Here is a 52,500-nt window from a genome sequence, read left to right as displayed (position 1 = left end):
TGTGCTTTAGACAATACAGTATGTAACATTCCAGAAATCTTTGTAGATGTGTTGTGATTGAAGGTGACACATGTGATGACATGAACACTGTTTGATAGCATGCCAACCATATGGCACACCAAGAGGTGCATCAAGACACACAGAGATATGAAACACACACATACAACGCAAAATAAAGTCAAATCAAGGATAAATATGTGGAAAACAGGGGACGGGGAGTTGTTACTGGATGCTAATTTGTAGATATTTCATTTCACTTAAGTCTTTGGGAAGGAATCCAACTCGTTCAGTGCTTGCCAAGATGTGGCTTTCCTTCTTTTTGCACAGGCGTGTGACGTGTGTGTACGCTACTGTTGTCTGCTTGAGTATCAGGTGACGGGTGAGTTTAGGAAACTACAGAGAGAGTTAGTGTGTGTGTGTGTGTGTGTGTGTGTGTGTGTGTGTGTGTGTGTGTGTGTGTGTGTGTGTGTGTGTGTGTGTGTGTGTGTGTGTGTGTGTGTGTGTGTGTGTGTGTGTGTGTGTGTGTGTGTGTGTGCGCGCATGTGTGCGTGTGTGTGTGTGTGTGTGTGTGTGAGAGAGAGAGAGAGAGAGAGAGAGAGAGAGAGAGAGAGAGAGAGAGAGAGAGAGAATGACAACTAGAGAAAACATGAGAGAACAAGAGGGAACAACAGAAAACAAGAAAGAGAGGGAATGAAAGAATAAGAGACACAGAAATCGAGATAGAGAGAGAGGACGCAATGCATAGTCATCTATTTAGTATACATCTTTCAGCGATGATCTGAAACCCATTCTGTGCCAGCATGCTGAGATCTGGGTGCTTCATCATTTGTGGGGGAAAAAAGATGCATCTGCTCAGAACAGCCGGAGATACGTATGATAGGCCCTATAGTTGTGTCAGATGCAGAATGTACTTTAGCTTCAGCAGTTACAGTTAACCATAAGAAGTGTCAAGAATGTAACTTATTCATCGAAAATGTTACGCAACATTTATCAATATGACTTATATTGAGTGCGTGGGGAATCAAATCCCAAAATGTCTCTCGAATCTTGGTGTCAGAAGGGGGATCTGAAAGATCCTTAGAAGGTTACTGAAAAAGTGGCAATTACTGAACGCGTTTAAAACACACATAATCCATTTGAATGCTGACATAAACTATTTTTGTGATAGGCAAGGGGTAAGCCTGTACAGTAGATGCAGTGGACAATTAAACATTGAGGGGAAAATTAGAGAATACAGCAAAAGAAAGGCAGGAAAAAGAAGTCAAGCAGAGAACAGTGGTGGCAAACCAAAAAGAGGGGGGTTTAGAGGGACATAGAGAAACAAAGCAGAGGTAGAGATTTACAAAGAGAGATAAAAGATGGAGAAAGGAGGTTAGAATGTGTGTGTGTGAGAGAGAGAGAGACAGAGAGAGAGAGACAGACAGACAGACAGACAGAGACAGAGAACAGAGAAAAGCATACTCAAGCGAAGGTAAAGCTATTTTCGACTCGACACTGGTCAGATATATATGAGAGGATGAAGTGGGATTAGCATAGGGGATCAATGGCTATGTTGGCAGTGATTATTACAGGAGTCCCTGCCTCAGGGGAACAGGGAGACACAGGCCAAGGTCCCCAATGCAGCTTCCAGTCCAAACACAACACAACACAACACACCACTGTCTCTAAGCACAATGCAATCAGTGTTACACACACACTTGCATGCAACGACAGTGCTTATACAGAAACGCACGTAGAAATGCCCGGATGCCTGCATGAAGACACATGCCCTACCAGCAGCACCCCCCCCCAAAAAAATACACATGCACAAATGCACAGAAACACACACATCTACATACGTGCACACACGCACGCACCCACTTATGCGTCGCACACACACAGAAGCAGAAGAGAGCAATAACACTTCAATGAATTCATAAACACAAATGCACACATACCATCATGCACAAACACTTTATCAAACATATGCACACGCACATGCACACACATGCACCCCCCCCCCACAAACACACACACACACACGCACACACACACACACACACACACACACATGCGCGCACACATGCACACACACACACACGCACGCGCACCCACGCACACACACACAAATAGAGAACGAGCGAGAGAGCATGAAAAGCAAAAGGTGAGGTGAAGTGGTAAAACGTTGTTCTGGCGCTGTGATCCGCGACATCTTATGTTTAATATGCATGAAGAGAAGACCGGCTCCCTAAGCTGATTTTTTATTCTAGCAAGGTCATATCCTACATAAACATCACATGCCTACCTCTATCATCACCCAGACACACAAACACATGTGTGTATTAATAAAGGGCCCTCAGTCATTCACCTATCAGTGCTCTTCAGTGTGTGTGTGTGTGTGTGTGTGTGTGTGTGTGTGTGTGTGTGTGTGTGTGTGTGTGTGTGTGTGCATGTGTGTATATGCGTGTGTGTGTGTGTGCATATCTGTGTATGGGAATATGTGTTTGCGAGTGTCCATGTATGCACGTGTGTGAGTGTATCTGAGCATTTGAAAGTGTGTGTATAGTATGTGTGTGTGTGTGTATTTGGTATGTGCACGTGTGTGTGCTGGCATGTACGTGTGTGTGTGTGTGTGTGTGTGTGTGTGTGTGTGTGTGTGTGTGTGTGTGTGTGTGTGTGTGTGTGTGTGTGTGTGTGTGTGTGTGTGTGTGTGTGTGTGTGTGTGTGTGTGTGTGTGTGTGTTTCTCCTGCTCTCTCTCCCGCAATGTAATCTTCTGATTTGCTGGATTGACCCCACTTAATTCAATGGAACAGAATCGCTGTGACAGCAACACTGAATGGATTTTCAATGTGCTGCACCTGCTCTAATAAGTTTAAGGATAACCTCCCTCCAGCGGACTAGCGCGGGTGAGAGAGACCCTACCAACCGAAGACATGGCATGCACACCAATATCAACTTCCACCAGCACACAGCACAACATAAAAAGACGTGCGTGGGGGTCTCTTAATATTTGTGTGGATATCTTACTCAAGTGTTACATACCGTATGCTTAAAGCTGAAGCGGCCATGCTCGACACAATTTCCACATCAAAATATTGCCGTCTTCAATGTGCTATTGCAATGTGTGTGTGCCTATTGCATATTGTGTAGTAGTGTACTTTATCTCAATTGGACCTTCCTGGTTAAACATGAGATCAATAAGACAAATAAAAACTATTCATATGAACTGCAGGCACACTGAATACACATCAATGACAGATTAATTTAAATACACCCCTACATAACGTTTTCGAGTTAATTTATCGATTCGACAAGGCAACCGATGCTTAAACAAGTCGTTAGGAGGCAAATGAAAACTCTGACTGCTCCCGATGTCTGAGGGCAGGGAAAGACACTTGCAACGAGTGTCGGCACAAATCTCGAAGTCTTGAATTTCGTGAGATTACATTACACATACATTTGAATGGCAATGAGTATTGTAGTCAGAATAGTCAATCCCATTGATATTGTCTGGACTTAGACAGTCAATGAACAGGGGAGAGATGAGGGGAGGGGGTGAATGATGATATATTAAATATGGTTGCCTTTTTGTACAGAAAATAACTGTACAGTACAACGTAAGCAATTGGTAAATCAAATAGAGTTTCAAACTTCAACAGAGTATCTGAAATCAGTGCCCAATTTCATAACTCCAAACCCTCGTTACTAAATTATTATGAGGGTACAGTACTGCAAGACCAGGCTACTGTGGTATGGCTTCGCTTTCATCTCTAATGAACACGTGAAGCATTTTGTGCATTTGTCATTTCACTACATCATAGTATTTTCAACTGAGAAAAATCATAAAATCCCATTGTGTAAGCATGCCAGCATGCAAATACTTAGTTTCACTGTTTAAAATTACAAACATTTCTGACCACATACTTCCTCTCGGATCACTTTTAGAAAGTGACATCTGACCGCGAGCAGGTAACACACTAGGTTTTTGTCTGCATTTACTGTAAGTTTAGAACATTGCTGTTTTGGGCACCTACAGATACAACTTGAATGAAAAACAGGCTTAATTGAGTGTTTACACCTTCTATTTACTGAGGCAATCTAACTCCCCTAGGCCCCTTTGTCTTCTGGGTATCTGTAAAAAGCAAGGTGACCCACACATGCAAAGGCTGCAAGCACGTGCACGCACACACACACACACACGCACACACGCGCAAAATATAGTTCCCGCCACAAATAGCAACTCTTTTTTACAGCAAGGTACAAGTACTTGGTGCCTTCTTGCAATAATCATGGATTAAGAAATACATCTGTGAAACATAGCAAAGCTAAACATTTCACCCATCTTCTGTCTTGTAATATCTGTGTGGTGGTTATTGACCCTTTGCCTACTGAAAAGGAGGGAAAACACACTTCACAACAGTAGAGATTGAGACTAGTTTGTCCTGGTTGGATGAGGATGGTTTTCTTTTCCAGAGATACTTGGTCTTTGGCTACAGGATACAGACGCCATCGTTGTTACTCTCCTTTCAGAGCACCATTTTAATCGCAAACAGTTTTGGAGTCAGTAAACATCGTCACCATCACTGCCTCACTGTTGGACTGCAGAAAGGACTACAATGTTGGAGGCTGACCTCTACTGGTTGCAACATAGAATTACAAACAAAGACTTTTCACACAAATTCCCACACACAGAGGGGGAAATCATGTGCATAACAGCTATAAACCTTTCTGCTCTTTCTCACATGGATCGATTCATATTACAGTTTAGGACATTTTACTCCACGGACATCCGATGGCAAAAGGCGCTGTTGGACTTGTCGAGTCGAGGGGCCGTGTTTGCGAGGCTATTTGTTGGGTGTTTACTGTGTCCCCCGTAAGCATTCCTTGCCCCCGTTAGCAGCACTAAACATCTTTCACATCAGGGGAAAAAAGAGCCAGACAGTCTGATCCTCATAAAGTTGGCCTCGTAATTTTGCGTTGTTTCAGCCTTTCACTTTTTTATTCCTCCGCAACAATAACCAAAGTGGCTGTCATTGCTTCACATAAATCTGCAGCAAAGGCTTACAGATGCAAGACACAGATGTGTGTGCGTGTGTGTGTCTCTGTGTGTGTGTGTGTGTGTGTGTGTGTGTGTGTGTGTGTGTGTGTGTGTGTGTGTGTGTGTGTGTGTGTGTGTGTGTGTGTGTTTGCTCTGTGTGCATTGGTGTGTGTGTGTGTGTGTGTGTGTGTGTGTGAGAGTATGTGTAAAATGTGTGTGCATGTGTGTGTACATACTATGTGCATATGCGTGCCTGTGTGTTTGTGTGTCTTTTTGTATGCATGTTGGTGCATGTGAGTGTAGATATTACTGTATGTGTGCATTGGTTCGTGTGTGTGTGTGCGTGCGTGCGTCCGTGCATGCGTGCGTGCGTGCGTGCGTGCGTGCGTGCGTGCGTGTGTGTGTGTGTTTGTGTGAGATAGAGAGAGGGAGATTGCACAGGCACGCATGTGTGTTTGTGTGTGTACATGCATGCATGTGTAAATGAGAGCCTGTATGCATTTTTGATCAGTCAGCTGTATAGAGTTTCAGCAGTGCATATGTGACAGTAGTGGGCCCTGACCCTATTGTTGTCCTTTTCATCGCTGGAAGCAGGTGTGGTCTATAGGCGACCACTATGAACCTGATAGAGCATCTTTGTTCCCCTTGACCATGCACGTATACGGTATGTGTGCATTTGTATAAGAGACATGGGGCAGAGAGAGAGAGAGAGAGAGAGAGAGAGAGAGAGAGAGAGAGAGAGAGAGAGAGAGAGAGAGAGAGAGAGAGAGAGATTGAATGAGATGTGTAAAAGAGAAAATATGTGAGTATGCGCAAGAGTGAAAAAGAGACGGGGTTACTGACTGACTGATTTCGTGTGTGAGTGTGCGTATGGACGTGTATGAGCGCAGGGCCGCTGACAGCTTTCTCTGGCCCAGGACAAAGTCATCTGAAAGGGCCCACTACCCAATACATACAATGTAATGGGGACGAAATTCTGGTCCCCCTATCTTCCTCAACATTTGGCCTTTGCCACCAATTGTAATTCTTCAGATGCCCAGGCCAGGCATGGCCAGTGTGGTTTGCAGGGGTGTGGCACCAAATTCAGGGTCCTATTGATGCAGCTCAAGCTCCTGTTTATGAGATATTGCTGTGTGACTTCCATAAGGTGATCAGACAGTTACCATTTCCCAATGTCAAGTGTTCTAGCCTTGGCAGTGCATGGAACGCCCAGTGATTGGATAATCTTTGGTGAGTATCCAATCACAAGGCGTTTCACGTAATACCAAGGCTAGAATACTTGACATTGGAAAATGGTGAGTGTGTTGTATACTGAGTGTAGTGTAGTATGGTTGGCTCCATTATGGTGTGGCAACAGTTTGGTACCATGTGACTATGGTGTGGGCCGGCAGACCTGCCCTGGTCTGCTCAGTGTTCAGAGACCTTCGTAAGGTGATTGTGGGCCATGGTGTAGTGTGCTGCGTTATGGTGTGGCTGTATAGTGTGGGCCGTCTTTCCTCCCCTGTTCAGCTGTAGGCATAGGAGCTCTGTGACCTACGTAAGACATGGACGACATGTGGTAAGGTACGGTTGGCTGAGGCAGAGGCGGTCCTACAATGAGTTGCACCCCCTACCCCCGCAAAAAAATGCTTATAATAGTTGACAAAAAACACTTACAGTACCAGTATAGTATCTTTTGTGTAGTATCTTTATTATAGAGTATAATATCTTTATAGCTGTTTTAACATATTTTTAGCCGATTTTCGCAATGTTGTGGGATGTGGTTTCAAGATGGGCCGAGATTACGCGATAGTGCCGACCCCGCTCGGGTGCCGGGCCAGGGCGCATGCCCGATCGGCCCGGCCGCCTGGCCTGAAGTGTGGTGCTGGTTGGTTGCGTTATGGTGCAGCTGCAGTATGGTAGTGCTGTAGTGTGTGGCTTTCCCGCCCCACTCATCTGTATCTGCTCTGTGACCTCCGTAAGGTGATCGGGGGCCCTGAACTGGAGCCGAACATGCAGGAGGGGCGGCTTCATTAATTCTGCCGTACTGCACCTCAGAAAAAAAGACTCTATTACCACAGTGCACAAGTCTTACTGCTGAGAACAGCCATTCCTGCTCACATTGATTTGTCTCTCTTTTTCCTGTCTTTCTTTCTTTCTTTGTTCCCACCATATCCCTCTCTCCTTCTCTCGGTCTCTCTCTACACTCTTTCTCATTCATTCATTCATTCATTCATTCATTCATTCACTTAATCCCTCATCTCTCTTTCTGTGTGTGTGTGTGTGTGTGTGTGTGTGTGTGTGTGTGTGTGTGTGTGTGTGTGTGTGTGTGTGTGAGAGTGTGTGTGTGTGAGAGAGAGAGAGAGAGAGAGAGAGAGAGAGAGAGTGAGTGAGTTTGCGTGTGTGTGTGTTTGTGTGTGTGTGTGTGTGTGTGTGTGTGTGTGTGTGTGTGTGTGTGTGTGTGTGTGTGTGTGTGTGTGTGTGTGTGTGTGTGTGTGTGTGTGTGTACTGTATGAGTCTAACTCACTCTCTCTCCCAGCTCTGTTTTTTTTTTTCAAACCTATACACAGCCGCACAACAAGACCGGGGCCACGTATTGAATCATGCGAATATCCTAATGCGGCGCAGATGAATGCTAACTCGACAAGGGCCTTGGCTCCGTGATTAATGGAGATGCGATGGCTAGGCCCACCCTGTAAATCAAGCCGCTCGTCACCGTGGCCTCGGTTAGGCTAACTAGTGACGGGATATTAATCACAGGACACTGTACTGGACTGCACTGTACTGTACTGCGCTCGCACCGTGTGCACAATCCAATGGGCTCGGCTGTTGACAACAATGAACAGCACAATGGGATTGTGGAAGGGCAAGGTTGATTTTGTTATTTATCGTGCACAACAGTCTACCATGTTGTGAATGGGAATGGGTTTATTGGGTGTCAGAGAGAGGGAGAAGAAATGTTGGGCAAAAGCCCTGTTTAAAACCATTAAAAGTAAGGTTCAAAATGCCCAGTTCACAGAAGATGAGACAAGAGGTTTAAAAAAAAAATATATATATACTTTTATTTTTTATTAAAGGTCCTCTAAAAGCAGCACTGCTGCAGAGTCTGTAGCCGGTTGTGGTGGTCAGTTTGCCCTTGGCCGTTAGCCACGGGGGCCAGTCAATGTCCAGTCTGTGTTCCATAGCTGTTTGCATACAGTGTTCCCAAACTTAATGTGAAAGTAATACAATAAGTATACACTGTGCTCTCATTTGCATTTTGGTGTTACTGCTTCTTCTCCTACGTCCTGTTCAGGCTTGTAGAAGTGGTACACAGTCAGAATGCACCCAAGCCCCTTTTGTGCCAAGCCACAGTCTGGTTGGTGAAGGTTTTGATATAGTGAAGCTACAGCACAAGGGTGCATATGTCATTGACATACAAACCTATCTAACACCCACAAACCCCTGTACCCTCTGCACCAACCCTTTAATGGGTGACCAGCTGCAGAAACTGCCCTTGTCCGTGGTGGACTGGCGAGCTTTCAGTAGATGCAGCCAAAGCCTCTCTCCGGTGCTGTATTCAGCTCTGTTAGCTCTTTACTGGAGAGCTCATCCCACTCCATTGAAAATGACTGGAAGGTGGGCATTGGCCTGTCTGGAGTTGGTAATGTGCAGCTAGCCGGGAGTCAGTCTGTAGAGTCCAAATTCGCTACGTCCAGGACACGAGTGGACAAGACTTCATTCACATCTCATCAGCTCACCTGCACCTACTACCGGTCAGTGTGCACGTAAAAATGATTAAATGATTAAACAATTAGATAGATAAATAGTAGTCTGATGGGCTAAAAAAAACCACAAAAAACTTGGAAACTTAAAGATGCACTGTGTAAGATGTTCAGTTGTTTATTTCCAGAATTCATGCTACCCACTCACTAATGTTACCTTTTTCATGAATACTTACCACCACCATCAAATTCTAAGTATTCATTATGACTGGGAAAATTGCGCTTTTCATACATGAAAAGGGGATCTGCTCTAAGGTCCACCATTTTGAATTTCCAGAAATAGACATTTTTAGCTGCCAAAAAACTGTACTTGGCCCATACTAGAAAATATTAGATTATTACTTAGTACACTTTCATGAAAAGATCAAATTTGGTAATAGGCAACCCAGTTTCAATGAGTGCACAGTGGCAGTAGCCTACCTCTTTTGACCATTTCCTGCACAGTGCACCTTTAAGTTAAAGATTTCTCAAAAATTAGGAGCTCTCTCTCTCTCTCTCTCTCTCTCTCTCTCTCTCTCTCTCTCTCTCTCTCTCACCTGCAGGTATCGCGTCCCCAGTGCACCTCCCCTGAGTCCAGAGTTTCATCTCCATGTGCAGTCCCTGCCAGTGCAATACTCCACCGACACCGCCTACCTCTATCGGCGTTTCATCAATACCTATGGAACTCACTACATCCAGCAGGTGCACCTTGGTGGAAAGTTTAGAAGAATCACGTCCATACGTACTTGTCTTTCTACACTTAATCACATGTCATCTTCTCAAGTGGCCAACTGCCTCAGTGCAGGCATTTCAGTGGGTCTTGGTCTGGATGTTTCTGTGTCAGGCAGCAGCTGCAGTAAAGTCATAAACAATCGGGACACTGTGACAGGGTACAATCTGGGTTTTTTGAACACCTTCACTGAGGTGTTGGGTGGGAATGGGTGGCCCGGGGTCTTGCCGGCTATCACAGCTGGCTATCTAGCCTTAAAGAGAACCCAGAGATCATCTCATACTCCCTGTTGCCCATTCATGAACTGGTAAGCAACAACACCATGAGATGTCATCTTCAGAACGAGGTCAAGAAGTATATTCTTGATAACGGGCTGGCAAAACCACGGAACCCCCCAACCTCTCCCCGGACTGCTGCCCACGGCACATATACAGGGGCCGTCTCTGGGTGTCAGTGTACAGGGCCTGGGGCTTGAAGGGTGATCCAACGGGGCGCACAGAGGGCTTCGTCAAACTGTGGTATGGCAGTAGCTACAGGCAGACCAGGTGGATCAGGTCCAACTATCCCCATTGGAACTCGCACTTCGACTTCGGAAATGTAGACACAAGGCAGCGGCTGAGGGTCGAGGCGTGGGACAAAGATGTGAAGTACGATGACAGGTTAGGCAGGTGTGACCTCCGTCTGAGAAGGGGAACTCACCATCACACTTGCTGGTTGAGGCGCGGCCGTTTCACATTTTCATACAGCCTTCAGTGTGACCCTCATCTTGCAGGCTCACAATGTAACATGTACTGGCCAAGTCCATGAACTGGACATTGATTGTATTTTGTATGACAGATCCTGACATATCCTCCTGACTACCAGGACATTTTTTGCATCATTTTGATTTTTTTAAACTTCCTTGTGGTATTCCATTGAATCACTGTATTTTTATTATCATTTTCTTATATGGAATTGCATATTATTTCCATACAATGGTAATTTTTATCTGTTTCATCTGTACAATAAAGTAGCTTATGCTTATTTGATTTTAAGTGATTCTTATTTTTTTTACCAGATAAAAGTTTTCTTTACATATGATTTTAATTATAGTAGTTCCCTGTTCATCAGTCATCTTGTTTTCAAATATATTTATTGTGGAACATGTCTTTCAACAAGGCACTTGGTCTGACATTTACACGTTTCTTTTAAGAATAAATCTGACACAAACATGAACAAGAAAAAGGCATAATGAAAATATCTATAATTAGCCTGATAAACCAGACTAAATGTGGATGTCTAATTTGAGACAAAACATTTTGCCGTTCAGCGGGTGGCGCTGGTTTACCAGGCTAATCTATAATAGTAATAAAAATAAAAAAACATAAACATAAGAAGCAGTAACAATAATAATGGGCCCAACTGAAAATTAAAAAAAAAAAAAAAAACAATAAGCAGCAGTAGCATGCTGTAAAGACATTTTAGTATCCAATACCCACAAGATATACAAGACAACTCTCCCCTCAAAACAGGATCTAGGATTATCTGGACTTCCAGAATCTTAGACAGGAGATGAAACATGTCACCCCAATATTTTTGTAGGTCATGACATAGGGCATAGCTGTGATAAGGTAGCCTCTGCATTCACATTTCTCGGGAGTGGCAATACGCCTGGGAATTGTTCATTAGTCATCTTTATACAACACTGACCTCTACAGGTGAGACAAAGCTGCACAGCATGCTGTTATTTTCCTTGTCTTATCAACAGAGAAAGGTTATAAGAGATATTTTGCTGCTCGTAGCCCCTTAATGCGCACCGTACCTCCAGTGGCACGCTGTAATAGTCATTGAAATGTAACTACCATAGCACTACAATACTATGACACAACACAGGCCCTTTAGTAATGCACCACGACTTGGTCATTACCATACTGGTAACAACAAATGTATAAAGCCGCGTCTTTTAATCTCAGAAAGAAGAAGTTAAATGAAACACCTGCCGTGGTTACAAAGTAAATTTAAAATAAAATATAAACCTTCGGTTTTTTGTACACAACAGGGACACTAAATGCACACTAGGGGGCGACCAAGACCTGGGCATCTGTCCTGTGTCCCGTTTTGTGTGTGTGTGTGTGTGTGTGTGTGTGTGTGTGTGTGTGTGTGTGTGTGTGCACACACGCACAGCCACAGACAAACACACATACAGTTGAGGACGATATTATTAGCCCCCCTCCTGAAATTAGACATTTCTCTTGATTTCTCAGTAAGAATTACCATTATTCACCGTTTCTGTTATTCTGGAAACAAATACACTGATGGAGATAATGTTCAATGAGTTGAATTTGGATTTTTCTATTGCTACGATGAGTTTAAACAAAAAAGGGCAGAAATGACAAGGACAAAATTATTAGCCCCCTGATCATTAATAGTCAATATGGCGCCATTTATGAACCAAAACTGCCAACAGGCTCTGATAAGTTGCTACCTAGGTTGGCTCGTGCCCCACTAGGGATTTTGGCCCATTTCTTCACTGAAAAAGTTCTAGCTGGTCCAAATCGCATGGATGCTGAGCATAGACATTAACCACAGACTCTCAGTGGGATTGAGGACTGGACTATGAGCGGGTGATTCCAATATCATGGTTTTAGTGTCCTTCAAGAACCTCTGAACTAATCTAAATGTATGATTTGGGTTACAATGTTGTTGGAAGACCCAGCAATCCAGATTCAGACCCAGACTCCCTGTGTCTGAGGCTGAATAACAGACTAAACTTGATGCCCTTCCACTATGTGTAACTGTGGAAACTGCTTAGCCTCATTAGACCAAAGAAGCATTGGACACCTGCCTAGATGATTGTTATTGACCTGGCCTCACCTGGAGGTTTCCCCCCAGCAGAGAAAGACAGTTGTTAGGGCTTGTCATAATATTGGGCTTTGGGGCCATCATCACAGAAGAACCCCTTTACTAAAGGCAATGCATATCAGACTGTTATCGAGCTTTGCCTGTGAACATTTGAAAGTCAAAAATGAGTTTTGAACGTCTCTGCTTTCATCTGATGATATTCAATTGCACCTGCTTTGATGCATGAATTCTGCTTCTGTCAGGTGAAGAAAGGGATAGGCCTTGAATCGTTATAAGATGGTTTTCACAATTAAACATGGTGGTGGATGCATCATTCTGTGGCAGCCTCAGCCACAGGAAACCTTGTTTGGGTGTACGGCACCATAAAAACTGAAAATTATGATAGAATTTGGAAAGTGACCTTGCAAAAATATGCTCATAGAGGGAGTTAAGATCTTCACTGGATCTTTCAATAAGATAATAACCCAAAACTTGCATCCAAAATAGTTCAAATGTTCTTCAAGGATACTAAAACCATGGTCATGGAGTGGTTCAGACCTCAATCCTTTAGATAGTATTTGAAGAGTGCTGAAAATGAATGTCCATCCTCAACATCCATGCAATTTGGACCAGCTTAACTATTTGCAATGAAAAAAATGGGCCAAAATCCCTGGTAGGACATGTGCCAACATAGTTAAAAACTAATCAAAGTGCCTGGTGTCATTTTTTGTTCATAAATGGCACTGTATTGACTATTAATGATAAGGGGGCTAATAATTTTGTCCTTGCCATTTTTACACTTTTTTGTTTAAACTCTTTGTGAAAATGGAAAAGTCCAAATTTAACTTATTGGATACTATCTCCATGGTGTATTCATTTCCAGAATAACATACATTTATTAATAATGATAATTCTCAATGATCAATGAAGAGATACGTCTAATTTCAGGAGGGGGGCTAATAATATCGTCCTCAACTGTACATGCCCGCAAGTGCAGGCATACACACACACGCACGCACGCACGCACGCACGCACACACACACACACACACACACACACACACATTTCATTAGTATTATTTTACTATGTTTTATTTTTACTATATGTTCTGTATTTGTGTACTATGCTTTGGTAATACAAACTTTTGTTTTGTCATGTCAATAAAGCCCTTTTGAATTTGATTTGAGAGAGAGAGAGAGAGAGAGAGAGAGAGAGAGAGAGAGAGAGAGAGAGAGAGAGAGAGAGAGAGAGAGAGAGAGAGATTTTACTCATAGTCTTGAGATCTGTCATCCTTAACTGCACTATTCACACAACCTTATCACAACCTTATACAATCAGTTGTGGCCATATCCAGGGCCGGATTATGATGGCCTGGGGCCCCTAGGCTACAGGTTGTTGTGGGCCCCCCGGAGGGCACATTTCGTGACAATATCACACCAACAGTGTCACAATTACGAGCTAGGAATTAAGGGTTACATTTCTACCAACGGTACTCAACACCACAGATGAATTTTCAATTTTGCATCTTGTCACAGGTCTGCAATTTTTTACTTTTGGCCAATCAGGGGGCCCCTGTTAGGATGGGGCCCCTAGGCTGCAGCCATATCTAGCCTGTGCGTTAATCTGGCCCTGGCCACATCTCTTCTGGTTTCCTCCTCAAGTTACGGCAAATAAATCAAATCAAATTCAACTTGAAGGGTGCCAGTTGTGACCTTACGGGTGTACGGGTGGACTTTCCAGCCAAGAGCCTTGTGGCTGGTCATGAGATAAAATTCACCCAAAATGGTTTCTAACAATTGGCTGAGGAAGATCTCATAGGAGGAACCAAAGAAATGATGCACACCCTGTGTGCAGGAGACCACTTCTTCCACCACAATTGTCTCCTAATTTTTTTCTGGATTTTTGTTCACTTTCAGGGGAATTTAAAAAACCATACGATTACAAGAGCAAGATATTGTCAGCCTTTTAAATCATAACAAGTGGCCATTACTGTAAGAAGGACAAAATGCTCTGCAGCTTGTAAGTTCTTCATCAACAGTATCTAAAATATCTGAATTTTAGAAAGTCTACCTTAGTTGAAACCAGTAAACATAAGAAAACACATACTGTACCTTCTCAACCCTCAAAAAAGTATGCAGAAAAATACTAAATATGTGAGCTATTGATACCAAAATTGATCATATTTTAGCCTTTAGTAACAAAACACACCTAATTTCATTATCAAGAAGTTTAGTTCATTTGTTATGCATTACATGACATTTGGCAGATAACTTTAACCAAAGACACTTACAAACAAGGACATGATCAGTAACACACACAGCATATAACATGTGGAGGATATAGATAACGCAAGCTGAGCAGGGTTAATGTTAAGAGTACACAGGCAATATTCATACACTAGACACTATTTTAACCAGAAACACTTTAAAATGAAAACAAAAATTACAAAAGCATATAGTTATTACTATTGGCATTTATCAAGAAAAAATACTAATAACTTAACAAGAAACTCAATGATAGGCTAAGTTCAATAAAACCATCAGTGGAAAGAGTATAGTCCAATCTCAACAGAAAAATAAAATGATATTTTAACAGTAAACAAGAGTTCTTCAACTGTTAGTTTGTTATTGTATACTTGTACACGTTGCACAGGAAAAAACATGGATAAAAAAACAGAAATAACATAAAATTAAAGTGGTTAACAATTACTTTAGGCCCAAAGAGTCGCATTAGGGCATTATCATAGAAGCACATTTCATAATATTGCGTGTGTAAAACACTTCATGCAAACAGTGCTCACAAAACCTCATCAATCCTCTCACTGATGACATTAACACATTTCCAATGATCGTTAAAAAAGATAGCTAGCGTAGTTTAAACTTCAGTTTAAATTTAACTCAAACTTAAAACAGACCTTTCAATTTCAGAAGAAGTCAAGTTGCTCATACATTAGCTTGGCTATACCATGACTTGGATGACTGGAAATCTACCCATGGAATAAGAGAATGAACTAGAATCAGTACCCTGGAAGTTTTGGCGTACAGGGCTTGCCCTCAACTGTTTTAGTTAAGGAATCCAACGGGAGATCGGTCCGCCATATTTGTACACCTGCCGTAATATCCCAATGATTTTGTCAAAATGTTTCAAACCACTCCTCAGGTGTTTCTCCACTGTAGCCTTTGTGTTATCAAACACATTCTGTCTTGCTGCACTGTTTCCAATCCAAATATCCCTTGCGAAAATATCAACAAATGCATGATTCTTGATCATTAGTTCAATGATTACGTGTAGTTCCATTTTTGATGGAACTACACGTTTATTGCTGTCTGGTGGCACTGGTACTCCCAGGCGATGTTCATTGCTATCCATGATCAAATCTAACATATCCCTCCTCATTATTTCTGTCAGAAGCCAGTCGAATATACCAAACAACACTGAATTAAAATCTGGTGGATTCCCGTTGGTGACTGTGATGTTAGCCACCATGATATTCCGAATTACATTCTCTGCATCTCTACTGAAGTCATGCTCAATCATTTCAGCTAACCTCTCCAGATCTGTTAAGTCATATTTGATACCTTTTAGCCTAAGCAGATGGTCTAACACCTTCTTCAGGACATTTCTAAGATAGGACAGTATGCCATTATTAATGACATGATGACCTCTTCCTGCATTTTTTCGTGTGAAGTCGGGGTTTCTTATAGAAAAACGATTCTGGGACTCCAACATTTTCTCAGCAAAGTAAGGTAAGTCTTCTTGTATGGCTTTAAGAGTTTTATCCTTTTCTCTTTGAATTTGGCCTGACTGTGTTGCTTGTTGTCCTTGGCTCTGTGTACCAAGGGTGACCGTGGTCCCTGTTGCAAAAACACTTGCCAGGGCGATGCTCGGGGTCGCCAGGAATGGCAAAGGGGGTGATAAAGAATGAAAAGACAAAAGGTTTTGCCCTACAAAAGACCATAAAGATGACATTAGATAAGATAAAGATTTACAGACAAAACAAGTATGACTGCACCATCCCAAAGAAGAGGAGTGGACAAATGCTGTAGTGGAACTTAATGCAGAGTACAGGGACTGCAAGCTAGCTTTTTAAAAAATATATTTTAAGGCAAGTGAAAATATGTTTCTCAAGAATATATAATGTTAATATACGTAGAAATCTTTTCTTACTTATTTCTGTGGCAGCAATAGCCAGAACGTCCCGGATTATTCCTGAGTAATTGCTGTCTCCATAGAGTCTCCAGTGAGCAGGTCGAGTGGCAGCTATTGTGAGCATAGCATTACATCAATAACTATATATGCAGGGTGTGATGTCTGGTTTTAATATCTCCACCTCTTTTACAGGATTTTATTCTCGGTTTAATGTAATTCCATTGATATTGCTCAAAATCATACGCATATTGTGTATATGGCATATTATGTGTATCTTGTATTGTGTAAGATGAGAGCTTGATTTCCTTCATGGTAAATACAGGAACTCTACAGCAGTGGTTCTTAACCTTTTTTTCTTAAAGCACCCCCGACAAGCTGCGCACCGCCAACCAATACTTCAATACTCACTAAAAGTGATTTAAGTGATTCATTACTTTGCATGAGGGCCTGATTATAATGCTTGCTTGCAGAATTTTGGTCACAAGCTCAACACAAGCAAAATTCTGTGCACCCCCTGAAATCTCTGGCGCACCCCCAGGGGGTGTCCGCACCCCAGGTTAAGAACCACAGCTCTACGCTACTACTACTACTCTAGTCACTCCAGGCACCAGGTCACTCCCCATGTCACATTACATAGCAGCATAAGTTATATTCGAGACAGAAACACAGAGGTACTATAGCCACAAACCTAGCTTACCTGGCTTCACCATAGTCTCTCCTGTTGGTGCTCAACGTAGAAGGGTGAAGAAACAAATCCCTTTTAGCACTACTAAGCAACAGCCTAGGGAAGAATGGAGAGAGATGAGTGAATGAGTTTGTTCCGATTTCCATACAATGTTACATTCATGTTTTTCAGCAGCTGTATGATGGTTCCCCTGAACTTGCTTTACCCAGCCTGCCTTGCCAGACGTCAGCACTCCAGTCCAAAAGAATTCCTTCCACATTTTAGGGTATTAGTGTGCTATGAATTGTCAGCCATAGAGTACCATAGATTTTGTTTTATTATTTGTTTATTTGCATCACCCCCTGTCTTATACATCACCAGAATATGTGCCCTCTGCAATGAACTCTCTTTAGCAGGCCAGGGGCCTGTGGCAAAGACAAATATTGCATTCCCCATGTTATTAATAAAGACCCTTTATTGCATTTTGTCTTCCGAGTCTTTTGTGTCTAGACCTTCATGTTGATGATGTTCCACCTTGTGGTGAACTGGGGAGCTCTTGATTAAGTCATCCTGTGTAAGACCGAAAAACATTTTTCGGAATGAGCCTTGTGTGCACCTCATTTTTGTAACTAACTCATCTTTGTAACTAAGTCTGGGCATAGACGCTAACCTTTTTGTTTTTTCAATCATTTGTAGGACTCAAAACGAATTGTTGTGTTGTTTACCTGGTGTCCCTATACTGTTGCCTCCTGTTGGCATTGAAGGTGCTGTGGTTGATTATGCAGATCCCTCTTACCACTGCTATCAAGAGCCAAATGGACAGAATGGAGGAGCTTGAGTAAATGAGGAAAACTGCAGGAACATGGATTGACAAAAGATCTCTCTGGGTCCTCTGCAAGAAGACCATAGTGAGGCAAAAAAGAAGAGAAGAGATTTATTCACAACACAAAGCCAACATATTCAAGCCGGTGTTTTGCAAAAGCCTTGAAAACTAGCGGTAGAGTTTGGAGTTTGGTACCACTTTCTGACTCCACCCATGTATCTGCCTGTCTCTATGCACAGTAGTCTGCAGGCGTTTCCTGTTGAATGTTGTGGTTGATGTGCTTGTTCTGCATGTATGCTTATACATGCATTCTATGTCCAATTTAATCCGTGGTTAGCGCACATCCTGTTTTCTTTTCCGGTAATCAGTGGGTGTACGTGACTCTCATGTTCTCTGCACCTCAACATTTTGATGTTAAACCATTTATCTCTTGGTCTGTCTCCAGTAGATCTACTTTTTTGCCAGGTTAAAGGTGTCTTTATCAGAATATCTTGTCTTCTAGAGGCATTGATTGCAAAGGTAGAGGTGACATTGGCATTGAAGGCAAATAAGTCTGTTTTCAAAATACACACATATACAGACAAATGAAACAGATAAAACAGATTTGAGTGAAGAGTGTTAGAGGTGACAGACAGTTCAAACTGCAACCAATATATGCCATAGCGCACTGACAGTAAAGCAGCATAGTTGTTAGGTCAGCATTATCTCAATGGTGGAACAGATCACCAGCAGGCTTGTGTTTAGTTGTTCCCTCCTGAGGAGGCTCAGACGTGGTTAGTGATGAATGCAATACATCCATGTATCATTTCACCAGCCTTTTTACCATTTCTATCAGTCAAAAATATTGGACACACTAAATAATGTTTTCAACATTGAAATAATGTTTTCTCTTCATTTAGTATGTTTGGCCGGCCATGACAAATATGTTTGCGAAATACTTTTGTTCATCTGGTTTGCTTACAAGTTGAAGATGCAGATCACTATTATCACAACTAACAGCCTCCTGGAAAGAAAGGAGGGATGAACTTACATTTTACATCTCACTATTAATGTAAATACGTATGGACATGAGAAAGATGGAAAGTACTTTTACCTATTTGGTTTCCATATAGCTTCCTGTTGGTGCTGAACGTGTTGAAGGCTAAAGATGCTGATTTGTCTTATCACGTCTTCGCAACTGGACAGAGTGAAAGTGGAGGGTTAGAGTATGGTGCCGTTTATGTACATAGCCTGTCTAAGAGGGTGTGGCTGTGTTACTGAACGTGGTGGCAGTTGGTGCAGGTGCAGGGTCATTGAAGGGGAAGTAGTCCCACATGCACAATTTAATTATTTTTTAAGTGGAGGATGAGATGGCGTTTTATTTTCATATTTTTAGTTTGAGTCCCCATATCTACTGTTGCACTATGCCTAGGTATTTGGCTACAATAACAGGATTTTGTCAAAAACAAGCTCCCCAGAGTTGTAATCCTACTCCCCCAAGTCTGTCAAAGTGTGAGCTCCCAAGTGAAATTGCTGGCATTGTCTTTATTGATTCACCTTGATTATGCCTTGGACCCCTCCTTGCATTATGCCTGGGAGGGACACCTTTGCTCTGTCGGATATGCAACAACCATAGACCTTTTTTACTCTGTTTGGCATTTCAAATCAAATGAAAAAGAAATAGAGCATTAAAGGTGGGCCTATTTAACAGTGTGACATTTCTCAAGGCATAGTATTTAGTGTTTACATGACACATGTTCACATTTCATTATATTTTATCCATTTCACCCAGTTTCTTTCATATACCGTTGCTCTTTTTAGGACTTGGCATCCATATCCCCAATTGCATGCCCCTACTGTGCCAATCAGTGAGTGTTGTCTGCTGTGTCTACGTTTAAGGTAAGCAGTCATTGTCTTATAAGCACATCATTTTACATAACTAGAGCACAACATGAAAATAACCCCTCACCAGTTCACTAGATTCACACAGAAAAAAATCTGATCAATAGCATTGTGATTGAAAGACAGATTTTGCATCCTTTTGTATTTTCCCCTATGGAACTATGTTAAACCAACTCACCAGGCAAAAAAAATGTTCTGTCACTAGGCTGGTTTGTCTAGTTTACTAGGCTAAAGCATGACCCATTCACAAAATAGTAGGCATCAATGATTGTGTGCCTTTTCTTTTTAGCGTGTATGTAAACTTCTGATATCAGCAGTAGGTTGGTATTTGTTTTCAATAATGCAGTGGAATGGTAGTTTAAAGAAAGCAGCATGGGAAACACACACAGGAAATGTCCAAGAACTGTGCTGGAGATATTTTGAGAACTGTTTGCAGAACGCCACCACTGTCATCATGTTTCATCTTTACTGAACTACTCTGTTGAAATGAAAATCTGTTTTCATGATTGATTTACATTAGCAATCATTATTTACATAAAACAAAACATACATAGGCCTACAGCATGTGCATGGTTTACTATGTTCAAACATGTAATATTCAAATTCATGTAGTATGGTGATTTCTACAAAGTATCAATGATAACCAGAGGTGTTAAAAGTAAAAGTGAAAAAAGAAAGACATTTTCCCTCTAGTAGACCTGTATACTTTTCTTGCGATCAGCTGATAATAAGCTGATCTGTGCTGGTCTGATCGAGCTTGTGATTGGTTCATGTTGGGGTTATAGTGTTATCCAGTAACAACAGAGTATACATATCTTCCTCATTAGGTACAATGAAGTACATGGTTTAACAGCTATGCAAAGACATGTGTAGGCATTGTACTCAAACCATGAATTTACTTTTACTTTTGACACCTCTGACAATAATATGGGTGGTGCACATTTTCAATGCTACCACTCGGTGTCTATCTCTTTTTCTCATGGTAGGCCTACATCAACATCCTCAGCACAGAGTCACTGTGGCAATGTAAAACACTGGATATAAAGGCTCTGCAAATATGGTGTCAAATGTATGCATGTGCTTCAGTGTGCCAGAGCAGACACTGAAGAAAGACAAGGTTCCAGCTGGCCAGTCCAGGTACACTCCAACTCTGTTAGAACAGAACTCTTTTGAACGCTTGATTGTCCATGTGCTGTTGTCATGTTGGGCTGTGAATCTCTCCGAGGTGCACTCTAAACACCAGGCTGTTGGGCTGCTATCCAGGCCTTTCTTCCCCTTCCTTGGGATGTTTTTGTATGTGGCCCCTATTCGCACCCCATTTCCCTCAAACGCAACCTCCCAGTAATGTCTTCCACAGAGTCCCTCGTTACACAGAACCATGGGGAAGTCGATAAACCTCTCTGGGTGGTCAGAGCACTGATTTCGCTTACTAGCGTAGCTTGCTTTCCGATTTCTCATCGACACAGAGAGTTGTCTGTGCGCTGTGTTTGGATCCAATGTGAGCTCACATGCATCTAAAGAAGGGGAGTTAAGACAAGATATGGTATGTTAAAGGAAATGAAGCTGACTCTGCAGCTGCTGGTAAAGGCTGAGCATTGTCCCAACATATTTCAGCAAACTCCAACGTGAAACACCAACATCCATTTTACCTAACCCCTAAAACAAGCACAGTCTATTGTCATTGTCGAGGCAGTGTTGGACAGGCAGCACTGAACATTGAAAAAGGCTACCACCTACTGGTGAACGCATATTAAGATGTTATAGCAGATCATTGCTGGGATGGAAAACTTGCAGACTGTGGAAGATATTCTACTTACATTTTTGTGATCCTGGTTTCAACCAATGTTCTGCACAATTGCTGACACTGTTGCATGACAAATAGGAAAGGAAATTATTAGGAATGTATGTAGATGTCAGCCAGTTCAAACATGAACATACTAGAACTATATACTGAACAGTATAAGTGTAAGTATCAGTAAAAATACCAAACAAAACACACTTTAATAAATCCAGGTTGCACAGTGGATCAGTCTGTCTCGCTTTCAGCTGCTTTAATCCAGCATCTCCAGGATAATTATTCTGCAAATCCAGTTCTCTGATCTTAGTATGGAATACAACTGATGCCACATGAATACAGCCTTTTTGAGATGAGACAGGCAGCGAGCCTGATAGAACAAGAGGAATGACAAAAAAGACAGAAAGAAAGAAAGGAAGACATGATTGTTGTTATAGTAATATCTTAAAATAGACTCATATAAATATTGCACAATTAGTAAATAATGTACCATCTCAGTGAGGTTAAATATTAAAGTAGCGCAGTACCAGTAAATGAACGACAGATAATTTTAAAAAGATCATACTGACCTGAGAATCTTTATTTGGCAATGTGGACTCAGCAAGCCGTGGCAGAGTAGCTCTACACCTTTGTCCTGAAGGTCATTGTGACTCCAGGCTAGATTTTTCGCTCTTCATGAGATCAGAGATTATTTCACAAGAACCGTCTGTGAGGTGGCAACCAGAGATTCTGAGGTGGAAATAAACAAAAAGAGAAATGACAAAAATGAAAAGACCACCTGACTTTATCCATCTTGACTCTAAAATTGTGATGCATGCAAACCCATACATAAGTGAAAAAAATACAGTTAGTCTGTTCCTTATATTATCTATAAGAACCTAAGCTAAATATAGGATGCAAACTCTGGAATAATGGATCTCCATTTACAACCAATTATAGTGCAATAATGGGACTCCATTCCTAATGTTTTGTTTTTGATATTATAGTCAGTATGTTGAAACTAAACCATTCTGTAGTTTTGAGCAAACGTGTGTTATACAAATTTAAGTCAGTAAGATAATATTTTGAAGACAGAGAGAGTCTCTTGCACAATTAGGAAAATATTGAAGAGTTCAGATGAAAAACCCCCTAAGTGTCTTTTCAGAAAATAATCTTAATTCATTTTTATTTAATACAAAGCTATCAAAATTGCATATTTTTTATTTTATTTATGTAATATAACTATTTATATGTATTATCAAGTACATGAATGTAAACCAAACCAACAACGGGGTTCTCTAAAAATATAGAAGAGCAGGTCTTCAGAAATGGAGTTAGGGGGTTTTGCTTCTGAACTCATTATGAAAAAGTTACCTTAATACTTTCAGCTGGCAATGACTACCCATCAGGCCATCACACACGAGGTCCTTCAAGGAATCACTTAGGTTGTTGTAGCTTAGATCCAATTCCCTCAAATGTGAACTTGATTGAAGAACGGTGGCCAAACACTTACAGAATTGCTTTGACAGCTTGCAGCCAGAAAGTCTACATCAGTGAAAAGAGAAAGTGTTAATCTGTCATGTCATGCCAGATCGGTGTATGTGTGTGGCACCTTAAGTAGAAAAGAAAAAAATGAATATTTATGTTAAAAAAATACATCGCTGGTCATCTTGGACACTATCTTCAACATCTAAATTTCCAGCAGATGACTTCAAACTCATTTTCTTCATGCACCCTCAAATTCTAAATGCAGATACATTCCCCAAGACACACTTACACTCAAACTCCTACTTTCAAATATAGGTATTTTTAATCACCTCAGTGTCTCCACATTGCAGTGTTGACTTTTAAGCCCTACAGAGAGTTTGCTTCCTCCAGATTCATGCAGCTCATTTCTTGTCAAGTCAAGTTCCTTCAGTGGTGAATTCGGCAGTTGGAGAGCACAGGCAACACTTTCATAGGCCCTTTCAGTCAACTTACAGTCTGCAAGTCTGTAGATATAAACAAAGAGGGGACAATGAAAAACATTTTTAATAATATTTAATATATAGAAAATAGTGCATCTGACAAATGAAACTCCAACTCCTTTTCCAAAATTCTGAAATTATTTCGCCAATGCATTGAATATACACAAGCAAAGCAGGGACCACTGAATTGTATCCACAGATATTTCAAACATTTCACAAATTCCAGTAAACTGTGAACAAAACTACTCCATTACATGCTCCGATATGTTTGCAAAGAACCTACATTAGTAAACTTACAAAGCTTTTTTGCACCTCCTCACGGCTGGGATCAGCCTTCGTCGGCCCTCTTCTGATGTTTTATATGACTGGGCTCAATCTTATCCAACACATGCTCAGACATTTGGAGCATATAGGCCAGTGCAGTGCACTGCATGAGGGTGAGCTGTTTATTAGCTTCTTTACCCGTCTCCAATCTTTCTATATCTGCGTGTATAGAGTGATCATTCATTTCCATCAAGCAATGTAGCAGATTGATGCATCGCTCCGGGGAAATATTGCTCCTCTGCATGTTCTTCAGATTTTTGATGGCTTTGCTAATGCTTTTAACATTGCATGCTACATTTGGCAGCATACCTTGAAAGAGTTTCTGATTAGACTCAAGGGAAAACCCATGAAGAAAGCGAACAAAAAGATCAAGGTGCCCATTCTTGCTGTCCAAAGCTTTGTTGACAGCCCTTTTTAGAAAATCTTCCATGGATAGTTCAGATATATTTTCTGATGCCTTCACTTTGAAAAAGGCCTTCAGTTTCTCTGTGTCCTTCGACACATAGGAGTAGAAGACATGGAGGGCAGCTAGGAACTCCTGAATGCTAAGATGAACAAAACAGTAAACCTTCTCTTTGAAAAATGTCATATTTTCCCTCAGTATCTCTGTGCACATTCCAGAGTATATTGAGGCTTCATTAACATCAATGCCACTGCTTGTCATATCATTCTCATAGAACATGAGATTACCACTTTCTAACTGCTTAAACGCCAATTCAGCCAACTGCAATATTATTTCTTTGTTAGCTTTCAGGTGTTCCTGGGTGTCTTTTTCAGATCCATCATGGTACTTGTGGTGTTTTGTACGAATTTGAGCCAACAGAAAGTGCAAGAACATCTCTGTCAGGGTTTTGGGCATTCTGCTCAAATCATCTTTCACTAGCATTTGCTGGAAAACTGTGGCTAAAATCCAGCAGAAGACTGGGATATGGCACATAATGAAAATGCTCCTGGAGTTTTTAATGTGCTTCATGACATTGCTTGTTTGAACAGGGTCATCAATATTTTTCTGGAAGAACTCTTCTTTCTGTGGGTCCAGAAATCCTTGTGCTTCTGTCACACGATCAATGTACTGCGGAGGGATCTGATCAGCTGCGGCTGGTCGTGACGTTATCCAGATAAGAGCAGAGGGTTGGAGGGCTCCACTAATCAGGCTTGACATTAGCAGGCTAACTTTCGATGCTTGTTGAGCACAGGAGATAATTTATTTTGCTTGAAACTTAAGTGCAAATCGCCCCTCATCCAACCCATCTAAGATAAACAGCATACGCAGGTTTTGGTATTCTTTTGTGCCCAGAAACTCCCCTAGTGCTGGATAGAATTCAAGCAGTAGATCATGGAAGCTGAACATCTCATCTTTGACTACATTCAGTGCTCTGAAAGGAAGTGCAAAAATAATATCTATATCTGCATTTGCGATCCCCTCTATCCAATCAAGAATAAACTGGTAACACTTTACTTTACGGATCGCTAATAAGGTGTTAATTTCATAGTAATTTCTCAGTAATTTCAGTCTAATATTATGGTAATAACTGTTTGTTATTAGTAATAACAGCAAAATAACCATATGGTTTCCAGTGCAATTACACTATAATTTCTCATTAATAACAGCAAAAATATCCATACAGTTTCCAGTGCAATTATGCTGTAGTTTCTAGTTAATAGTAGGCTAATAGAAACAGCTACTGTGTCATTATAGTAGGCCTAGTTAGGTGGTAGGTATGCCAGTAACTAAACGGTATCAGCCGAAGTAGTTTCATACTAATTAGGCTACATCAGGGCCGTAATGTGCAATATTTCCTCTTCCTATGTTATTGCATAGAAACGACCACCTAAGCATCCTTGTATTATTTCTGCTTAATTACCTTGGAAATAATTGAGTAGTTATATGGAAATAAGATAGAATCAGGGCCGTAAAATGCATTATCACCTATTCCACTCAATTTTATGGAAATTACATATTTTCAGGGTCTTAAAATGTCTTATTTCCACTCAATTACTTAGTTATTATCATTTTTAATACAATATAGACTAGCCTACTATGAAGTGATTCAAGTACACAGACAAACACATTGTGTGCAAAACTTTATTTATTTTTCCAATCAGTTATGAGATTCATGTTCACTGATGTGAGGTTGTCAATCTGCCACCATCCAGAGGAAGTCCTGTGAACACAAACAAACAAACAGAGAACTCAACTGCAAGACCGGTTTCACCACGTTTATTTTTTAATGTTATCAATTCACCATCGCTAAATCTGCTACTGAAATGCAGTACCATGTTAAATGCAAGTGGTAAATCTTCCTCAGGCTGACATCGTTGCTGAAGGCAAACTCTAGCTAGCACCTAGCTTCAGTCATTGAAAACACGGTGGGCACAGCTAGCTAGTGGTTTCCATTGTAAATTTACCTCTGTATGCCATTTCAGCAGTGAGGTGCGGTCAACTTTATGGCTGGTGAGGCAAATATATAATACTACAGCTACAGTATAAGTACATTTTAGTAAATTTACCAAATAGGCCGACCGATAAGTTTCATGTCATAGCTTTCTTAACATAAGGCAGGCCTACAAAATAAAACATGCTGCATTTCCGTAGAGAAAATGCTATTAGATCTCTCCCTCTCTCTCTCACACACACACACACACACACACACACACACACACACACACACACACACACACACACACACACACACACACACACACACACACACACAGGATTCAAACAGTGGTCTCACATAAACCACACAGCAGTAATGTGGACAAACAGCAGCATCACGGCTGAGAGAGCTGGAGAGCAGAGCAGAGGAGAGGAGAGTAGTGGAGAGGAGAAAGAAGAGAGGAAGGAGAGGAGAGGAGAGGAGAGAGGGGAGAGGAGAGGAGTGGAGAAGAGGAGGAGGAGAGGAGGAGGAGGAGAGGAGGAGTGGAGGAGGAAGAGGAGTGGAGAAGAGGGGGAGGAGAGAGGAGGAGGAGAGGAGGAGGAGGAGGAAGAGAGAAGAGGATAGGAGAGGAGAAGAGAGAAGAGGAGGAGAAGAGAAGAGGAGAGGAGTGGAGAGGGAAGAGGAGAGGATAGGAGAGGAGATGGGATGAGAGAAAAGAGGAGAGGGGAGAAGAGGAGATGGGAGGAGATGGGAAAAGAGAGAGAGAGAGAGAGGAGAGGAGAGAGGAGGAGGAGAGAGAGGAGGAGGGGAGAGTAGTGAAGAGTGTACGCTCCTTCACAGCCCACTGCTCTCACACACACAGGATTTCAAACAGTGGTCTCACATAAACCACATCACGGCGGATGCTCAATGAAAGACACACACACACACGGGATTCAAAACATGGTGTCATATGTGGCAGGAAGCGAATGTCAACATTTAAACAGAGATTACTACACAAGCTTCGATATGGTCACCAAATATTTTGGGACTGTCATTTATGTTATGCCTACACTTTGGAATTAGATCAGTCTTGTAGTTACACGGGTATATTTGATTTACCTCAACGCCCTGTAGCCTACTCAACTTTACAAACAGTTACAGGGCACATGAGAATCCTGTTCAGATCACAAAAGCTACCACCACACCAGAGAGAATCACGGCGGATTCTCTCTCTCCCCACGGGTCTCACAAACACAGGCTTCACACACATAGGAAACACTGATCTTACCTTTATCTCGTACATCAGGTCCCATGCGCCGCTCTTTTCCTCCACTTTGGCGTTGCGCATGCTAACGTTGCTTTAGCCGGTGCTGTCCATCCAAAGCCACATCTATTCGAGACGCCCCAAACGTACCAAAGCAATTTGGCATTGAATATGAATATGAGTAGCCGCGAGGATTTGTGTTTTCGTGAGGCTCCTTAGTCCCTTAGTAAATTGTTAAGTCGTACAATTCCCATGCGAATGGTCTTCCACACATTCTCGCCGGTTGCAAACGGGAACCACAGGGGAAACAAAAAATAGTTTCTGTTGTAGAACTCACTTTGAAATGATCGGGTAGTTATAACCTTCTGACCACCTGCAGTAGCAAACCCTTCAGCTCTGTCGGTCCTCCATTCTTTATCACATATTTTCCTCTTGGAAATCCAACTTTGAGAATGCTCTTAGTTTCGTTATGAAATCCACTTGTAGCAGACAAAGTGAACAAGCTAGCCAACAACACCGACTGGCTGTGAACTTCAGATTCGCTATGACAAACTGGCCAGCAATACTCTCAATGCCAGAAGGAGTCTGCGGCCAGGCTACTGTTGGCCTCACCACTGTATATTTCAGTGGGCGTTATGCCAAAGCGTTCAGAGTAAAGAAATGATAATCACACGTAGAAAGTAGTAGAACATTATCAGAATTGAGGGCACACCATACATACTTCTATTAAGTGTATAAAAACGTTTAATACAATATTACCAGGTTGCATTCACAGAACGAGCAAAATGGCGCATGCGCTGAAGCTTGTTAACGAGGGATTGCGCAATCCGGGGTGAGGCCAGTTCAGAGTTGCCCCAAATTCACCGTATTCGGAGCAATTTGACATGAAATGGGCAAATATTATGATTTTGGCCACGGAAATGATTGAAAATGAGTGAAACTGTTTAAATACTGCTCAAATGGTAGTTATTGTGCAGATGTTCGAAAACAATAGTTGTTATTGTTACTATTATTCACATTTACTGCATCTCATCATTCTCAGCTCTGGCTGGTGAGGCCGTGCCTCCCCTGCCGTATTGGAGTGCACGTGCCTGCATTTCAGCACAAACACGGCTGATAAGACGTGTTTGCAATGCATACAGTTAAAATCCTTCAATGCTCAGAGACAGAATGAAAGCAGGTTAAAGCTAGAACTACATTGAAAGTTCGTTGTCAGGAAGCTTACCTTGCCTGGCTCTGCTGCACTGAAGTTGAACAAACTCGCGGTGGCGGCGAGTCCCGTTGTTGCTAGGCAACGAAAGTTTGGTTACTGCAGAACCGAAGCGTCCCAATCAGTAATAGCTAGCTATTATACTTCTGTACTTCAAGCACACTCGTTCTAGTTGTACACTGCCCGCTCTGCTTTCAGTATGGCGCAGAGACGCTGACGTTGTTTAATTGAGTACACTGACACACAAGGGTGGAGTTTGAGACGGACCACAGAGTGCTTTCTGCACGCAGGCAGCAACCAGGGTAACTTTCGAGGTGAGCTAAAATGGTCTTGATGTTGATTTCATCCGCCTTCAAGCGTCGAATGACTTTAGCCTTATGCAAACATGTTTTATGAGTTAGTGTTAGGTTTATGTTTGTTCTGGAAATGAAACGGCATACAGAAGTACCTTTACAATGGAAACTACTAGCTAGGCTGTAACGTGTTTACAATGACTGAAGCTAGGTGCTAGCTAGAGTTTGCTTTCGTAAATCAGCAATGATGTCAGCCTGTCATGAAGATTTACCACGTGCATTTAACATGGTACTGTATTTCAGAAGCAGATTTAGCGATGGTGAATTGATAACATTAAAAAATAAACGTGGTGTGAAACCGGTCTTGCAGTTGACTTCTCTGTTTGTTTGTTTGTGTTCACAGGACTTCCTCTGGATGGTGGCAGATTGACAACCTCACATCAGTGAACATGAATCTCATAACTGATTGGAAAAATAAATAAAGTTTTGCACACAATGTGTTTGTCTGTGTACTTGAATCACTTCATAGTAGGCTAGTCTATATTGTATTAAAAATGATAATAACTAAGTAATTGAGTGGAATTAAGAAATAAGAAATTTTAAGACCCTGAAAATATGTAATTTCCATAAAATTGAGTGGAATAGGTGATAATGCATTTTACGGCCCTGATTCTATCTTATTTCCATATAACTACTCAATTATTTCCAAGGTAATTAAGTAAGGGTTAACGTTCGGCGAGAAGGTCGCTACCGTGGAATAGCAGCACGACAGAGAGAATCTTTAGACCCCGACGCGGAGCAGAGGGGTCTTGTTCTCTCTGAAGTGCTGCTATTCCACAAAGCGACCGACTCGCCGAAAGTTAACCCGCTTATTATATGGATATACTTAAATGATTCACACATGGCGGGGACATTTCTTTAGGCCTATTTAATGTTAAGATTGTTGCTGCGCAAAACAAAACAGTACCGTTGTGGAACACCGCTAGGCAACAGCTAGGTAGCCAGGACAACAGGTGTTGTCTATCATAGCAGCTGATTAGAGTCTTGTTGAAAAGTCGCTTTAGCAGTGAAAAGTCTTGTTGCCATTGACAGCGGTCTGTTATAGACCAACCCGTCCGTTATCGAAAAATAACAGACGTGCGAACGTTGGGGAGCCCCGTTGAAATGAATGGAGCATTCGACCGATGACGTCACACCATATAATAAGCAGAAATAATACAAGGATGCTTAGGTGGTCGTTTCTATGCAATAACATTGGAAGAGGAAATATTGCACATTACGGCCCTGATGTAGGCTAGCCTAATTAGTATGAAACTACTTCGGCTGATACCGTTTAGTTACTGGCATACCTACCACCTAACTACTATGATGGCACAGTAGCTGATTCCATTAGCCTACTATTAACTAGAAACTACAGCATAATTGCACTGGAAACAGTTTTTGCTGTTATTAATGAGAAATTATAGTGTAATTGCACTGGAAACCATATGGTTATTTTGCTGTTATTACTAATAACAAACAGTTATTACCATAAAATTAGATTGAAATTACTGAGAAATTACTATGAAATTAACACCTTATTAGCGATCCATAAAGTAAAGTGTTACCAATAAACTTTTGAACAGAGACTGTTTTCCCTATGCCGGCAATACCCTTGGTAAGCACAACTCTTGGTCTGATTCCACCTCCAGATTTGGGCTTGAAGATGTCATTCCAATTGATGGGGGTATGTTCTGTGTTCATGGAGGAAAGCCCTGGATCCATTTGCCAAACTTCATGCTCAGTATTCACTCCACTACCCTCTCCCTCAGTGACATAGAGGTCAGTATAAATCTTGTTGACGAATTTCTGAGTCCCTGTCCCTCCTGTTCCATCTGAGACATGTTCAAATGCCCTTTTCAAAGACTCTTTATGATCATCTGTTGAAACACAAACATAAAATAGTAATATCATTGCCTTGGAAACGCAGATCTTATCAGCATATTGTTTTCCTCAAAACGTAAAGGTTTTCAGTTTATAATGAGCCAGACATAGCAAGATAAATCAGAGGCAAACTCTACCTAGTATATGTTTGAGTGTTTTGATAGGGGGAACGCTCTCAGTGGTCACAGTATCATGTTGGGTCCTCCTCCTCTTTCTGTCTGATGGTGGGGAAATGCTACAGGGCAAATAAGTTAAAAAGGCTTTCATTTTCTGGAAAATGTAGACCTAATTATATTCCTCGATCTGAAACTCCTATGCACAGCCAGGTTCCAGGTACTGGTGAAGTGCAGTCATCAGTAATCCACAGTAAAGAAGAAGGATCACCGCACACTGGTGGACTTAATTTTGCTGCTTTTTATTTAAGTGAACCTAAATATATTCCTTTTGAAATATGGCTTGAAACATGCCTGAAGTGCAATTAACCAATACCTAGTAAATAATTGTACATCGCTTTGGATGAAAGTTTCAGCTAAGTTTCATGTAATGTAATGTAGTGTAATGAAATGTAAAAGATTAGCATCACAGCCCTCAACAGTCAAAAAAGGCAAACACACACAATACTTGTGTGTAAAGCTGATGCAGAATTTCTCTATTGCTATTGAATTATTTCCAAGCTGCATTTAAGCACATTCTCTGTACACGTCATGTTGATCCATAGGCCTACTTTGCCTGATTATGTGGTTCATCTGGTGCCTAATGATCCACAACTCATCCTTGGGGGATCATCTATAGACATGTCAGTCTTCATAGAGACACAGCTAGGAGTGGGAGACTCTGATCTGTTCAAATAGGCAAATAATACACTGTATTAAATCAGTTTAATGTACTTCCAAAATGACAAAAGTAAAAACATTTAAATTTTTATAGTAACCTGATAAGATTATTCACCTGGTGTCTAATGATCCACAACTCATCCTTGGGGGATCATCTATAGACATGTCTGTCTTCATAGAGACACAGCTAGGAGTAGGAGACTCTGATCTGTTCAAATAGGCAAATAAAACACTGCATTAAATCAGTTTAATTTACTTCCAAAATGACAAAAGTAAAAACGTTTCAGGTTTTATAGTGACCTGATAAGATTATTCACCTGGTGTCTAATGATCCACAACTCATCCTTGGAGGATCATCTATAGACATGTCGGTCTTCATAGAGACACAGCTAGGAGTAGGAGACTCTGATCTGTACAAAAATGCACATAAAATACTATAGTTAATCGGTTTAACCAATTGCCAAATTCAAAAATAAAATAAATAATAATAATGTTTTCTGAAGTGACAATGTTTGTTTATTACTGGTGTTTGATAGCTGTGCATGCCTCACAATTCTGTAAAAGTATGGTTCACCTTAAGCCTAATGACTGAGTAACTCTTGGTGGTTCATCCATAGACTGGTCTGTCTTCATAGAGAGACAGCTGGGGGTTGGAGACTCTGCTCTGTAGAGGTAAATGAAAGGTACATGAAAATAGATTTCAATTCCTGAACGTATTCCTGAAAAGTCAAAACAAAGTGTGGAGAGGCAGCGTTTAGCTTCTATGCTGCAAAGCTTTGGAACCAGCTTCCAGATGACATAAAAATGCACCCACTATTGATAGCTTTAAATCTAGACTCAAGACCAAGCTGTTCTCAGATGTTTTCCCCTAGCTTAAATTATATACAATTCTTATTTTTTATTTTTTATGTTTATTTTATTTATTTATTTTACAATATGTTTTATCTTAATGTTATAAATGTTCTTTGACTCTAACTTCTTTCTTTCTTTCTTCCATGTTTCCTTTCTTTTTGCATTTGTTTATTTTTGTGAAACACATCGAGTTGCACCTGTGTATGAAATGCGCTATACAAATAAACTTGCCTTGCCTTGAACATAATCACCATGGCAAAACAAACACTTGAGTTCAACGATAGGCTTGCATGCGTCGAGGATTCTCTCTCTCTCTCTCTCTCTCTCTCTCTCTCTCTCTCTCTCTCTCTCTCTGTCACACACACACACACGCACACACGCACACACGCACACACACACACACACACACACACACACACACACACACACACACACACACACACACACTGTGAACCTCCAACCTGAGATCATAAAGGAGCTTGTTTCACTTAACCATACTAATAGTACTAGTGGTATTATAGTAGCAGTAGTAAACATACCTCTGATGAGAATTTACAACTTCTACACTTAAGTGAGGCTCCATGGCAGACTCCTTCATCAAATGACAGAGACTTTCAGAACTTTATAAGAACCCACATGTTCACATTAACAGTATTCGGCTACATCTGTAGACACAGAAACGGAAGAAAAGCAATGTATTAAAAAGCGTAAAACAGCACAATGGAACATCACGTTATAGTAGGAGCATATTGCTAACCAGGCTTTGTGGCACATTATGCAAATTCCAAGCAGGCTAGTCAAGTTGAGCAAGTGTGCCTGGCAACAGAGGAAATGGGTCAATGCCATTGTGCCAGAGCCTATATGTTTTCGTCAGAGTGTAGACATTTTTTTTTAGCACTCAGTCTATTCTTTGTCTCCTCAAGCATCCACTTCTGCTAAAGAAGTCATAAAATTATCTCAGATTTACACGTTTAACTCCATAAGCAATAGCTAGGTCCTTAATGGCAATAAAATCATGCTGCAACATAGATCATTCTAAAGTAACTTGTCTTGCCTTGCACAACATCGAACACCAAGCCTGGGTACGTTTCTCGAAAGCCTAGTTGCTAGCTAGTTAGCAATGGGAAATTGCATTGCAACCAACAATGTAGCTAATGTGGTTAGCAACTAAGGCTTTGAGAAATTCACCCAAGAATTGTAACAGTAGCCTTTTTGTGCAGGTGGGCCCGCGGGAGACCATTCATTTTTGAAAAGACTCAACTCATAACGGATTAAAACTTGGTCATTGCAATTTTGGTGACAGTAAGGTTCTACGCAGTCCAGGGTTTAAGCATGTCTCAGTTGCTTCCCAGCCAAATTCCCACTTGACTAGAATCAATCTAACTAGTGTACCAATAATCTCAGCAGTTATACTCAAGAATAACCAAAAAAATCAAGTCCTACTTTGTCTTTACCATTTGAAGATGTGTTGATAGAAGACCTTCAGCACTCTCAGCACTCCTTCGGTAACTTGCTGCTCCCTTCCTCGTTGTTTTATATCCCCAAAAGGCAGACAAACTGGTTTTATGATGCGCCGTACCAGAAAAATTATTAACTTCATTCATGTTGGGAAGAACTGTGGTGGTGTGAAACGAAACTTAACCACTCCCCCAGATTAACTCAATCTTACAGTAGGTCTATTGTCTAGCTCAGGCTGCACATTTTGGCATTATAAGCATAGTTTCCTACTGACTGACAATGTGATTCATTCATCAGTGTTATGGACAGGATACATACCTGTATAGATTTCCAAATGCTATATTTAACCATGTCATTACATCATCGTGTGTGTGTGTGTGTGTGTGTGTGTGTGTGTGTGTGTGTGTGTGTGTGTGTGTGTGTGTGTGTGTGTGTGTGTGTGTGTGTGTGTGTGTGTGTGTGTGTGTGCCCCAGTGTACATGTGTGTGTCTGTGGTTGGGAGAGAGAGAGAGAGAGAGAGAGAGAGAGAGAGAGAGAGAGAGAGAGAGAGAGAGAGAGAGAGAGAGAGAGAGAGAGAGAGAGAGAGAGAGAGATCCATTCGTCTCAGGTCAGCCATCTCAACTTGGTTACAGAATTCAGAAAACAAATGTGAGAATAAATGCATTTTACAAAAAGTCATTTTAACAGTAGGCTCTATTGCTATCCTATTATCTACAGGCTAGTATAGGTGTTGTATTCTGTCTTCTCACCTTGTGTGTGTTGCTGTCTATGACCCTTTTTGTAAATTTCTTTGATAAATGAAATGGCCAAGTCAAATGCACCTCTGAAGGGGGACATTCAATTTTATAAGTGAGAGCAGCACAGAGAACAGAGCACTAAGGTTGCTCTGATATCATTGTCTTAAGAGTTTTGAGATTAAACATGGAAAATGTGTTAAGCATACAATTAGGCCTAATATATATAACCCAATGTGGGCTAGTCTACGTGACTACTTGTTGAGCCAGATGTCAGGATGGCTAACGGAAAGGACGAGCACTGGGGGGTTTTGGTCATTTAAAGCGGTAAATTGCTACTTTGTTACGCTATTGAGGCCGTCCCTGCGGAGAGGAGGAGGATGCACCGTGAAACTAGGAACGAATTGTTTAACTGGCTCGACTCAGCGTGGCATATGGTGCCGCTTGCCAGCTACATGCTGACTCAAACAAATTGTCGATTTCATACCAATTTTCAGGTAGCCCTACACATTTACCACACACGTAGGCGTCGGGCTTGTCAACCTAGTTATCCGTACCCCTGACACAGTTGGGCAACAGGCTGCTTCCGTTATCCACGTCTTATTTCACACTGGACTTTTTAAAAGGGTGTTTAAAAGTAGGCTATGTTTCGCTTTTGTCAGCCATGCGTCATCAAACGCTGCTGGAAAACAAAGGCTCTTACACTCTGCATAGGACTAAATCCTAACTTTGTGCTTTTAGCAGAAGCAACAGTATTACTTTTAACATATTTATTTCAAGTAGACCTAGTCCAAATCTATGCCAAACTCTCTCTTATGCTTTAGTCTACATCTGGTTTCTCTTGTGAAAGCTGCGACTTTCCTCTTTGTAAACTGAACTATAGGCACCAGCAAGCACATTCACTCGTAGGCAGTGGGCATATTTTCTAGAGCTTGGAAATATGGAGCGAGGCAAATCGGTGGCACGCCTCTTGCCTTTTGAGACGTACACTCCAATTTTCCACTTTGGGGTATAAAAGAAATGCCATGGGAAACCTGCTGCAGCACTTGCACACCAATAGGTCTATTCTCCCCCAGAACTTCCAACATAGTTCACTGATTTTGAGTCAACCTGGAATTAACAAAAGTCATCTGTTCGTTCTGGCCGGTGCGCGTCCAAGAGAAAGGCTGAGGCACATGTAAATAGCTGACGTGGGTTTTTTAGATATTGCTGAAGACGTCATGCGTAATGTAGAGAATTAAAAGTTTAAGTATGGAATCGGCGCTGAAGTAACCGACCAGTACGTGTAAACTAACTAATAAACGAGTGACAGCGCTATGGTTTCTGAATGTGGTTGTGGTTTCTGTATTATTTCCCGACAGGCCTACACCACTTTAACATGCAATAACTAAACGCAGTCTACGTTTTATAACGAGTATGGAACACTAACTATTAGGGTCGCTTTAGTAGATTATGTGAAACTTCCTGAAACAAACTTCTGAGGACAGATGTTAATAAACATTGAGGGAGGTCACATCCATGACTTACACAACCGGTTCATCACTATATTTTTCTGATTCTCTTTTCATGCATGCAGTCGCTATTTTCGGTGCAGGCGAAAGATGGTGTACAAAAGTAAAAAGTAACTATTTCTTTCTTATACAAATGCTTTTCAAGTTGCTCGGGGTGAATGGCAGATGTTTTGCAATTCAAGGCGCGTCAATGCTCCGGCGCAGTGGCTTGTGAGACAATGCGGGGGCTCCCCTTTTGTGGGGCGTTTGTGTCTTTCAGTGAAGTGGCCAACAAAAGATCCATTCCTCAGCCACTTATAAAGTTACTTTCCGCGAGTTCATTTCGGGCCTTGAGAAAAACTCAAAGCGATGTTAATGTGGACCTCTGTGCCTTTCAGCTCGTAACCCCACTGCACATAGCCAAACACAAGCCTTTGTGCGCCCGGACATAAGTAAAGAGCCCTAAATAAGCACTCGACTAGTCTATAGAAATTCATGATAGAAGATGTTTGATCTGGACTGTGCCAATGAGACAGTCGCGTGGCATTATATCTCCTGTAGTAAATTCAAAATATAAGACTGGTGGAGATTCAGTTCCTCCCTTTTGGGAAATACATCTGTGAATATCTCTCTGTTTGGCCTAAAGGTTCTGGCCATGTGCGTCTTTTTTGTATGCGCCACCCGAATTTGAGGCGATTCTTCTCCGATTTGTTTCGCTCTCGGCTGACCTACTCTCTTTCACCCTATTAGTTGGGTCTTCAAGCGAACCCTTCTCTCCATACAGAATTTCCCTAAATTTTAACGCTTTACTTCTGGAATAATGTTAATCTAAAATGTTGGGGACAAAAAGAAAGTTATATAACTTTGCGTTATTAGGCTATGGGATAATATCGGCATTGCCATGTTAACAAAACAATGAGTTCCGTTCCATCTCTCTACAGTAAAGTCAAAATAGCTGGCACACCTTATGTTGAAGTAGGTTACCTAAATACTGCTCTGACAACATCGTTTTGCACTCAGGACTGAGTTTTGCCCGTCTTGCCATTCAGGTGGTAATATGTACCAGATTTGTTCTGAATTAAAATAAGTTTATTGCAGGTAATTGAGTAATTGCCTCACTAATTGTTGTTAACAAGTCGTAGAATAACCTAATTATTACAGCACCCCATTTGCAATCTCTTAAGCGGGTCGTGAATGACAATAGCGCACTGTAGTTAATGAGTTACCAGTGGAGAAGAAGTGAAAGTGAAAAGAAAAGACCGACCAGGCTTTTGATAAACATAGCCTCCACTTGTTTTTTCAGGGTGCGTTATTCCCATGTCAACGTTGCTCTGTTTGAACCTGCTATTCGTGTAAATGAAGAGTATTTTGAATAAAGAGGAAACGCGTTGAAAGGTCACCAAAACAAGTTTATGGGCCTATTGAGAAAGCATTGTGCTCTATTCACCATCAGTCACTGTATCTTTTGAGTTATCTCGCTGCTATAAAGGGTGGAAAGGGTAGCCTATTCTATATTAAGATGTAGATGCAGATGTAGTGGGTCCATATCGTGCCGTAGCCTAGCTAGGCCATTGAATGATTGAATGAGAGGTGTTTAAAAAGTCTCTATTCTGAGAGCTCGCGAGCTAATATGGTAGAACGTGTTACATTTGAGCGTGAAAACGGGGCCTTAGTGCCTGTAACAAAGGAGGCGACAGTTTGCGCGCAGTCCTGGACCTGTGTCCGATTTCATACTGTGAGCTTTTGTGTTGCGCCGATTTTGCGGTGCATTACATGCAATTTTGTACAACATGGAATCTAATAAAAGGCAGCGTGGAACGTCCTAAATAGCGTGCAATTAACAAATCTGCATGCTTGATTGAAATTGTGTGACCTGTTTTGCACAAATGTTTTATGTAGTAAATGTCACTTTACACACTTTGTGATGTTGACTGGTGATCTACATCTGGTTGCACATTTTATTTTATTTTTCACTCATTTAACATTCATTTAAGCATGCAGGATTGTCCAATGAGACTACTGATAGGGGTCCTTGCCGCTTTTATTCAGCATTGTTTTTACTCCTAATTGGTGTGTTGAGAGTTTATTGTAGGTCACAGCGAGCAAGGTTACCTATTAAGGTTATTAATTAGGCTTACTTTTCATTGAATTGTGACAGAGCTAACCACCTTCGATGTTTCCCCAAGTTTTGATCACTTATACCCTTTACCTCCATAAACCCAACGCAGATCTACAGTGTGATGGCTAAACTGTGTTTGGTTACATTCAAAATAATTAATGTGACAACCTCCTTTATCCAATGTTAAGAATTCCTTATGTGGTAGTGCTTAAATCTCCAATATTTAGTTACCACGTCTTTTATTTTCTCGAGAATTTGCCTTTTGACTAAGCAGTTCTTTTCAATAGCCCACAGCTTGACGCTTCAAAAGCCAGAAATCTTTGATTGGCCTAGTTTTGTAAGCCACATAAAAGGCCAGAAGAATGGATCAATGAGCAGCCTGGGCGCTTATATACTGAGGCCCTTTCATCCCGATGTGAACTCCTCAGTGAACACTCTCAGATGTAAATGCGTGCGCCACTCGCGCGCTCTTTTCCACGCCATTTGCGCGCCAAGCCAGGGCGCCTATCCAAACAAGCGCATTGTGTGTTTTCCAACGCAAGTCAAGCAACTTTAAACGTGACTCGATGAGAGCTCCTGTCTGTCGCGTGTCCACTCCAGAGTAAATAACAACTTGTACTCCCTCCATTTCTCCTACACTAACTAGTGTTTGGACAGTTTGGACATAACTGCATCTTCAGTTTACATCGAGTTCTGAACTTGACACTTGGAGTACAAGTGGCATAGCAGGCTAACGTCTGTTTGTGTTTGGTAGGCTTAACTCTGGCCAAAACACGGAATAGGGTCTCTCTTCTCAGTTGTACTTATTGAGATATAAGGGGAAGTATTGCACACAGCACAAACTTCACTGGTGGCCATTTGGTTAAACTTTCCCAGGATGGCGTCTATTGATGGAAAAGTGTGGAGAATCGCGGAGAAGGGCCCCAGAAAGAGGCGTTCCGTCGATTCTCCTCGGTCCTGCTGCTGGTCTAGGCTGTTCCCTGCCTGACTGGGTTTCAGGTGGCTGAATATAAAGACAACCATGGAGTTAATGCACATAGTGATCATAATGCAAAAGTCACAATTTCAACATTATTTTAATGTAATCATAGTTATTTGAACTAAGTAGGCATATGAGCCATATAACGAATGATGTAGGCTACAGTATAAATGAAGGGATTGAAGACATGAGTGTCGGGCCATGTCCAGACCTTATAGCCAGAAAATTGCAAGGCTGTGACGACATGAGCGAAATTACCACGGTGCTGCCTTGGGGTCTGTGGCGTGAAACCTAAAAAGAAAAGAATGAATAGGCAAGGCTGGTACAGGTTCTCCACGAACGAACAGACTATTTGTTGCATTATTTCCCCATTTTATGGAGATTCTGTACGCTTGTTTTTCCCCCTGTGCCATCTCACCTCACACGTTGCTCGATGTGTTTTTGCCCTTTACTGTACAATGGACAGATTACGTCTTTATTTATGCCCACGTGTATTGGAAAATGCAATATTCAAAATGCAAGCTGTTTTACTCTTAGGCTATATGCTATTTCGAAGAAGGGCGTGTAGGCCTACAACACATGTGTTCCTCAGGGCCTTACAGGTCCTGGTCGAAGCTTTTTAGTATAGTAGACCTAAATAATCAATCAAAAAATAGTGCATCAAATGCTGACTGCGTGTATTTTATAGTCCATTACACGTTTGTCTGGGCCTATATGATGCGTGTGTAGGCTAAGTCAGCGCTCAAAGTAGCGATGTGCATTATGGTCATTGAAGATGTTTTTCCACAGCAAACACCAATGAAAGTGGTACCTATGACTGTGGGCACCTAGAGTCCATGAGGCTATAATATTTAGTTAATAGGGGATTAGGCTACTGAATGTGTACTATTTCATCTCCCATTACAGTAGCCAAACTATGTGTAGTGCACTTCATCAAAACTTATTTAAGGTAGTTATTTTTTGCAAACTTAAAGACGCACGCCACATTACTTCTAGTTGAAGTGACGTTGAGTTATATTCCTTATTTCTTTCAAGTGGACACAAAGTGTCACTGTCCTCTGTTTGACAGGCTCCGCATTGACATGTAAATTGACTGCCAGTATAAATACCCGAGGAAGAGCGCATTCCTGCACTCTCGCTTGGAAATACTTCGAGTGCGCATCACTCTTCACAAGGAACAAGTTGGGCTTTGCCATGGTGGCTGCAGCAGACCCAGAAAAGCCCAAAGTCTTCAGTGGAAAGAAGGTAGGCATTCATCAACACTTTAGGCTATCTGTGGGATTGGGGATAAGACACTGATATTATTATTGTATCTGTGCTGCTATTCAACGTTATAAACTTTTCCCCTAACTGATCTTTACGTTAACTTCCAGGTTTCCAAACCACTTATGGAGAAGAAGAGAAGAGCTCGTATCAACAAATGTCTTGATCAGTTGAAGACTTTGTTGGAATCCTGCTACTCAAATAACGTGAGTTACAACGCTTGATGTAGCAAGGATTTTATCCATATCATAGCCTTACCAATCGGTTGGCATCCAGTTTGCAAGGTCATTTAAATGTTTTTGTTCTTTCCTCAGATTAGAAAACGGAAGCTGGAAAAGGCCGATATTCTTGAGCTTACAGTGCGACATCTGAAGCAATTGCAGAAAAATCATCGTGGTAAGTTTTATTCAAAATTCTTGGTGAAAAATAGAATTCCAGTGCACTATTCGTCTCCATTTCACCAGTCTTCCATAATGTGTGTACACCTGCAAGATGTTGGATAAACTTACGATTCTGCCCTTGATTTCCAGGTCTGGCTATGAACTCTGACTTCGCCGAGTACCAAGCAGGCTTCCGCAGTTGTCTGGCAGGTGTTGATCAGTATTTGCTGATGACAGACATCGGAAGGAGGAATCGCTCCGACATGCTAACACAGCTCTCCAGCCGCCTGCCTCGCACGGATGCGCACCACGAAAATTCCAGGACCTTGGACAGCGCCGCGCACTCACGAAAGTCACCGAACCTTGGTCCGCAAAGACTGGCTGCAAATGCGGTTGAACAAGCAAATCCTGCTGCTGAGACTAGCTGCCTAACAGTGTCCGGAAAGGCCCACCGAATACCTGAGCAGCCAGCAAAAACTCCATCTTCAAATGCCACAGGCAAAGACAGTTGTCCAAGCGCCCCACAGGTCGTCGCATTTGCAACGAAAAGGCTCAATCAAGACAGAAGCACTGTATACTCGACCAAAGCCAGTTTCTCCATTGAAGGACAGTGTAATTACATGCATTTAATGTCTCCCTGTGACCCTTACTGGCGGCCCTGGTGACCTAATAGTCCAATGTTTGCCCTAATTGTCCAATGTTTAAGGTTATTGGAGTGTCTATATGGTTTATTATATAATTTGCACACTTATTTTAGATTTTATTATATGAAAAACAATGTTGATTGCATGATGTCTATTTTTGTAATAAATGTTACACGAACTGTTGAATCTCGCCAACGTGGTTTTGTGTTCATGACCCTTGCACTTGTCTGTGTGTCTGGTATCAGAGCCCTCAACAACTGACTCAACAACAGCCCTCTAGTTGTCTCTTGTGGTCAACAGCCATTGTCTCTATAAAAAATGTTTCCAGTGGTCAGTCTAGGGTGAACGGCTATCCGCTTTATCACCTCTTTGATTATCATACTATTATATTTCGGGAGTTCACCATCTGTATAGTTCTCCCAAGTGGTGGATTCTTATCGTTAGAATGAACTACAAAGTGCAACCTCTGCAATGTTATAAAGAGGAAGATGGATGGTCACAAGCCATCAAACAAAGCTAGGCCTGCTTGAATTCCTGCACCAGGAGTGAAATAATGTCATCCAAGAGCAATGTGAAAGACTGGTGGGGAGCATCTTCACACTAATCAAATTCATTAATGACAACATCAAATGACTGAGTTTTTTAACTATTGATAATACACAATGGGCCTATATGCTATAGTTTTAACTCTTGCTAATCCAGAACTCAGTGGGTGTAGGCCTATTGGCTTGCAAAAGGTTGCGAGTGTTGACTGGATAGGTTTAGTTTATGTAGCCTATATTATGGCATTTTCTGGCATACACCATAATACGTCGTCAGTGTGGTCCTTTTACTGAATGTGAACCCATGCAATGGTAAAGAAGACTGTTCTAGACGAGTACAATTGTCACCCTCAAAATCTGAGCTTTTGCTTTATTACCAGACCTACTTACAAAAGGTCTAAACCAAGTAGCGATGCCACTGTGGTGCTGTTGCAAATCATAATTCCCACGAAGCTGTTTTGCCTACATGGAAATCCTTATGAAACTACAAAGGTGTGTGCAACTTCTGTCATTTCCTAATTTATTAACGAAGATATAATGACTTGCGAGCATGCATGAAAGATGCATGATGTACTTCCACAAAATAGTTTTCAAGCAGAACACAGGTCACAATCCATAAGTAGAATGAAATAGGAACACTTGCAGTGCAGTCAGCTGAGCCATTTAAAACTTAAATTTTCCGGGCAAACCGTGGATACCGTGTTGGGTTAGAGTTGACTTACCACAGGGTCCAGTATTTGCATGTTAGGTGGTTGGTTGTGTCATAAAACCAGCTGCATTTCGGATAACGAGGAGAGGATGGCACCGTGCGGCGAGGCGAATTGGCGGCACGCCCTCGGCCTTTCACAGCGCATTCAGGAGCAACGCGCAAAGGGGGCGGTGAAAAGAGACCCAGGCCCAGCCAAGGAAACGCACATCTCTCCAACTATGCCATGCCACTCTGGAGAGCCTGCCTTGTCTTTTTAATGTGCAAAACACATCTATTTGTCCTCTTCTACTTCCGAGGCGAACCGTGAGGTTTGAAGTTCCTGATTAGTCGTGAATATTCAGCGGGCTTTGGTGCGCAACTAAGGAAATACATATTTATTGACGTTGGTAATGGAAACTCGAATGTGATAGAATGGACAACAGCAGTGGGAAGACTTCCGTCCTCCTGCATTCCTTTGCTTTATGTTTCCCCTATTTTGATTTGTAAATGCACGAGACATCAGGCTGAGAATCATGGACACTACGCGTTACAGAGGCCAACTGTGGCTTCTCGATACTCGTGCTACAAACAGCCCAATCCAAATCTTAGAGTTTGGGCTACCACAGCACCGCAGCCCATCGTTTTGGAAAGGTAAGTGAAGGGAGTAGCCCATCACATTAACATTAGACTGTGTCCAACGGAGCGTGGTTAAAGCCAGACTAGTTTGGTCTCAAAATGGGCCAAGAGTAGTCTGCACTTAGAGCAGTAAAGCAAGCACACCATCAGCCACTTGGCGCAATGTAGTTGTCAAAACAAAACATTTTGAGGGTGGTTGTCTTGGGTCAGGAGATAAAGCAAAATAAATCTGTTCTCAAATGTTTATTTTTATTATTCTATCTTAATTGATTGTAGGCAGTATTCTAAAAGTATTCTATTTCGTAGTGTAAAATAGGAAGGAAATTTCCATACCCGTGGGCACATTTTGCGCACTTTCCTTGACAGCATGGAATCATACTTCCATTGTACAAACGCAAGCACACTTCAAACAATAAAACAAAAACTCGGGTTTCTTTTCATGTAAATGTAATCACCTCAAGCAAGTCAAAAGTTCAGCAACATAACATCAAACATACTCCATTAGTTTGACAAAGTATTTTAAACAGAGGATATGTTACAAATTACTCTCTGATATTTTCCCCAAAAAAGAAGAAAAACGACCTAAACAAGGTCTAATTTCAATCTCAAATCGTTATCTTTAAGACGTACAGATTTAAAAACATAGGTGTTGTACTGTATGAGTATGTAATCAAATTGTGATGCATTGGAAACAAAAGTGTAAACTGAACGCACAGACCGCAGAATATCTCAGACCACAAAAAGAATATGGCCAAATGTTTCAATTTACAGGTCAAAGTGCTTTAACATCTGACAGTGCTACATCATTGAATAATCATTTAAACAATGCCAAAAGTTAATAAAAAATCCCACAAACATTAGGCTACCAAGAGGTTATTCTGGGTACTTTTCAAGTTGCAGGCAGTATTGATTTATTTTGTGGTTCTTCCTTATCTCCTCTCTGAATCCTTTGTCTTAACCCGCGTTATTGGAAATACATTCATTTAGTAATAATACTCATTCTTGTAGATTTCACAACGCATTTTCCAAATCCTGCCGGAATGTTGCTGTGGTTGTAATATTGCCCAGTGTATAGTAGTAATGCATGTTTAATATAATATAGGCCTAGGACTGGGTAATCGTAACATGATGTGGAAGACTCTGGTGCACTGACTAGTCAGTGTGGTTAAATGGCAGAGTGCAAGATCCGAGAGGCAGGTCGTAATCACTGCCAGAAAGATCAGTAGGCCTACAACTCAGCTGCACTTGCGTGGAGCACCATTGGCGAGTTTCACAACAGTTTTTTGGCAAAGGGCAGCCTTATATATACATACCCGTGCATGCTTTCCTCTGATGCTAAACCAGGAGTCTGAACTCCCACTTTTCAGTCAACAACAGTCCCTAATAAATATATAATAACAACACACCATGCCATCAGATGCAAATGACACATCGTAGACCAGGGGTGGGGAAACTTTTTCATTCCAGGGACCTCCAAGTCCAAGTCCTAAAGTCCTCCAATGGCCGTACTATGAACACAAACCTGGATCTTCCCCTGCACTTTATGCCTATATTGAAGACATAAACCTTTACAACAGACCCCACCTTCACCAGGTTCCCTGAAAATGTATCTTAATTGTATTGCAAATGTAATTTCTAACTTTCTTTACAAAATATGTCATATTTCATGTCGGGGACAGATAAGATGGTCTCAAGGGCCGTAAATGGCCCTCAAGACATAGGTTCACCACCCCTGTCTTAAACTCTTAAATACAACTTTTCTTTTAATATAGCAGAAATCTGTTCAATTGTAACCTGAAATCTCGGGGGCAACTGTAAATAATGGATACACTTACTGGAAATACTATTACTGTAAATATACTGGCTCACTGGGAAATGAAGACGCTTTTGTCCTCTTCATTGCCAAAGAAGTCCTTTGTCTCTGGCCCAAAGTGTCAGACACACAGTGGGCTCCAAAAGATCACGTCAGGGTTGTTCTCTCCTCGACACACCAACGGACAAACCATAGCAAAATAGCATTTGAAGTGCAATATGAAACTCAGAGACAGGCAATGTCTACTTTTAACATGAGTACAAACGGGGAAATAATCTTGTGAGTACAACACATCTACATTTCTCAGTTGACAACATGACCTCAACACATAAGGTATGAGAAAGGATCCAAAGGGGCAGTCTGGGACCCTAAATAACTATGGGCAGTAGGAGAAAAAAAAACAATAAAACAAAAAAATAAATAAACGACCCATCACTTTAAAACTAAACCAATTTATGATAAAAAATAAGTATTTCAGAATCCCTTTCATATATATGAAGCTATTAAACAATAGTTCAATATTGGTATAAACAAAGCCCTGCCTAACCCAGAGAAACAAGCATATAAAAGAGTGCACCTGTGCGCGGGAAATGTGTGGCGTGAACAGAGAAAAGGGAAAACGAAACAGAATGGAGAGCGTACTGCCCACAATCTTCTCTAAAAGCATTGAATCCCCCTACCATGCTGTGCATTGCCTTTAAAGGAATCAAAGTGAATGTTAAACACACAGACTCGCTCTCTCTCACACACACAGTATGCTGTAAGGTCAGTACTCTCTCCCTTGTGATTTGGACTTGGCTGATGTTTGAAAGAATCCCTTGCAACATGGCTGACCGATTCTACAACGCAGGAGAACCTCGGTAAAACTCAACGGCGTCCAATTTTCTCTCCCTCCCTCCTATCTCTCAACTGTGCTCGTAATACAAAAACATTCCTCTTGAATCAGCACTTATAGCGGATTCCCATTAGAGAGCATTGACAAAGTCAATAAGTAATAAGACCAGCCAACAGTGAGGAAGCTGTGCAGACGCTCCTCTCGCTCGCGCTCCGGGTTAGGTGGTGGAGCCGACCGAGTCCGAGTGGAACGTGACGTAGCCGGACGAGGAGGCAGAGGGCGAGCTTATAAAACTATTTGTGCTTCCTTTACTCTCCATTTTCATCAGGAGTTTCTGCTGCTGCTGCTGCTGCTGCTGTTCGGTCTCCCAGGCCTCCCCTCCTCCACCTCCACCGCCACACTCCCCGGCGGGGCCAGTCCTGTGTCTCTGGCCAGGGGCCGTGACCGTGACGGGCCCCTGATCACCCTCCTGTGTGGCCCCGGCACTGTGAGGCCCCATGTCCTGTGCTGTGACACACTTGGAGTCCCGGAAGCTGCAGCCACTGCCACCACTGCCACCACCACCACTTCTGCTCCCAGCAGCAGGCGACCCCGCACTACCGTTCCCTGCCCTGCGGGGGGAGCCATCCACCATGGTGACCGCCACCATGGCCCTACTGCTCCGCCTGCTCCCCCTGCGGCTCCCTCCTCCTCCTCCTCCTTCTCCTCTCTCACCTCCTCCAGTGCCTCGGCCTCCATGGTCCTGGGGCAGCTCGGTGAGCATGCAGCCCCTGCTGTGGTCCGAGAGGCGGCGCAGCGCCTGGGGCTCGCGATCGAAGTGGGTGAGGGGGAAGTGCGGGAAAGGGATGATCACGGGCTGCCCGGTGCCACTGCCACGCGGCGGCGGCAGCACCTCGAAGGACTGGGGCAGCAGCGAGATGGCAGAGGCGCGGCGCGGGCTCTTCATGGGGCTGGCCAGCGGCGTCTCGTCGATGAAGCTGATGACCTCGTCGCGGCCGAAACACCGGAGGAAGTCGTCCTCGTGTCCCCGCGGGTCACCGGCGTAAATGACCCCTCCGCCACCGACACTCAGGCCACCGCCGCCGCCGCCGCCGCTGCCGGATAGCACAGCCACGCGTGGCAGGCCCCGCAGGGCGTAGCCACTGTCCTCCGAGCGTCGGCGCTTGGGCCGGTAGTGGCCGCTGCCCCCGCCGCTGCCCCCACCCCCACCACCACCACCGCCGCCATAGCCCTCCTCATGGTAGGACACCAGGCTGCCCATCCGGCGCTGGTGGTGGTGGTGGTGGCGCGATGAGCTGTAGTGCGGCTGGATGCCCATGCCCATGATGTCCTCCGTGGAGCCCCAGCGGTGCAGGTAGGAGGGGATCTGGCCGCTGGTCCACATGTCGGTGTCGTCGTGGGAGTATCTTCTTGTAGGGGGCACCTGACGTGGAGGGGACAGAACATACACGGGGGACAGAGAGGAGCAAATGTCAGCTTGTTAGACTGGACACACAGTGGGGGCACGATGGAAAGATGGTTCAAGCAGTAATCGAAACAAACACAATCTACTAAGTTACAAAGAATTTGAATGTCGTATGTTAGTGACATCATTTACAGTATTCAAAGGAAAAGCTTTTACTGTGTACTTTGGTTGTGTGTGTAATGTTTGAAAGTAGCAATTTGAATATACAGTAGATGTTATGAATGGTTGTTATATGGTTTGTACAATCTAACTACAGACAGAGATAGTCACCACATCATTTTCAATCAACACACACAAGAACAAAAAAACTAAAACAACAAAAAGCATTTTGGTGTGAGTTGGGGGGGGTTGTCAGAACTAAAGACACAGGTTGTTGATACTCACATTCCACATTGCTCTGAGAACTAAGCAAGAGAGGACATAATGTCAGGCTTTTCATTTTTGTGTTGTATTTAGACCACTGTCTTATATATATATATTAAAAAACTAGCATCCCAAAGCATACATCACAAGGCCTAAAGCACCAGAGCACCCCATTTGTGCAGCAATCATTTCTCAGTGAATGGGGGTGGGGGAGGTTCAAGAGGGGGGGGAAGGGGGAGGGAGGAAGGGCAAGGGTGGGCAGGGTAACAGCATACAATACACAAGCCTGCAGTGTGACGTTTGACCAGCAGAGGGAAGCACAGCATCAGCGTTGAATGGACCACGAGGAACGGAGAGAAGACAAGAGACAGAGACAGAGAGAGATGGAGAGGAAGAAAAAGAGAGTGAGAGTGAGAGAGAGGAGTAGCACGGGGTGTATGATGAGGTACAACAGCAGAGCCTCACCAGAATATGCACATCAAATGCTGGGTCAAAGCCAGCTGCACTTGAAACGGGCCGATGAGGGGACATCAAGGCCAAACTCGCGCTTATCTATTTGCAAGAGACACCCTCTCTCCTCTGCATTTGGATGTGACCACTACTGGCATATAAGATAACAAGCCCGTTTTGTGTGGAGACAGGGTATTATTTTAAGCAAGAAGCAGGGTTCCTGTCTGTCATGTATACCCTCTCATCTCTCAAATAATACTTTGGCATTGTGTTTATGTCAAAACTAGAATCTGTGGCATCGCAGGGAAGCACACGCACACACAACAGTCTTGTGTAATCGATCTTGGGGAAATCAGTGGCCAGTCTTGGGGAAACGGAATGGGGCCTAATGTCCAAAGCTGGTAGACAGGTTCTTACTGGCTGGTACTGACACATTAGGCTGTGTATCTGCTGGGGAGGGGTTAGAGGCATGAAGGGCAGCCAGCATTCACGGGTTACTCCATTCTAGACTATGCAAGACGTACTGTAAATGGAAGGGGGTGGGCATTCGGTTACATGGCATTTGGTAGTGGGCCATCACAGTGCATCGGCGTTTTATTGCAAAAACGTCATTGAAACAGCTCTCACTCTGCTTATTTTACCACCGCCGAGAGTCGGGGCAGTCCGTCAAGTATTTTTCTTGTTATTTACCAATTTAAACCAAAAGGTTAAAGGGCAAGTGCTAAATTTTGTTCCTATTTTGCAATGAAAAGGCATGGAGATAGCACTATGATGGATGTGTGGATGTGAGGGGAGAGCTGGAGGTCTGAGGTCTGAGGTCTGGGGTGGGGTTGTGGGGTGAGCAGGAGGTTGGGGTGGGTGCAGGATGTCGTTTTAAGGGGTTGCGTTGTGTTGCGTTCACATATTATCAGGCTGCATTCTCTGCATTCAGCCGCCAAGCGATGTGTGTGTCCTCATCAAAAGCCCATAGTCTGGCCCGGCAGTGCTACGGTGTATTTTGGAAAAGATGGGGTCCAGACAATTAGTTAGCCAGGACGACAAACATGGAGGACTTATGCTGTGGCGAAATGAGGTCAGACAGACAGACATCACCGCTTGAAGACTGTATGCTCTGCTCAGCGATGGCTGCTGGGATTTCAAGGTGAAAAGAGGAGCATTTTACAGCTCTACTGCTTACTGGCTTTATTTTTCAAATGTGGTGAAGGAAGGGAGGGTGGAGGCCACAACAAAACATACTGCACTTGTTTTGACTTGCTATGGATGGTTAGGTTTGCTGTGCCAGTGCCTTTTCCACCCCAAAGTCAGGCTGCTGAAACACAGTTTCTTACACAGCTTGTTCAAACAGCTTGCAAAGGCATTTTTTTGTTTTGTTCTAAAATGCACGTCTTCAGGGGGAGGAGGGAGAAAGTATCAGGTAACACTCCCTGATGAAGCCCAGTGAAGCATGCATGGACATAGTAGCACTGGGCTTCAAAGCACCAACCCAGAGAGAAAGAAGGGGGTGCTGCGCAAGATTAAAAGGCATCTGTAACACGGTGAAGTCTGTGCTTCGGATTAAAAAAATAAAAAAAAAACCCTCAATTGTCAGGGTGGAGGAATTGAATGGAAATAAATGTGCGAGAAATGACGTTTTTCTCTGTTAACTGGTGTTCTCTTGTGCTGGGATGGCAGCGGGTGTACAGCTCTGGTGCAGGAGCAGAAGGCGGCATCGTATTGTCACACAGGGGCTCTGCTCGGAGGGAGATAAGGATGAGCCCCCCCTCCTTTGTTGGCCTTGTTTGCCAAACGTTACTCAGGCAGACTATTCTTTTGACTCACACTTGTCCCTAATGTCATGTCTGGGTATGTCAAAAGAGCATGTGAGTAATAGGTGGGGTTTTTTAGTTATTAAAGGGTTTTTTGTTTCCTCTGAAATGGAAAAAAAGACAATCATGTATTATGGATTCTCATGGAGAAGGCCAAAAATGCAGCATGCACAAGTCAGAAGATCTTGGATGTAGGTTTATCACCATACGAAGGTTGTTCTGCAAAATGATTTTTCAAATGGAAAATAAAGTTAAAAAATAAATAAATCAATGGATATATACCTGCAAGTACTGCATTTTATCTTCCTGGTGTTCCCTCAATGGGTAACCGTGGGGCACACCCCTTTCTAAGGTTGAGAATTCGTACTTGGCAATACGGTCTATCGTCATGATATCGGGCCCCGGGCTATAGTCATACGGTCTGTCATAAATTAAGTCCGGATGAAAGGCTCCATCCTGGCTGTTTTCTGCGAATGCAGAAAGCATATATATCAGAATTCAAAACCAAATGGACTCAAGAATACACAGAGACAGACAGACAGATAGACAGATAGATAGATAGACGAATAAGTTAAAAAAAAGACAAGTGCATCTTCTTGCGTGTTTTATTTCCCATGTCTCTCCTTTGACGATATCTGAGCTGAACTTTGGGATTATTAGGTTGTGGGCTTGTGCTTTTTATTTGTAGCGCAGTGAAGACAGATGCAGATCAATCCATATGGATTTCAGTATTTTGGATGTCAATGTTCATTCATCTTCTCCCCATTCATTCTTGGAAAGCAATCTGTCTGAATAGGAGAGCTGCTGCTGGCCGGTGGGCACTGAAGTGGTGCAGTGCACTTGAGTGCTGATCAAAATAAACAGAAATAAAACACCTCTCTTTGGAGAGGAGGCAGGGCCTATTGTATGACATGGCACACGTGAATAGGTGTGCAAAACCAGAAAACAATTTGGTAAAATTTTGTTAATGTCATTAAAATAATTTGTATTGCTTTTTACTTTTGAAGTGACTGGGTCGGTGTGGTAACCCATTCGGTTTGATTGGGCTGGATTTGAGAGTAGGGGGCGGATGTAGAAGTACAGTGTAAAATGCTGGTCTTGTGGTTAAAGTGGGAGCCAGTTGCAAGATGAGCGATGAGGTTAGCACAGGCATTAGCTTAGCATGCGGGTCAGTTGCTTTTTTTAGAGAGAGGAACAACCCTTATACATACAACTCAGCTGGGTTATACAAGGCAAACCTTCTGCAAAGAAGAGTAGAGTAGAATAGAACAGAAGAGCTGGTGACATTAACGGCACAAAGTTGACACATCACACAACAACAAATAGCCACGTACAAACACACACACACACGCACGCACGCACGGACGGACACACACACACACACACACACACACACACACACACACACACACACACACACACACACACACACACACACACACACACACACACACACACACACACACACACACACACACACACACACACACACACACACACACACACACACACACACTACAAATCCCACAAGATTCAAGTCTACAAAAATAACAATTGAATCACAAGACATACAGTAAACAGCCACATTTGAAGAGAGTGAAGGATGTCTCTTGCTTGGTGTTGAAAGTCTTCAAGTATTACTTAAGAAGAATGAACCAACCATCAAGAAGGAAATTGTAAAGTGAAGCCTCATTCTTTATTTAAATGACTGGAAATGGCACATGATCATAAGATATCCGGCCATATAATGAGACAAAATCTCATCATTCAACATACAGTCTGGGACTCCTAATGGGATCATTTAAATGATGGCATCCATTTATTTAAATAAGACGTTTCATGTATACCATTACACAGCCTGCAGAAAATGTGGCCTTTTCCTCAAGACACGTTCTCCCTCAGGACTGCATGTGAGTGATTGGTCCTTTAAAGAGGATGCTTCTGTGCATCGCTGGCCCTGATTTGTCTATCATAATATATGGCTTCTTTGGTATTGTCCCTGCCGGTGCTGTGAAAAACAGCAGTGAGAGTAGCCATTTCTTTTTTTAAGCTAAATACCTTCTCAGACAGAGAAGTAGGTCACATGGTAAATCCAATGAGTGTCCCCCGCCTCACGTAATCATCACTAGCCCACCCTTAGAGATTATGTCTGGCACAACGGGCACAGAGTCAAGTTAAGCAGAAGAAGAAGAAGAAGAAGAAGAAGAAGAAGAAGAAGAAGAAGAA

General features: G+C 42.3%; 3 protein-coding genes and 2 pseudogenes across 3 annotated transcripts in view; 2 read left to right on the top strand and 3 right to left on the bottom strand.

Moving 5' to 3' along the window:
• The first annotated feature begins 6,392 nt into the window (after positions 1–6,392).
• Positions 6,393–10,277, top strand: LOC134457463 (perforin-1-like; annotated as a pseudogene).
• Positions 10,278–14,515: 4,238 nt separating this feature from the next.
• LOC134456232 (uncharacterized) lies at positions 14,516–19,106 on the bottom strand. Its single transcript, XM_063207620.1, has 5 exons — positions 19,020–19,106; positions 17,829–17,995; positions 17,137–17,220; positions 16,458–16,550; positions 14,516–16,234 (listed from the first exon to the last, which is right to left on the bottom strand). The coding sequence occupies exons 3-5, from the start codon at positions 17,147–17,149 to the stop codon at positions 15,357–15,359; spliced, it is 984 nt and encodes a 327-aa protein (XP_063063690.1). The 5' UTR covers positions 17,150–17,220; positions 17,829–17,995; positions 19,020–19,106; the 3' UTR covers positions 14,516–15,356.
• A 2,497-nt stretch (positions 19,107–21,603) lies between these two features.
• On the bottom strand, positions 21,604–25,321 carry LOC134457051 (NACHT, LRR and PYD domains-containing protein 3-like; annotated as a pseudogene).
• Positions 25,322–40,584: 15,263 nt separating this feature from the next.
• her3 (hairy-related 3) lies at positions 40,585–41,938 on the top strand. The gene is made up of 5 exons (XM_063209471.1): positions 40,585–40,635; positions 40,764–40,859; positions 40,968–41,049; positions 41,184–41,385; positions 41,923–41,938. Exons 1-5 carry the CDS (start codon positions 40,585–40,587, stop codon positions 41,936–41,938), a joined length of 447 nt encoding a protein of 148 aa, XP_063065541.1.
• Positions 41,939–43,973: 2,035 nt separating this feature from the next.
• Positions 43,974–52,500, bottom strand: part of LOC134457058 (probable G-protein coupled receptor 153) — a 70,051-nt gene continuing 61,524 nt past the window's right edge. The window contains exons 5-7 of the mRNA XM_063208822.1: positions 50,557–50,741; positions 47,300–47,614; positions 43,974–47,209 (exon numbers count right to left, since the gene is read on the bottom strand). Coding sequence (XP_063064892.1) covers positions 46,409–47,209; positions 47,300–47,614; positions 50,557–50,741 — 1,301 coding nt within the window. The 3' untranslated portion in view covers positions 43,974–46,408. The remainder of the gene's footprint in view (positions 47,210–47,299; positions 47,615–50,556; positions 50,742–52,500) is intronic.

This window comes from Engraulis encrasicolus, chromosome 10, assembly GCF_034702125.1.
Source record: "Engraulis encrasicolus isolate BLACKSEA-1 chromosome 10, IST_EnEncr_1.0, whole genome shotgun sequence".
Lineage (NCBI taxonomy): Eukaryota > Metazoa > Chordata > Actinopteri > Clupeiformes > Engraulidae > Engraulis > Engraulis encrasicolus.
The sequence above is the reverse complement of the archived record's forward strand: the minus strand, read 5'-3'. Positions and strand labels throughout refer to the sequence as shown.

What these genes read in the sequence shown, in the direction of transcription:
- LOC134456232 (XM_063207620.1), bottom strand. An exon ending in TATTGCTGCCACAGAAATAA is followed by an intron (nt 16,235 to 16,457) that starts GTAAGAAAAGAT and finishes GGTCTTTTGTAG; the next exon opens with GGCAAAACCTTTTGTCTTTT.
- her3 (XM_063209471.1), top strand. Translation starts at nt 40,585, where the DNA reads ATGGTGGCTGCAGCAGACCCAGAAAAGCCCAAAGTCTTCAGTGGAAAG. An exon ending in AATCCTGCTACTCAAATAAC is followed by an intron (nt 40,860 to 40,967) that starts GTGAGTTACAAC and finishes TTCTTTCCTCAG; the next exon opens with ATTAGAAAACGGAAGCTGGA. An exon ending in ATTGCAGAAAAATCATCGTG is followed by an intron (nt 41,050 to 41,183) that starts GTAAGTTTTATT and finishes CTTGATTTCCAG; the next exon opens with GTCTGGCTATGAACTCTGAC.